This window comes from Ascaphus truei, chromosome 12 (genome assembly GCF_040206685.1).
Source record: "Ascaphus truei isolate aAscTru1 chromosome 12, aAscTru1.hap1, whole genome shotgun sequence".
NCBI lineage: Eukaryota > Metazoa > Chordata > Amphibia > Anura > Ascaphidae > Ascaphus > Ascaphus truei.
The window spans coordinates 33,105,365-33,166,312 of NC_134494.1; the positions used below are offsets into that span (position 1 = coordinate 33,105,365).

The following is a 60,948-nucleotide window of genomic DNA, read 5'->3' on the forward strand; positions in this document are numbered from 1 at the left end:
TGAGAAAAAATAAAATGTTTCAAAAATATTTCAATCATAGTTTAAATGATTCTACAATATCAATCTTCAAGTTCTGTGGCGTTAGAAATCTATTTGGACAACTGGATTTCAACTGAGAAGATGTTTTCCAAGTTGTCTTTGAGATTTTTTTTGACCAAAGAACTGCCATTTTTGACAAAAACTGAAACCTTTCAAAAATGTTCCAAACATAGTTAAAATTACTCTACAATATCAATCTTTAAATTCTGTGGTGTTAGAACCCTATTTGAACTACTGGATTTCAAATGAGAAGATATTTCCCAACTAGTCTCTGAGATGTTTTTTTGACCAAAGAACTGCCATTTTTGAGAAAAAATAAAATGTTTCAAAATTATTTTAAACATAGTTTAAATGATTCTACAATATCAATCTTCAAGTTCTGTGGCGTTCGAAAGCTATTTGGACAACTGGATTTCAACTGAGAAGATGTTTTCCAACTTGTCTGAGATTTTTTTGACCAAAGAACTGCCATTTTTGACAAAAACTGAAACCTTTCCAAAATGTTCCAAACATAGTTAAAATTACTCTACAATATCAATCTTTAAATTCTATGGTGTTAGAACCCTATTTGAACTCCTGGATTTCAAATGAGAAGATATTTCCCAACTAGTCTCTGAGATGTTTTTTTGACCAAAGAACTGCCGTTTTTGAGAAAAAATAAAATGTTTCAAAAATATTTCAAACATAGTTTAAATGATTCTACAATATCAATCTTCAAGTTCTGTGGCGTTAGAAATCTATTTGGACAACTGGATTTCAACTGAGAAGATGTTTTCCAACTTGTCTTTGAGATTTTTTTTGACCAAAGAACTGCCATTTTTGACAAAAACTGAAACCTTTCAAAAATGTTCCAAACATAGTTAAAAATTACTCTACAATATCAATCTTTAAATTCTGTGTTGTTAGAACCCTATTTGAACTCCTGGATTTCAAATGAGAAGATATTTCCCAACTAGTCTCTGAGATGTTTTTTTGACCAAAGAACTGCCATTTTTGAGAAAAAATAAAATGTTTCAAAAATATTTTAAACATAGTTTAAATGATTCTACAATACCAATCTTCAAGTTCTGTGGCGTTCGAAAGCTATTTGGACAACTGGATTTCAACTGAGAAGATGTTTTCCAACTTCTCTGAGATTTTTTTGACCAAAGAACTGCCATTTTTGACAAAAACTGAAACCTTTAAAAAATGTTCCAAACATAGTTAAAATTACTCTACAATATCAATCTTTAAATTCTGTGGTGTTAGAACCCTATTTGAACTCCTGGATTTCAAATGAGAAGATATTTCCCAACTAGTCTCTGAGATGTTTTTTTGACCAAAGAACTGCCATTTTTGAGAAAAAATAAAATGTTTCAAAAATATTTCAAACATAGTTTAAATGATTCTACAATATCAATCTTCAAGTTCTGTGGCATTCGAAATCTATTTGGACAACTGGATTTCAACTGAGAAGATGTTTTCCAACTTGTCTTTGAGATTTTTTTTGACCAAAGAACTGCCATTTTTGACAAAAACTGAAACTTTTCAAAAATGTTCCAAACATAGTTAAAATTACTCTACAATATCAATCTTTAAATTCTGTGGTGTTAGAACCCTATTTGAACTCCTGGATTTCAAATGAGAAGATATTTCCCAACTAGTCTCTGAGATGTTTTTTTGACCTAAGAACTGCCATTTTTGAGAAAAAATAAAATGTTTCAAAAATATTTCAAACATAGTTTAAATGATTCTACAATATCAATCTTCAAGTTCTGTGGCGTTAGAAATCTATTTGGACAACTGGATTTCAACTGAGAAGATGTTTTCCAAGTTGTCTTTGAGATTTTTTTTGACCAAAGAACTGCCATTTTTGACAAAAACTGAAACCTTTCAAAAATGTTCCAAACATAGTTAAAATTACTCTACAATATCAATCTTTAAATTCTGTGGTGTTAGAACCCTATTTGAACTCCTGGATTTCAAATGAGAAGATATTTCCCAACTAGTCTCTGAGATGTTTTTTTGACCAAAGAACTGCCATTTTTGAGAAAAAATAAAATGTTTCAAAAATATTTCAAACATAGTTTAAATGATTCTACAATATCAATCTTCAAGTTCTGTGGCATTCGAAATCTATTTGGACAACTGGATTTCAACTGAGAAGATGTTTTCCAACTTGTCTTTGAGATTTTTTTTGACCAAAGAACTGCCATTTTTGACAAAAACTGAAACCTTTCAAAAATGTTCCAAACATAGTTAGAATTACTCTACAATATCAATCTTTAAATTCTGTGGTGTTAGAACCCTATTTGAACTCCTGGATTTCAAATGAGAAGATATTTCCCAACTAGTCTCTGAGATGTTTTTTTGACCAAAGAACTGCCATTTTTGAGAAAAAATAAAATGTTTCAAAAATATTTCACACATAGTTTAAATGATTCTACAATATCAATCTTCAAGTTCTGTGGCATTCGAAATCTATTTGGACAACTGGATTTCAACTGAGAAGATGTTTTCCAACTTGTCTTTGAGATTTTTTTTGACCAAAGAACTGCCATTTTTGACAAAAACTGAAACTTTTCAAAAATGTTCCAAACATAGTTAAAATTACTCTACAATATCAATCTTTAAATTCTGTGGTGTTAGAACCCTATTTGAACTCCTGGATTTCAAATGAGAAGATATTTCCCAACTAGTCTCTGAGATGTTTTTTTGACCAAAGAACTGCCATTTTTGAGAAAAAATAAAATGTTTCAAAAATATTTCAAACATAGTTTAAATGATTCTACAATATCAATCTTCAAGTTCTGTGGCATTCGAAATCTATTTGGACAACTGGATTTCAACTGAGAAGATGTTTTCCAACTTGTCTTTGAGATTTTTTTTGACCAAAGAACTGCCATTTTTGACAAAAACTGAAACCTTTCAAAAATGTTCCAAACATAGTTAAAATTACTCTACAATATCAATCTTTAAATTCTGTGGTGTTAGAACCCTATTTGAACTACTGGATTTCAAATGAGAAGATATTTCCCAACTAGTCTCTGAGATGTTTTTTTGACCAAAGAACTGCCATTTTTGAGAAAAAATAAAATGTTTCAAAAATATTTTAAACATAGTTTAAATGATTCTACAATATCAATCTTCAAGTTCTGTGGCGTTCGAAAGCTATTTGGACAACTGGATTTCAACTGAGAAGATGTTTTCCAACTTGTCTGAGATTTTTTTGACCAAAGAACTGCCATTTTTGACAAAAACTGAAACCTTTCAAAAATGTTCCAAACATAGTTAAAATTACTCTACAATATCAATCTTTAAATTCTATGGTGTTAGAACCCTATTTGAACTCCTGGATTTCAAATGAGAAGATATTTCCCAACTAGTCTCTGAGATGTTTTTTTGACCAAAGAACTGCCATTTTTGAGAAAAAATAAAATGTTTCAAAAATATTTCAAACATAGTTTAAATGATTCTACAATATCAATCTTCAAGTTCTGTGGCATTCGAAATCTATTTGGACAACTGGATTTCAAATGAGAAGATGTTTTCCAACTTGTCTTTGAGATTTTTTTTGACCAAAGAACTGCCATTTTTGACAAAAACTGAAACCTTTCAAAAATGTTCCAAACATAGTTAAAATTACTCTACAATATCAATCTTTAAATTCTGTGGTGTTAGAACCCTATTTGAACTCCTGGATTTCAAATGAGAAGATATTTCCCAACTAGTCTCTGAGATGTTTTTTTGACCAAAGAACTGCCATTTTTGAGAAAAAATAAAATGTTTCAAAAATATTTTAAACATAGTTTAAATGATTCTACAATATCAATCTTCAAGTTCTGTGGCGTTCGAAAGCTATTTGGACAACTGGATTTCAACTGAGAAGATGTTTTCCAACTTGTCTGAGATTTTTTTGACCAAAGAACTGCCATTTTTGACAAAAACTGAAACCTTTCAAAAATGTTCCAAACATAGTTAAAATTACTCTACAATATCAATCTTTAAATTCTGTGGTGTTAGAACCCTATTTGTACTCCGGGATTTCAAATGAGAAGATTTTTCCCAACTAGTCTCTGAGGTGTTTTTTTGACCAAAGAACTGCCATTTTTGAGAAAAAATAAAATGTTTCAAAAATATTTCAAACATAGTTTAAATGATTCTACAATATCAATCTTCAAGTTCTGTGGCATTCGAAATCTATTTGGACAACTGTATTTCAACTGAGAAGATGTTTTCCAACTTGTCTTTGAGATTTTTTTTGACCAAAGAACTGCCATTTTTGACAAAAACTGAATCCTTTCAAAAATGTTCCAAACATAGTTAAAATTACTCTACAATATCAATCTTTAAATTCTGTGGTGTTAGAACCCTATTTGAACTCCTGGATTTCAAATGAGAAGATATTTCCCAACTAGTCTCTGAGATGTTTTTTTGACCAAAGAACTGCCATTTTTGAGAAAAAATAAAATGTTTCAAAAATATTTCAAACATACAGCAGCGGCAGCTCTTATTCGAGCAAATGCCGCTGGCTGTATGAGGCTGGGAAGTGAGTAGCCGCGGCGAGTGGCGGCGCACTGTGACGTCACAGTCACAAGCGCGCCCGGCTTCCCCGTCTTCCCCGGCTTCCCCAGGCTTCCCCGACACCCCTGGAGTTCAAATCTAGGTAAGCGGGGGTGCGGGGAAGCAGAGAGGGAGAGTAGAAGCCGGGTTCGGGGTGTCTTTGGGGGGGTAATTGGCGCGCGATGTGGAGGGGGGTGCGTGGGGGAAACGCGGCGGCGCGCGTTTTTGACTGGCGGCAGCTGGGGTAGATCCCGGCATGCCGCCGGCATTTACTTTAATAAAGTATGTCGCTACTGTAGTTTAAATGATTCTACAATATCAATCTTCAAGTTCTGTGGCGTTAGAAATCTATTTGGACAACTGGATTTCAACTGAGAAGATGTTTTCCAACTTCTCTTTGAGATTTTTTTTGACCAAAGAACTGCCATTTTTGACAAAAACTGAAACCTTTCAAAAATGTTCCAAACATAGTTAAAATTACTCTACAATATCAATCTTTAAATTCTGTGGTGTTAGAACCCTATTTGAACTCCTGGATTTCAAATGAGAAGATATTTCCCAACTAGTCTCTGAGATGTTTTTTTGACCAAAGAACTGCCATTTTTGAGAAAAAATAAAATGTTTCAAAAATATTTTAAACATAGTTTAAATGATTCTACAATATCAATCTTCAAGTTCTGTGGCGTTCGAAAGCTATTTGGACAACTGGATTTCAACTGAGAAGATGTTTTCCAACTTGTCTGAGATTTTTTTGACCAAAGAACTGCCATTTTTGACAAAAACTGAAACCTTTCAAAAATGTTCCAAACATAGTTAAAATTACTCTACAATATCAATCTTTAAATTCTGTGGTGTTAGAACCCTATTTGAACTCCTGGATTTCAAATGAGAAGATATTTCCCAACTAGTCTCTGAGATGTTTTTTTGACCTAAGAACTGCCATTTTTGAGAAAAAATAAAATGTTTCAAAAATATTTCAAACATAGTTTAAATGATTCTACAATATCAATCTTCAAGTTCTGTGGCGTTAGAAATCTATTTGGACAACTGGATTTCAACTGAGAAGATGTTTTCCAACTTGTCTTTGAGATTTTTTTTGACCAAAGAACTGCCATTTTTGACAAAAACTGAAACCTTTCAAAAATGTTCCAAACATAGTTAAAATTACTCTACAATATCAATCTTTAAATTCTGTGGTTTTAGAACCCTATTTGAACTCCGGGATTTCAAATAAGAAGATTTTTCCCAAATAGTCTCTGAGATGTTTTTTTGACCAAAGAACTGCCATTTTTGAGAAAAAATAAAATGTTTCAAAAATATTTTAAACATAGTTTAAATGATTCTACAATATCAATCTTCAAGTTCTGTGGCGTTCGAAAGCTATTTGGACAACTGGATTTCAACTGAGAAGATGTTTTCCAACTTGTCTGAGATTTTTTTGACCAAAGAACTGCCATTTTTGACAAAAACTGAAACCTTTCAAAAATGTTCCAAACATAGTTAAAATTACTCTACAATATCAATCTTTAAATTCTATGGTGTTAGAACCCTATTTGAACTCCTGGATTTCAAATGAGAAGATATTTCCCAACTAGTCTCTGAGATGTTTTTTTGACCAAAGAACTGCCATTTTTGAGAAAAAATAAAATGTTTCAAAAATATTTCAAACATAGTTTAAATGATTCTACAATATCAATCTTCAAGTTCTGTGGCATTCGAAATCTATTTGGACAACTGGATTTCAAATGAGAAGATGTTTTCCAACTTGTCTTTGAGATTTTTTTTGACCAAAGAACTGCCATTTTTGACAAAAACTGAAACCTTTCAAAAATGTTCCAAACATAGTTAAAATTACTCTACAATATCAATATTTAAATTCTGTGGTGTTAGAACCCTATTTGAACCACTGGGTTTCAAATGAGAAGATATTTCCCAACTAGTCTCTGAGATGTTTTTTTGACCAAAGAACTGCCATTTTTGAGAAAAAATAAAATGTTTCAAAAATATTTCAAACATAGTTTAAATGATTCTACAATATCAATCTTCAAGTTCTGTGGAGTTAGAAATCTATTTGGACAACTGGATTTCAAATGAGAAGATGTTTTCCAACTTGTCTTTGAGATTTTTTTTGACCAAAGAACTGCCATTTTTGACAAAAACTGAAACCTTTCAAAAATGTTCCAAACATAGTTAAAATTACTCTACAATATCAATCTTTAAATTCTGTGGTGTTAGAACCCTATTTGAACTCCTGGATTTCAAATGAGAAGATATTTCCCAACTAGTCTCTGAGATGTTTTTTTGACCAAAGAACTGCCATTTTTGAAAAAAAATAAAATGTTTCAAAAATATTTCAAACATAGTTTAAATGATTCTACAATATCAATCTTCAAGTTCTGTGGAGTTAGAAATCTATTTGGACAACTGGATTTCAAATGAGAAGATGTTTTCCAACTTGTCTTTGAGATTTTTTTTGACCAAAGAACTGCCATTTTTGACAAAAACTGAAACCTTTCAAAAATGTTCCAAACATAGTTAAAATTACTCTACAATATCAATCTTTAAATTCTGTGGTTTTAGAACCCTATTTGAACTCCGGGATTTCAAATGAGAAGATTTTTCCCAACTAGTCTCTGAGATGTTTTTTTGACCAAAGAACTGCCATTTTTGAGAAAAAATAAAATGTTTCAAAAATATTTTAAACATAGTTTAAATGATTCTACAATATCAATCTTCAAGTTCTGTGGCGTTCGAAAGCTATTTGGACAACTGGATTTCAACTGAGAAGATGTTTTCCAACTTGTCTGAGATTTTTTTGACCAAAGAACTGCCATTTTTGACAAAAACTGAAACCTTTCAAAAATGTTCCAAACATAGTTAAAATTACTCTACAATATCAATCTTTAAATTCTGTGGTTTTAGAACCCTATTTGAACTCCGGGATTTCAAATGAGAAGATTTTTCCCAACTAGTCTCTGAGATGTTTTTTTGACCAAAGAACTGCCATTTTTGAGAAAAAATAAAATGTTTCAAAAATATTTTAAACATAGTTTAAATGATTCTACAATATCAATCTTCAAGTTCTGTGGCGTTCGAAAGCTATTTGGACAACTGGATTTCAACTGAGAAGATGTTTTCCAACTTGTCTGAGATTTTTTTGACCAAAGAACTGCCATTTTTGACAAAAACTGAAACCTTTCAAAAATGTTCCAAACATAGTTAAAATTACTCTACAATATCAATCTTTAAATTCTGTGGTGTTAGAACCCTATTTGAACCACTGGGTTTCAAATGAGAAGATATTTCCCAACTAGTCTCTGAGATGTTTTTTTGACCAAAGAACTGCCATTTTTGAGAAAAAATAAAATGTTTCAAAAATATTTCAAACATAGTTTAAATGATTCTACAATATCAATCTTCAAGTTCTGTGGAGTTAGAAATCTATTTGGACAACTGGATTTCAAATGAGAAGATGTTTTCCAACTTGTCTTTGAGATTTTTTTTGACCAAAGAACTGCCATTTTTGACAAAAACTGAAACCTTTCAAAAATGTTCCAAACATAGTTAAAATTACTCTACAATATCAATCTTTAAATTCTGTGGTGTTAGAACCCTATTTGAACTCCTGGATTTCAAATGAGAAGATATTTCCCAACTAGTCTCTGAGATGTTTTTTTGACCAAAGAACTGCCATTTTTGAGAAAAAATAAAATGTTTCAAAAATATTTCAAACATAGTTTAAATGATTCTACAATATCAATCTTCAAGTTCTGTGGAGTTAGAAATCTATTTGGACAACTGGATTTCAAATGAGAAGATGTTTTCCAACTTGTCTTTGAGATTTTTTTTGACCAAAGAACTGCCATTTTTGACAAAAACTGAAACCTTTCAAAAATGTTCCAAACATAGTTAAAATTACTCTACAATATCAATCTTTAAATTCTGTGGTTTTAGAACCCTATTTGAACTCCGGGATTTCAAATGAGAAGATTTTTCCCAACTAGTCTCTGAGATGTTTTTGTGACCAAAGAACTGCCATTTTTGAGAAAAAATAAAATGTTTCAAAAATATTTCAAACATAGTTTAAATGATTCTACAATATCAATCTTCAAGTTCTGTGGAGTTAGAAATCTATTTGGACAACTGGATTTCAACTGAGAAGATGTTTTCCAACTTGTCTTTGAGATTTTTTTTGACCAAAGAACTGCCATTTTTGACAAAAACTGAAACCTTTCAAAAATGTTCCAAACATAGTTTAAATTACTCTACAATATCAATCTTTAAATTCTGTGGTGTTAGAACCCTATTTGAACTCCTGGATTTCAAATGAGAAGATATTTCCCAACTAGTCTCTGAGATGTTTTTTTGACCAAAGAACTGCCATTTTTGAGAAAAAATAAAATGTTTCAAAAATATTTCAAACATAGTTTAAATGATTCTACAATATCAATCTTCAAGTTCTGTGGAGTTAGAAATCTATTTGGACAACTGGATTTCAAATGAGAAGATGTTTTCCAACTTGTCTTTGAGATTTTTTTTGACCAAAGAACTGCCATTTTTGACAAAAACTGAAACCTTTCAAAAATGTTCCAAACATAGTTAAAATTACTCTACAATATCAATCTTTAAATTCTGTGGTGTTAGAACCCTATTTGAACTCCTGGATTTCAAATGAGAAGATATTTCCCAACTAGTCTCTGAGATGTTTTTTTGACCAAAGAACTGCCATTTTTGAGAAAAAATAAAATGTTTCAAAAATATTTCAAACATAGTTTAAATGATTCTACAATATCAATCTTCAAGTTCTGTGGAGTTAGAAATCTATTTGGACAACTGGATTTCAAATGAGAAGATGTTTTCCAACTTGTCTTTGAGATTTTTTTTGACCAAAGAACTGCCATTTTTGACAAAAACTGAAACCTTTCAAAAATGTTCCAAACATAGTTAAAATTACTCTACAATATCAATCTTTAAATTCTGTGGTTTTAGAACCCTATTTGAACTCCGGGATTTCAAATGAGAAGATTTTTCCCAACTAGTCTCTGAGATGTTTTTGTGACCAAAGAACTGCCATTTTTGAGAAAAAATAAAATGTTTCAAAAATATTTCAAACATAGTTTAAATGATTCTACAATATCAATCTTCAAGTTCTGTGGCGTTAGAAATCTATTTGGACAACTGGATTTCAACTGAGAAGATGTTTTCCAACTTGTCTTTGAGATTTTTTTTGACCAAAGAACTGCCATTTTTGACAAAAACTGAAACCTTTCAAAAATGTTCCAAACATAGTTAAAATTACTCTACAATATCAATCTTTAAATTCTGTGGTGTTAGAACCCTATTTGTACTCCGGGATTTCAAATGAGAAGATTTTTCCCAACTAGTCTCTGAGGTGTTTTTTTGACCAAAGAACTGCCATTTTTGAGAAAAAATAAAATGTTTCAAAAATATTTCAAACATAGTTTAAATGATTCTACAATATCAATCTTCAAGTTCTGTGGCATTCGAAATCTATTTGGACAACTGGATTTCAAATGAGAAGATGTTTTCCAACTTGTCTTTGAGATTTTTTTTGACCAAAGAACTGCCATTTTTGACAAAAACTGAAACCTTTCAAAAATGTTCCAAACATAGTTAAAATTACTCTACAATATCAATCTTTAAATTCTGTGGTGTTAGAACCCTATTTGAACTCCTGGATTTCAAATGAGAAGATATTTCCCAACTAGTCTCTGAGATGTTTTTTTGACCAAAGAACTGCCATTTTTGAGAAAAAATAAAATGTTTCAAAAATATTTTAAACATAGTTTAAATGATTCTACAATATCAATCTTCAAGTTCTGTGGCGTTCGAAAGCTATTTGGACAACTGGATTTCAACTGAGAAGATGTTTTCCAACTTGTCTGAGATTTTTTTGACCAAAGAACTGCCATTTTTGACAAAAACTGAAACCTTTCAAAAATGTTCCAAACATAGTTAAAATTACTCTACAATATCAATCTTTAAATTCTGTGGTGTTAGAACCCTATTTGAACTCCTGGATTTCAAATGAGAAGATATTTCCCAACTAGTCTCTGAGATGTTTTTTTGACCAAAGAACTGCCATTTTTGAGAAAAAATAAAATGTTTCAAAAATATTTTAAACATAGTTTAAATGATTCTACAATATCAATCTTCAAGTTCTGTGGCGTTCGAAAGCTATTTGGACAACTGGATTTCAACTGAGAAGATGTTTTCCAACTTGTCTGAGATTTTTTTGACCAAAGAACTGCCATTTTTGACAAAAACTGAAACCTTTCAAAAATGTTCCAAACATAGTTAAAATTACTCTACAATATCAATCTTTAAATTCTGTGGTGTTAGAACCCTATTTGAACTCCTGGATTTCAAATGAGAAGATATTTCCCAACTAGTCTCTGAGATGTTTTTTTGACCAAAGAACTACCATTTTTGAGAAAAAATTAAATGTTTCAAAAATATTTCAAACATAGTTTAAATGATTCTACAATATCAATCTTCAAGTTCTGTGGAGTTAGAAATCTATTTGGACAACTGGATTTCAACTGAGAAGATGTTTTCCAACTTGTCATTGAGGTTTTTCTTGACCAAAGAACTGCCATTTTTGACAAAAACTGAAACCTTTCAAAAATGTTCCAAACATAGTTAAAATTACTCTACAATATCAATCTTTAAATTCTGTGGTGTTAGAACCCTATTTGAACTCCTGGATTTCAAATGAGAAGATATTTCCCAACTAGTCTCTGAGATGTTCTTTGACCAAAGAACTGCCATTTTTGAGAAAAAATAAAATGTTTCAAAAATATTTCAAACATAGTTTAAATGATTCTACAATATCAATCTTCAAGTTCTGTGGCATTCGAAATCTATTTGGACAACTGTATTTCAACTGAGAAGATGTTTTCCAACTTGTCTTTGAGATTTTTTTTGACCAAAGAACTGCCATTTTTGACAAAAACTGAAACCTTTCAAAAATGTTCCAAACATAGTTAAAATGACTCTACAATATCAATCTTTAAATTCTGTGGTGTTAGAACCCTATTTGAACTCCTGGATTTCAAATGAGAAGATATTTTTTCCCAACTAGTCTCTGAGATGTTTTTTTGACCAAAGAACTGCCATTTTTGAGAAAAAATAAAATGTTTCAAAAATATTTCAAACATAGTTTAAATGATTCTACAATATCAATCTTCAAGTTCTGTGGCATTCGAAATCTATTTGGACAACTGGATTTCAAATGAGAAGATGTTTTCCAACTTGTCTTTGAGATTTTTTTTTGACCAAAGAACTGCCATTTTTGACAAAAACTGAAACCTTTCAAAAATGTTCCAAACATAGTTAAAATTACTCTACAATATCAATCTTTAAATTCTGTGGTGTTAGAACCCTATTTGAACTCCTGGATTTCAAATGAGAAGATATTTCCCAACTAGTCTCTGAGATGTTTTTTTGACCAAAGAACTGCCATTTTTGAGAAAAAATAAAATGTTTCAAAAATATTTCAAACATAGTTTAAATGATTCTACAATATCAATCTTCAAGTTCTGTGGAGTTAGAAATCTATTTGGACAACTGGATTTCAAATGAGAAGATGTTTTCCAACTTGTCTTTGAGATTTTTTTTGACCAAAGAACTGCCATTTTTGACAAAAACTGAAACCTTTCAAAAATGTTCCAAACATAGGTAAAATTACTCTACAATATCAATCTTTAAATTCTGTGGTTTTAGAACCCTATTTGAACTCCGGGATTTCAAATGAGAAGATTTTTCCCAACTAGTCTCTGAGATGTTTTTGTGACCAAAGAACTGCCATTTTTGAGAAAAAATAAAATGTTTCAAAAATATTTCAAACATAGTTTAAATGATTCTACAATATCAATCTTCAAGTTCTGTGGCATTCGAAATCTATTTGGTCAACTGTATTTCAACTGAGAAGATGTTTTCCAACTTGTCTTTGAGATTTTTTTTGACCAAAGAACTGCCATTTTTGACAAAAACTGAAACCTTTCAAAAATGTTCCAAACATAGTTAAAATTACTCTACAATATCAATCTTTAAATTCTGTGGTGTTAGAACCCTATTTGAACTCCTGGATTTCAAATGAGAAGATATTTCCCAACTAGTCTCTGAGATGTTTTTTTGACCAAAGAACTGCCATTTTTGAGAAAAAATAAAATGTTTCAAAAATATTTCAAACATAGTTTAAATGATTCTACAATATCAATCTTCAAGTTCTGTGGCATTCGAAATCTATTTGGACAACTGGATTTCAACTGAGAAGATGTTTTCCAACTTGTCTTTGAGATTTTTTTTGACCAAAGAACTGCCATTTTTGACAAAAACTGAAACCTTTCAAAAATGTTCCAAACATAGTTAAAATTACTCTACAATATCAATCTTTAAATTCTGTGGTGTTAGAACCCTATTTGAACTCCTGGATTTCAAATGAGAAGATATTTCCCAACTAGTCTCTGAGATGTTTTTTTGACCAAAGAACTGCCATTTTTGAGAAAAAATAAAATGTTTCAAAAATATTTTAAACATAGTTTAAATGATTCTACAATATCAATCTTCAAGTTCTGTGGCGTTCGAAAGCTATTTGGACAACTGGATTTCAACTGAAAAGATGTTTTCCAACTTGTCTGAGATTTTTTTGACCAAAGAACTGCCATTTTTGACAAAAACTGAAACCTTTCAAAAATGTTCCAAACATAGTTAAAATTACTCTACAATATCAATCTTTAAATTCTGTGGTGTTAGAACCCTATTTGAACTCCTGGATTTCAAATGAGAAGATATTTCCCAACTAGTCTCTGAGATGTTTTTTTGACCTAAGAACTGCCATTTTTGAGAAAAAATAAAATATTTCAAAAATATTTCAAACATAGTTTAAATGATTCTACAATATCAATCTTCAAGTTCTGTGGCGTTAGAAATCTATTTGGACAACTGGATTTCAACTGAGAAGATGTTTTCCAACTTGTCTTTGAGATTTTTTTTGACCAAAGAACTGCCATTTTTGACAAAAACTGAAACCTTTCAAAAATGTTCCAAACATAGTTAAAATTACTCTACAATATCAATCTTTAAATTCTGTGGTGTTAGAACCCTATTTGTACTCCGGGATTTCAAATGAGAAGATTTTTCCCAACTAGTCTCTGAGGTGTTTTTTTGACCAAAGAACTGCCATTTTTGAGAAAAAATAAAATGTTTCAAAAATATTTCAAACATAGTTTAAATGATTCTACAATATCAATCTTCAAGTTCTGTGGCATTCGAAATCTATTTGGACAACTGGATTTCAAATGAGAAGATGTTTTCCAACTTGTCTTTGAGATTTTTTTTGACCAAAGAACTGCCATTTTTGACAAAAACTGAAACCTTTCAAAAATGTTCCAAACATAGTTAAAATTACTCTACAATATCAATCTTTAAATTCTGTGGTGTTAGAACCCTATTTGAACTCCTGGATTTCAAATGAGAAGATATTTCCCAACTAGTCTCTGAGATGTTTTTTTGACCAAAGAACTGCCATTTTTGAGAAAAAATAAAATGTTTCAAAAATATTTTAAACATAGTTTAAATGATTCTACAATATCAATCTTCAAGTTCTGTGGCGTTCGAAAGCTATTTGGACAACTGGATTTCAACTGAGAAGATGTTTTCCAACTTGTCTGAGATTTTTTTGACCAAAGAACTGCCATTTTTGACAAAAACTGAAACCTTTCAAAAATGTTCCAAACATAGTTAAAATTACTCTACAATATCAATCTTTAAATTCTGTGGTGTTAGAACCCTATTTGAACTCCTGGATTTCAAATGAGAAGATATTTCCCAACTAGTCTCTGAGATGTTTTTTTGACCAAAGAACTGCCATTTTTGAGAAAAAATAAAATGTTTCAAAAATATTTTAAACATAGTTTAAATGATTCTACAATATCAATCTTCAAGTTCTGTGGCGTTCGAAAGCTATTTGGACAACTGGATTTCAACTGAGAAGATGTTTTCCAACTTGTCTGAGATTTTTTTGACCAAAGAACTGCCATTTTTGACAAAAACTGAAACCTTTCAAAAATGTTCCAAACATAGTTAAAATTACTCTACAATATCAATCTTTAAATTCTGTGGTGTTAGAACCCTATTTGAACTCCTGGATTTCAAATGAGAAGATATTTCCCAACTAGTCTCTGAGATGTTTTTTTGACCAAAGAACTACCATTTTTGAGAAAAAATTAAATGTTTCAAAAATATTTCAAACATAGTTTAAATGATTCTACAATATCAATCTTCAAGTTCTGTGGAGTTAGAAATCTATTTGGACAACTGGATTTCAACTGAGAAGATGTTTTCCAACTTGTCATTGAGGTTTTTTTTGACCAAAGAACTGCCATTTTTGACAAAAACTGAAACCTTTCAAAAATGTTCCAAACATAGTTAAAATTACTCTACAATATCAATCTTTAAATTCTGTGGTGTTAGAACCCTATTTGAACTCCTGGATTTCAAATGAGAAGATATTTCCCAACTAGTCTCTGAGATGTTCTTTGACCAAAGAACTGCCATTTTTGAGAAAAAATAAAATGTTTCAAAAATATTTCAAACATAGTTTAAATGATTCTACAATATCAATCTTCAAGTTCTGTGGAGTTAGAAATCTATTTGGACAACTGGATTTCAAATGAGAAGATGTTTTCCAACTTTTCTTTGAGATTTTTTTTGACCAAAGAACTGCCATTTTTGACAAAAACTGAAACCTTTCAAAAATGTTCCAAACATAGTTAAAATTACTCTACAATATCAATCTTTAAATTCTGTGGTGTTAGAACCCTATTTGTACTCCGGGATTTCAAATGAGAAGATTTTTCCTAACTAGTCTCTGAGATGTTTTTTTGACCAAAGAACTGCCATTTTTGAGAAAAAATAAAATGTTTCAAAAATATTTCAAACATACTGTAGTTTAAATGATTCTACAATATCAATCTTCAAGTTCTGTGGCGTTAGAAATCTATTTGGACAACTGGATTTCAACTGAGAAGATGTTTTCCAACTTGTCTTTGAGATTTTTTTTGACCAAAGAACTGCCATTTTTGACAAAAACTGAAACCTTTCAAAAATGTTCCAAACATAGTTAAAATTACTCTACAATATCAATCTTTAAATTCTGTGGTGTTAGAACCCTATTTGAACTCCTGGATTTCAAATGAGAAGATATTTTTTCCCAACTAGTCTCTGAGATGTTTTTTTGACCAAAGAACTGCCATTTTTGAGAAAAAATAAAATGTTTCAAAAATATTTCAAACATAGTTTAAATGATTCTACAATATCAATCTTCAAGTTCTGTGGAGTTAGAAATCTATTTGGGCAACTGGATTTCAAATGAGAAGATGTTTTCCAACTTGTCTTTGAGATTTTTTTTGACCAAAGAACTGCCATTTTTGACAAAAACTGAAACCTTTCAAAAATGTTCCAAACATAGTTAAAATTACTCTACAATATCAATCTTTAAATTCTGTGGTGTTAGAACCCTATTTGAACTCCGGGATTTCAAATGAGAAGATTTTTCCCAACTAGTCTCTGAGATGTTTTTTTGACTAAAGAACTGCCATTTTTGACAAAAACTGAAACTGTTCTGTCTCATTACAGCTCATGGGCCCCAAAAAATGCACCCATAGGCCGCTATATATCAAATAAGGCACGAGCAGTACAGAAGAGAATTGTGGTCTACATCATCTGGTTGGATCTGATCTTGTCCAGCACTGGGAAGACAGCTTCACAACATATTGAGTTAACACCTACATTTATTGATACATTAACACGAACGATACATGTTCTAAATGACTCTTCACTGCGATACCTTGTGTGGATGACGCTATGGCCAATGCAGCAATATTGAGCCGGCAGAAATGGTCCGACATGTATACTGTAGGCTGATATTAGATTGTGGTTGTGTTTAATTAGCATGGTTCAAGAACGAGAGTTAAAAATTATTTTACATTGAAAGCCAACCTAGAAACTCTGGGGCCTGGAGGTGTCAGCTTGTTGCCTACAATGTATAAACGCTTCTTCTTGGTCTCTATAGGGTCTCATTTCCAAAACACTGGTATGTCAGAGTCTGAGGACAGGATAACCTGAATCCGTACATTTGTGGCACCTCAGGGCATTATCTTGATGTTTATAACACTGATCACACCAGATCCTTAACAGCTGAGGCCAGCAAGAGTTGGGTTTTTGATAGAATGACCACATTCCTTGAAACTTCGAAGTAATCTGAATTTAAATCCTTTTGCAAATATTGTACTCAAATGTCACTGATCTTTATTAAAGCTGTGTGTGACTTTACAGATATTCATTTTCCAACACCACTGGGCAGCCAAGCCTGGTACCCAAACCTGAGCCTTCTGTAGATATTGGACAGAAATATGGACTGAGTCAACTCGATGTATATAAAATTAATAAGATGTATAACTGCAGTAAGTGACCTAAAATTTGTAAGTTAAATCGTACATGAACTAAGTGCACTTCTACCTCTTGTCACTACTTTTATTCTGCGCTGCACTTGTCCTTTTTTGCTCTCTTTGCTTTCACTTTTCATTGTGTTTCGAAATCGCACAGCTCCCCCTCTCCCCCTCTCCCCCTCTTCCACTCTCCCCCTCTTAACTGATACAATTTTTTCACCCCTCTCGCTATGTTTCTCTTCCTTTCTCAGTCATTCCTCTTCTTTCTATCATATCTATTGTCCTTTACCAGCAGTACAATCTGTCCTCCACACAGTACATTACCCCACTGATCCCACGTGTGCTGCTCATGTTAAAATCCTTTACGGTCTCATGTTCTCACTTCAGAACTTTGCAGTTTCCTGCTAACTGGGACCAGTGGATCTCTGGATTCAAAGAATTACACCTCTGAATATTCCAGCGCAAGCAGCTGCCTCTGGCTTATAAGAGTCAACAACAATAAGGTGAATTGTGACATTCTTATTGCTTACGGTTAGAGTTAGGCTGGGGCCATGGTACTGCAGACTGTGCGGACGCGTCGGCACGCTGAGTGAATAGACTGCCTTAAGGCAGTGTTCCCGTCCATGCGGCGTGCGTGCGGAAGCATGCGCGCTTGTGCAAGGAATCAGTTCAAACTGATTTCTTGGCGCAACAGGCCTGTCACGTAAGCGGTTCGCCCAATGAGAGTGAACCAGCTCCGTGAAGTCACTGGCACGCCCCTAGACATGCCCACGGACGGCATGCGTACAATGGCCAAAAAACGCACCCGCTTCAGGCGGGTGACGTCGCGGCCGTGCGCGCCTCCGCACGGGCGAAGGCACTATGGACCTGGCCTTACTTTGATGACCTTACTTCCTGAGTTCAGCCTTCTCTCTCTGGCTGCTTTATAATGCAGAACCTATAGGATCTCTCCCATTTAAGAATGTTAAGGATCAGAGGGCCGGCTTTAGTGCATCTTTAAAATAAAAAGGACCTCTTTTTCCTAAAAGCTTAATTAAAATCAGTATGCTGTGAGGCTTTATTCTCTGCTGGGGAAGACTGTAACTGCATTTGTCTGGATGAAGCTGACCTCAGCGTGGAAAACAGTTTTTGCTGAAAGTGGGGTGAAAAATATTTTTGGGTGTGGTGTATCTATATATATAAGACTCAAATAATGTTTGTGTGTGTGTTTCTGCTCGACAGCTCATTGGCCTGCGGGCCAGGCAGGGAGGAGCCAGCCAGGGAGAAGAGACACACACGCACACTCACAGCCTCCTCACACCGTGACCGCGTGTGCCTCTGACCATCACCGCACACCGTGAGCAGCCTCCTCTGCTCACACCCGCCACTACCCCCCACCCTTTGTCAGCAGCGCTTCCCCACCCGCCGCCGACACAGCTCCTATTGGGGGGGGAAGGACAACACCACTTCTGCCAACAGCCGCCTCTGCCCCACCACCCTCTCGCAGCAGTGCCTCACCTCCTCCCCACCCGCCGCCGACACTAGCGCGCCCCGCCAGTCAGCAGGGGGGGGGAGTCAGGAGAGAGGGGGGGGGAGTCAGAAGAGAGGGGGGGAGCCCACACATAAATACATACTGACTGACACACACTCACTGACTGACTGACACACACTCACTGAATGACACACACTCACTGACTGAATGACACACACTGACTGACTGACACCCACTCACTGACTGACTGACACACACTCACTGACTGACTGACACACACTCACTGACTGACTGACACACACTCACTGACTGACTGACACACTCACTAACGGACTGACACACACACTGACTGACACACACTTACTGACACACACTGACTGACTGACACACACACTTCCCCCCTCAGTCAGCTCAGCTGCCAAACACACAGGGGGCACGGAGCTGTGAACAGGGGGGGGACGACGACGACGGAGCTTGAACAGGGGGGGAGGGGGGAAACAAAGCACTGAAGGGGGGAGGGGGGAAACAAAGCATTGAAGGGGGAGAGGGGGTGAAACAAAGCATTGAATGGGGGGGAATCTGAGCTGTGAACACTGGGAGGAGGGGGGCGCAGCTCTGAACAGCTGTGAAGAGGGGGGAAGAGAGTGGAAGGGAGTTGAGAGGGAGGGAGGGGGAGCGAGAACATTACATCCCGGGCAACGCCGGGTATATCAGCTAGTTCATTTATAAAATGTATATAATGTGTTTAGCGAGTTCCTTAGACTGATACTTTCCCACCAGGCCAGGGTGAACGCATTGTGTTAACACAAGATTGTGCACAAACATGTTGGCAAGAAACGCGGCAATGATATGCGCTATAATATTATATACCTCATGTGATATGTCAAGAAGAGTAAAATAACTCCCCACATGCCTTGTAATGCTGTATGTATCTGTAACAGGTCAATCCATGTATATCTTTGCTACATGCAGAGCAATGTAAAACATAAAGATACATAGCACATACATACATGTCACGCAGTTTATATATGACATTCGGAGCAATGCGTATGTTATTTTGGAGACCATTGCATATCAGTCATATTCATAACAAAATGCAAAACACAGTGGTTCATATTTACTAAGCATTGCTACTTCATATGACACCTTCCAGTACAACTTTGTAAATATGTTCCTTTCCTGCTCATTCAAGTGAATAGACTCTAAGGTGTCTTGCAGTATGACAGGTGTCTTATAAAGTAGCACTACTTAGTAAATATGGCACCTCTATATCTTATAAAAATGTACATGTAGATATGAAGAGCATTTATTAGCACATCCCGGTGGAGAGAATAAACATATAGCATATTCTAAACATTACAAATGATGTTGACCCCCCCCCCCAGGCTGTCTTGCAGTTTGATGCACTGGATGTCCAGCCCTCTGCAGGCTGCTCCTCGGACTACATCACAGTATATGATGGAGCCAGCACAATGTCCCCTGTGTTACTGGATAGGGCTTGTGGAAACCAGGCGCTCCCTCTGCTGGTGGCTTCTGGGAATGTGATGCTGGTGGAGATGGTCAGTGACAGAGCATTCACAGCCACCACTGACTTCAAGGCAACCTATAGCTCAGGTACTTTGTAACGTGGGTCCTATAAAGATGTTATTGCAGTACAGAAGAGTGAGATCTGCAGTGTTTGCCTACATCTCCATGATTCATTCTGAATGTCAGTCAGAGACAGAGAGTCATATATTTACTTTACCAGACACTGTGACTAGACAAAGTCTGTTATAACAGATGCATATGTAACCCTCCTTGTCCAGCATCCTAAGGAGTTTACAACAGTGTCTCATTAATTGGCTTACTCAGACTCTATTACCTTGTCAGGGTGCGGGATTCGTGCAGGCTGGGTATTGGTAATGCAATGATGGGTTCCAGGAACTTTATTCATACAAGCAGCAGCTTTATTATCTGCCATTGATAAGGGATCAGTCACAGCATATACATAATATATATATATATATATATATATATATATATATATATATATATATATATATATATATATATATATATATATATATATACTGTGCACATTCCAATTCATTCATTTCATTGAATTTCATTGCACACAAACAAACAGAATCCATGAAATTCAAACAAAGCAACCGCGATAAACACGGGTGTTAATGTATATTTCAGTAGCCATTTTATATTTTATATTTCAGTAACCATTTTGTCTCCTATTATCCTAGTTTTTACTTTCAATGCATGTATTGCTTTAAGACTTGCTCAGGTGGCCTGGCGAGTCTCTTATAACTTGCAGCCTTGAAGATAAGGAAAGAATGTGAGCTTGTTAGCTTTCTATAAACAAAGCTTTACTCCTTAATACTCCCACACCCCCTCTCTCTGCCACCCTAACTCCCTAGAAATAAGTAAAAGGCACAAATGTAAGCAATATTTAATCTATGTAGCAATAAATTAGGTAGAATGTCAGCGAATACCTCTAAGACACTTCAGCAAAAAAACACCTCTAGAACTGTTTTTGGCTATATAACTCTGTGTTATCTGTAATAAAGTAGTCTAGTGATTTGATACAAGAGCTTGCATGTGTCTTATTCAAACTGCTGACACCTGGCCTGCATCTGCTCTCTACCCACACATTGAACAGACAAATCTCCAGGGAGAGCTTCCAGTCGTGGACGGGCATAACAGAATTATATATTTACATTTGGTGTCAGAAGTGGGATCCTGGGTCGATTGGACACGTTAATGCCGCGTGGAATACAGCAGCACACATGAAAACGGTGCCGTGATTTGTTTGAATAACGGCCGCTGCATCTGTATGTTTTGTAATAGTATCGCACACCATCATTAATACAACTTTAGAATGTTGATCTTCTGAAGGAGTTGGTCATTGAAACATTGTGTCCCCTCTATATTCTGTGACTATCCATTCATTTCACAGCAGTGTTTCCGTGTTCTTTGTAGCAAATTGTGGTGGAACATATAGCTACGACAATGGGACCATCTTCTCTCCTGGTTACCCCAATCTATACCCCAATTTAGTGGATTGCATCTCTACTATATGGGCTCCAGCAGGACATCAGGTGAGGACACATTAACTTATCCCAAAGATAACCAAACTATAGTCTGACTGATCTGTACAGGAATTGTAACAGTGGGGGTAAAAGGCCCAGCTGCCCAACTAATTAAACCCCCCTCATGTACCTCAGAAAATAAACACTTCAGAAACACAGCAACAGAGTAACTGCTCTTACAATTAATATTGTGTTAACCTATATTTATGGAGTATTATGAAATATTTTATGGGATGGTGTTAGGACAACAAGGATCAAGTGCAAATACTGTTTACAGTAAAATGAAATAAAACCAAGTGGACACACTGGTGGGGGTGAAAAAGAAAAAGGTATAAATGCAGTCCTTTGATGGCTGTGGCTCCTGATGGATTCAATCCAGGTCCTTAAGAGTAATGCGAGCAGAAGGTCAGGAGCGCACTCATATCCAAGGGTATATAAAAAAGGGAAGAGAAATACACATATAGTGCAACAGAGTATGATGACAGCCGAATATATATATATATATATATATATATATATATATATATATATATATATATATACACTAAGTGTGAGTGAGATATATATATATATATCTCACTCACACTTAGTGTGAGCAATGTAAGGCCTGGGACATACTGCCCAAAACAGTGCGGAGGCGAGCTGAGGCTCAGGGAAAGCGGTGCTTTCCCTGGCCTTACACAGCATGCCGTCCGTGGGCGTGTCGGGGGCGGGTCTGGGGGCGGGCCAGTGACATCACGGAGCTGGTTCGCCTTGATTGGGCGAACCGCTCACGTGACCGGCCCTGCGCTCCGGCAAGCAGGAAAATCTCAAGATTCGTGAGATACACGCTTCCGCAAGTGTGCGGAAGCACACGCGAGCCCCTGCTAAAGTCGCACTCATTGCGGCTGCAGGGGCTCAGTGCTGAGCAGCAGCATGCCTCAGCATGGGTCAGCGCATAAGCGCTGACCATGCCCGAGGCCTAAGCCTTATGGTTATTAGGAGTGACCACCTCAGAGGATGGTTAGATGATGATGTCCATCAGGAATGTGGGGAGGAGAATCTCATGACATAAAAATTAGAGGACGCAGGAAATAGTGCAGATAGCTTTATGAAATAATATATAAAAAAAAAAGTTACATACAAACATAAGTTGGGTGCAAGCATTGGGTCCACCCTGGGTCAGACTGTGGTGAAAGTCCAGCACTCCCTCCTTCTCTGGGGATCCACCCTCAGTGGCTGGAAGTTAGACGATAATAAGGAGAAGAAGATGGAGGACATAAAACATGACCCCTGAGGAAGTTCTGTAAAGAACGAAATGCGTAGGGTGAACATCACAGACTAAAGAAGGACTGCTGAGTTTTTGGTTTACTGTGAGGAATTGTCTGCAAAGGATTGAGTCCTTCCTTCCCTGCAAACTCCATTGTGGATGGCCGCCACGGGTGGATCCCCAGAGAAGGAGGGAGTGCTGGACTTTCACCACAGTCTGACCCAGGGTGGCCCCAATGCTTGCACCCAACTTATGTTTGTAGTTTATTACTTTTTTTAAATATATTTTGTCATAAAGATATCTGCACTATTTCCTGTGTCCTCTATTATATAATCTAACCATCATCTGAGGTGGTCTCTCCTAATAACCACAAGGCTTACATTGCCCACACTAAATGTGAGTGAAATATATATATATATATATATATATATATATATATATATATATATATATATATATATATATATATACATATATATATATATATATATATATACAACTGTAAATATTACTGTATGCTCATTTGGATGTCTTAGACAGGTCTGCAACCCTGTCTTTCCCAATTATCGCCCAGCATACAGTGCTTCCACTGCAGCAAGGGATTCTGGGAAATGACATGCTAATGAGCACTCAGTGCCACCTTTTGTCTCAAGCTCGTATTACACAAGCAAATCCTCAAGCCAATGCGTGCTGTTTTAAACACAGCTTTTAGACAGAGGCTGGGATGAGATGCAAAGCCATACATATACATATACATACACACACACACACACACACACAATCGACTGTCATCGTAGTACTCTGTTGCACTATACTATATGTGTATTTCTCTCCCCTTTTTTATATACCCTTGGATGTGAGTGCGCTCCTCACATTACTCTTATGAGATAGTGTTACCCAGCAGAGAGCGTATACTTTCATTTAATAATTCAATCTGTGATATAAAGTAATACAAAAAACAGATTTCTGTCAATGTTACTTTTAAACAGACTCTTTACATGGTCTGCAGAAAAATTTACCATTTTGTTTCATGTATCAGAGAGTTTTCTGAAATGTGATTAGTGGACATGAGCCAGGGCTGTCAGACTGGCTAATCCAGTCCTTAACTGGCAAATTAAAATAGATAAGAGAGGAAATAAGTGGGAATAATGTTCAATAACAAGATTTATGCAAAAGCGGAGCTAGCGGTGCGGGATGGGGGGGGGAAGATAGAGCGAGGGCACAAGGAGGACTGAACATGGAAGTACAAAATGACAATGCTGCACTTTTACTTTGTATACACACACACTGCACATGATTGCCCCCTAGTGATAATAATAGTCCCTCCCCCCCCACCGCTTAGAGGTGGGACAGCCAAGGCCTAACTAACCGATATGGGTCAATTTGTTCTCTTCTGCAAACAGTTAGAAGTAATACCTTCAATTGCTATCTAGCGGTAAAAAAAGAGTGCAAACCTTACCATGGTCCCTTCTCTGGCATATTAGTACCCTTGGTCTGAAGAAGCAACCCTAGTAATCCTCTATCTAGCTGAATTGTGTTCTGTCCATTCTACGGGCTTACACAGTACCATCCTCTATCTACAGATAGTTCTGAACTTTACTGCCTTCGAGCTGGAGTTTTCCAGCTCGTGTCTTTACGATTACCTGATTATCAAGGACGGGAGCAGATCCAGCTCTCCGTTGCTGGGCAAGTTCTGTTGGGATATGTCGATTCCAGGCCTCATCTCCACAGGAAATGTGCTCCTGGTTCAGTTCCACAGCGATAGCTGGGTGAACAAGCCTGGCTATAAGGCTACGTACTATTTTGGTGAGCATACCTGGGCTTTTCCAAATGTATTATTCTATTACTAAAGTGTAAATGAAGCACACAGAACTTCAAAGCAAACATGTCCAAAAATGGAAAATACCAAGAAATATTCATGCATCATAGAGATAAAAGAACACTTCTAAAATCCAGTGCTAGTTTTATAACAGTGTGTAGAATATAGCGTATATGAAAAAACATACAAAGAACATAATTCTCTCAAAACCCAAAAAGCAATTTATAGAGTTGGGTTCCAATTGAGAACCAAATGGAATGATCTGACCAAATGGGCCTGTCGTTAGGTCAGAGACTTGTAACCCAGTCTGGAAAATAATATCAATGGTGTGGCCACTTTTATAGGTAGGAGAGCAAACAGCTTGTGTCCGGCCCAGAGCACTCAACGTACAGGGGACCTGTTGACCAAATTGTGTGAGTTTATCATTGACGCAGGCATGGAAAGGGCACTAATGTTCCAATTTGTTTTGAAACAAATTGCCACCCACCATCCCTACAGTCCTGTCAGGCATTGAATCACAGAATAAAGGGTTGGGATAGCAGCTTATAGAATTGGGTCTGCATTTTTATTTAGTCAGGTTTCTGTGTCAGGCACAACATCTAATGATTCAATACGATCAGCTATAATAGAGTTATAGATTCCTTTAAATGTGAGTCCACGAGATGTGACTTAATCTCCCCAAATAATCAGGTCCTTCAAACAATACTGTGCAGTTTGATTCCAAATATCCTGCTTACCCCAAACACGGCCTCTCTTAAAAGTTGAAGGTTTCCAAAGTGAAAAGCGCAGATCCCGGTAAGCAGTAAACAAAATATATTTAAAAAAAAAAAGAATATTTCCACTTACATCATAGTAGGTATCTAGCAGATCTTTTACATTAAAGTTGCCTGGTGCCACCCCATGTACCGAGTGACTCGTTCTATCCAGAACACATCACCGTGCAAACCTATTATAGTCCTTAATGTTTGTGTGCTGATGGGGTCTGGCCAGAGTGAGTCATGTGGGACATGACGTTGACTCAGGGCAAAGCTGATTTGTGGCACATATATCTTTAATATAAAGAAATTCCTAACTACTTATTGTCTTTAAATATATTTTGTTAATAAATACTTACTGGGATCTTTTTTTCCTCTCGTGCACTTAGAGAACCTATAGAGATAAGAGCATTACACGTTAAGGGAAGAGGGTCCTGATCCTGAAGAACGTGCCCTTTAAGGTGTGGTAATGGTGTGGATTAGCCAAAAAGGTGGTGACAGTGGGCAGTCCCGGCACAGATAGCAGACACATGATATGCTACAATAAGAGCACTACGTAACATGGAGAGAATTGGGGTGTTGGAGGTTTCATTATATGAGTAATGTGCCCTCACTATTATGTCCTTCTCTTAACAGTGAAATCATCATAAACTCAAGAGTCAGCCGAGGATTGGATGGAATTCCAGATTACAGTTCTTTTCCCCCAATTCTTAACGTTTTACTTGTGATTCTGCAAATAATAGTCCCGGAAATTATCATTGGACAAACTTCCTGTCCCAAATTAAACATTATGGGCACGTCAAAAATATTTACTGATTTACAATGTAATGCGAACAGTCAAGAATAGAGATGCCCATTAAAATGTTGCACATTATAATGTTTGAACTAATAATATTGCATTGAATTTGTTTTCTACAAATGGATCAGACCATGGAAGAAAATGTGTTTTTCTATATGTGAGGGTCATATTTTTTATTAATGGTTAAAAGATTCCTTCACAATAACCTTGGTTAAATCTCAAATTGTGGCGGCTAAGTGAAGTTGAATTTATTTTCCAAGACAGTAAGGACGTAGCAGGCCCATCCAGCAAATTTCTCATGTCCTTGGACTAAGGCTGTGCTTATAGTCCCAGCGTTGTGACGTCGCTTCAAAACAAATGTATTGAATCCGTCGCGTGCGCTTTTAGTAGGAGTGATGCGTCGGCGTGACGGAGCGACGGCTTGGTCACGATCACTGGAAGTCCAATAAATTTGATTTTTCAGCGACTGCAGCGTGACATCAGAGTCGCTGTCGCAAGGACTATAAGCGCGGCCTTAGAATAAGCAGGAGCAGACTTCCGGTGACATTACCAGGCACGGTCGCTTGAAAGAGTAGCTTCTGAGACCTGCCGAAAGAAAAGAATAGGATAGAGCTCAAACCGTTAAAGAATTAAACCCAAGTTAGGGGAAGCAACCCACCCTGCATCCAGGAGATGGCTGGGAAGGGGAAAAAGTTTCAAAACCAGAGCGTTTCTATGTTCTTCACAACGACTCAGCGCAGCACAACGCTGACTCGCAAGATGGCACCGCAGCATGTGCGCTGGGAGATCCAACCCGCGAGCAGTCACACGCGCTGCAGCAGGGACATAGAAAATAGAGACATGACCAAGGAGAACCTGGAGCAGCTGTTTGCTAAAATGAGACAGGGCTTCCAGGAGGATTTGACCTCCGCAATAAGTGGCCTCAAAGCTGAATTGAACTCCCTCACACAACGGACAGAAAGTATGGAAACTAAAATGGAGGATATTTGTATAGCCCAGTCCTCAGCAGAAGTCCTCAGTCCTCAACAGGTTAGGCCACGAGATCAATGCCTTGAAAGACTGTTTGGAAGATCATGAAAATAGAAACCGCAGGCAGAATCTGCGGATTCGTAATATCCCTGAAACAGTCTCCCTGAAAGGTGGAGAATAGAAGAGAAAACAAATCTGTGTACGAAGTTTAAAAGTTAAGTTGCTTAACCCTGAACTTTCTATAGATGAGCTCGGGTTCTACGTTTGTGCTTTTCTACCCTGTTGCATACAGCCCTCCTGGTTGTAGTTTCACTGGAGATGGAAATGGGGAGCCCGAAATGTACCCACCCCTGGGGAATCAAAGTCGCAGCCAAGGAAAGTCTGATCTAACTGGCTGAACACCCTGCCGCAGTACCTGCCAGATAGGATGAGATGAACTTTCAGACAAGAAGAGTGCTCGGTCCGAAGTGGTGTTCCAGTCCCAAAAGCTGCCAGAGCCAACTTTCCCCCCCTCTATCTCCCATCAGTTCCCCTCTACTACCTATCCACAACTACCTATCCAATTCCATATCTCGATCCCTCCCCACACCAGGGGTCACCCCAACCCTATAGCTCCTACCCTTCCACTTTATGGTTCTCCCCTCCCCCTTTCTCTCCTCCCCATAGCCTTCTTCCTTTTGTTTCCCTCTCCATATCCCCGTCCCCCTATCATCCCATCATCCCCCTCGATGTCTCTTCAAACTCACCTGCATGCACAAGCTAGGATTCTTGGAGGCCTCGGCAGTAGACGGGGGAAGGAGTGCATCCCCCTAGACCGGGAGAGAAGAATCGTGATCACCTCGAGGGGAGCGTCTGTGATTATCTCTGCAGAGAAGGAAGGAAAATTGGCTGCAGCTGGCCTCTCCCGGTACACCCAAGGCTCTGGGGAGGGAGAGGAGAGGCAATTACAGCTGAACGGCAATTCCGGTCCTGGACCCCCTTAGCAGCCCTCTCCCCCCCCCCCCCCCTACCTCTGCCCACCACATTCACTCGCAGGTACCCTTAAAGCATGAGCGTCTCCTCCCCCGGTCCCCTTTTCCCTCGGTTCGAGATCGGAGAGTAGCATCAGACATACCCTGCTCTTCTGTTGTGTTTGGCTACAGAGCTTCCGCTGCAGCATGCTTGTGGATTCGGAGAGGGGAGAGAGGGAGGCAGGAGATGATGGAGAACCGAGGAGAGCGCTCCAACAGCTCCCGTGTTAACACAATGAGATCAGGTTTGAGTGTAAATAGCTCCTTGGATACTTATCTACCTCCCAAATAAAGATGTAATCCTGACACCTCCCTGGGTCCACATTAACCCCATAAAACAACCAAGTTGAACCTGCCCCTGCGCTTTCTTTCCTCCCTCTCCCATACGTGCCCTCCTTTTGCCTCCAGCCACCCCCCCCCCCCTCCCGCCCCCCAGCTAAAGATATCCAAACACCACAAAACTAAGGATGTAAAGTAGTAACATTGCCATAGGAGGACATATAGCCCCAGGCGGAAAGCAGTTTTGGGGTTTTGCCCTCATGATATAGGAAATCCCCTACTATATCAGGTACTCTGCCAAAGTCTGAAGCATTTCTGTTCAAGAACAATCCCCCCTCCTCCCCAACTACATCAATTAACTTTTCCTCAGCCCTTCTTCTCCACCCGGTAGAAAATGTTATAAAATGAGAAGATACAATTCTGTACTTCCACTGAAACATATGGTGCTATTTAGGGTTGAATATCTATGTATAAGCTGCAAAATCTAACATATAGGTAGATAGAGAGAAAGCTTTAAATAATATTTCATTTTCCATTACTGTATTGTAGAAAAGACTTGTGATCAGTCTGATCTATCAGGTGGTTGGGGAGGTTAATACCACTTAGTGTTAAAGGGATAAGATCAATTTTCTGAAGTAACAATATACAGCAGAGACTGCGACTATTCTAACACAAACCAGTGGCAATTCTGCATTGATTAATAGCCCATCAGATTAACAGTGGGGGTCCCTGGCAGTCCCATTCAAACTGAAAGGGACTGCCAGGGGACCCCTGCTGTGCTAATCCTACAGTATGGGTCATTAGTCAATGCAGAAATGCCTTAAACTTGCCTTAAACTAGCCAGGTTACACCCAGCACATACCCAGAATTTAACCGGGCTAGTTTAAGGCAAGCTTTAGAATACTCGTGGTCTCTTCTGTAAAGCCAGTAACTACAGTAACTACAGTTTATATTGCTAGCTGATGACTGCCCTCTCCTACCTACTATCCATAAACAGTAATCAAAGGATGTGATTGATTCCACACCATTTAACCCTAAGCGGTAGTAACCTCTCTATTTGTACATTTAAACTAATTCCCTGCTAGCAACAACCCCTCGGTTCTAATTTAGTCTCCACATACATTATTACGTGGAGCAGGATTCCTAAACCCTATCAGGGTTTCCTTTCTATCCCAGTTGTTGGTAGTTTCTCTTGGTTTTTGTTAGTGTGAGATTACTTTTAAGAGTGTGTTTGAGGGGTGTGTGTAACCAGAAGGCAGTAGACAGGAGGAGAATGAGTTGATAAGGCAGTCTGTGGAAGGGGTTTGAGGCATATGGAAGTTGGAGGAGATCCTAGTTGTTTATTCAGGCAGGGTGGGATCCACCTATCTGATATAGGCTTGGGCATTTTCAATGTTGGACTGCAGGGTGCTTTGCAGTTGGCTTTAGAGATGGTGGGTGGTCAAGGCCAATATAGGCGGTAAATGTCTTCTGCGTGTAAGGGCTTCCTATTTATAGCCTCTCTCTGCTCCCTGTCTCCAGGCAAAAGAGGAGTGGAGCCTATTTCCTGCCGAGTCACCCTAGACAAGGTTACCAATTCAGCACTTTCTAGAAACAAGGTGAAACCATGACCCTTCCTGGTTACATGGCCAACATACTGTCAGATGGAGCATTACTCAGAGTTAACTCAGAGAGTCCCTGTTAACCCCTTGAATCCATTGGTAACACCAGAGGAAGGGGGGGGGGTTACATTAATTATTTGAGAACCTCACACCTGATCTTTTTCCCCTTTGTAGAAATCCCTTGTTTGCCACAACATAAAGTCACATCACTTATCCCCATGTACCCTTTAGGATTTGACTTTGCTCCTTATCGTCCTGTTTGTGTCCCAAACAAATAACTTTTCTCTCTTCCTGATCTCGTGTAGCTGCTACATTTCCAGTTTTCCCCCTAAACGTTTCTCCAGAGTTTCCTGATGTTTATTCGAGTTGTTCTAAGACTAAAGTACAAATTATACAAATAATGAAAAGGAAACATATTCAAACTAAAAGAGTTGTTGTATTTCCTTTGTAAATTGATTAGTTTTTACACTTTATCTATCTCTCACTATGCGGATCACAATGGAGGATAAATATGTTACATTGTGGCTAACAGTCACAAACGGAATGTATTTTGTATTCTGGACCCAGGCTCATATGTAGCATGTGAGTAAGTCCATGAAGCTTAACTTGTCCCCTTTTTAAAGCACACAATGTCCTTCTATTTTCTTCAACTTTATTGAGGGAGTTAACAGAAGTATAAAAGTAATTGTATGTGGATTGTAATAGCAGATGTCCGTTGTGAGGAGAATACCTTATGAGAGGAAGGTGTCCTGCCATGTGGAAGTGCTTCTCTGAGGGGAAGGTAAAAAGGATTTCCTTTTCTGAGGGAGCAGTGGAAGAAGTGTCTACTCATTTTGGCTGCTTGTAGAAAAGAGGGAGAACACTTTCCTGTCAGACAAGAACAGGCTAAGGGGCATAACAATATGCTGATAAAGGCAGGGGGAGAAGACTAAACCAATCTCAAATATGAGCATTGGGAGGCTGTCTTGACAACAGGCTAATGGCTTGTGGGAAGGGTAATATTTGTAAATATAATGTTGCAATTTACACAGCTCTGGCTGCTTCAGAGCAGGGAAAATACATGCAACCCAGCTGGGGAGGGCTAGCAGCATGAGAGCAGGAGAAATACACAAACATAAACAACCCTGTTCCAGGACATTTTGGTTTATAGGACTGCAATAACAGAGCACCAAAAATATTACAACTCAGACAGAATGGGATCAACAGTTTATTAAACACCTGAACAGGTGAACCCAAAATTAAAGGAATGTGATTTCATAGCTGGAGCGTAGTACAAGCAATGGCAGCAAACAGCAAGCAAGTTCTAGAACGCAATTTACTAAGATTAAATTAATGAACAAAGGATCAGGAAGAATAGTTTTGGAATGTTTCAAAATGTTGATGTATTTCAGTCCTTCAACCTTTAACTGAAAGAAAAAGAGAGAGTTAATGTTTCATTGACATGCAATGTAATATCCAATTCACAGATAGGTATTTCAATATTTAAATCTGTCCCTCATGTACAAATAAACAATTGAACTGATGAAGAAATTCCTCTAATTAAAACATTTAGTAAGCCTAATGTATGAACTCACTGGAATTATATACAGTGGTAAATGTCATTAAACCATAGAGTGGAGATGTATAGAGATATCTACTGTAGCACATACAAAGATACCTGTTTATATTAGAAGGTTGGAATGGTAGGTAATTCTGTGGCTTTGTATAGAACACAGTCAGTTGCAGAATAATGGGAGGAATGTATTGCCATGAAATGGTGATTTAGTATAAAGACATTTGAGTTAGGACTCACCAAAAGAGTATTTGGCACGGAAACCTTCAGAGTTCATCCAGACATCACTGTGGAACTGGAGCAGCATTGAGTTCCCTGTGGAGGTCACAGGTGGTGGGATCTGTGTCTGGCTGCAGAATGTCCCTAACTTTGGTGCAGTGATACTGCTCCCATCATAAACCGCTAGGTGGTCAGAGCTCACAGAGCAGCTGGATACAAGCTCAAGCCTGAAGTTAGTGAAGGTCATTTTGATCTGGAAGAGAAAGAGCATACATGTTATGAGTGATACAGATGTCTGGCTCTGTGTGTTGGGAATGAATAGCTATGACATCCTGTCATTCTAATAAGAGAAATGCAGAACATTGACTGATTTTGGGAAGTTGGCAAAGCAAAAGTGCCACCTACTTGTTCATCTATCTATTACTGCTGGTTTTTGGATACCTTTCTTACTATACTGTATACTGCACCGACACACTTTATTCGAGCAAATACCCGGTATGTACCTGGCAGATACCTGGAATGCGCCGCTCCTCACCTCTGACAAGCCCCGTTGCATTTGCCTTCCCAGCCTGGGTTCATGCCTGGCTGATGGGCGGCTGATCTGTTAAATGATAATGATTAGGATTTAATAGGCTGCAATGCTTCGCGTGTCTACCAAATGGCATAAATTCATGAATTGTAATGCAGTATATATATATGTAGTGTGCAGTATTGCAGCCAACGGGAATAAAATGCTTCAATCCCTGCCGGAAAATAACTCAATGCACTCGGGCAGAAAACAGTCACAAACCTCAATACACCCGGGTATACCCGAATTCGTGGGACTAGCCGAGCTCGAATAAAGTGTGTCGCCAGTGTATCTGCCTAGGTCATGTGTTCCCTGGAGGTCAGAGATCGGCGCTGCAACCATTTACATGTAAATGCTCTGCTTCTCTGTAGCAAAACTATCCAATGGAGTCTGGTCTGTGATTTCCTATTGTTTGCCAGACTGGGAATACTGAAACCTAAAGTTCACAGAATGCCCATTTAAGCCATTGGTCTCTCAGCAAGGATTAATGACTCCCAGAGACTACCAACTGAAGGGAGTCTTGATGGTCTCCTCATTCCCAGCAAGTAGCACCATTATTGATAATATATGAATGCATATCCATTGTAGGTACATTTAGGACAAAGGGCCAAATTTACCTTGTAACCCACAGGGGCCAAAATGGGGAAGATACAATCCACGGAGTTGGGGTATTTTTCTGGATATCCGGGTGATGTAACAACCCCGTTGTCACTGGAGAATGTGCCACCACATGTCACTACAAAGAGAAACTCAACGGTCATGTAAGGAAAGGCACAATGCAAGAAATAAATAGCATGTTAGAAGGAAAGGAACATAATCTGCCTATGTAGAGACTCTAAAGACCTACCTGTGCTATAGGAAGCTTTGAATCCAGTCCCAGTCCCTGCTCTATCACTGACAAACTCCACCAGCATCGCATTCCCCGATGCTACCAGTGGGGGGAGCTGTCCAGTCCCACAAGCTTTATCCAGTAGCATAGGGGATGTCGTGCTAGCTCCATCATAAACCTTAATGTAGTCAGAGGCACAGTGTTTGGAGGACTGGACATCAAATGCATTAAACTGTAAGAAAACCTGCAGGAAAGGAGCACATGTTAAATTACCATACAGCATAATTTAAATTGCACCCCCATATATATGTACGTAATTATTACTTTATTTATATAGCGCTTCACAGCAGTAATGCACGTGATGAAATAATATAACACATAGTGGGAATAAGCGCTTCACACATGAAAGTAACAATAGGAAAGAGAGTCCCTGCCCCGAAGAGCTTACAGTCTAAATGGAAACATAGTTGTTGCGGTGAAAAAAAGACATTTCCATTTATGTCCATTTTGCTGAATTCCTGGTCAGTAACCTTGACTTGTGTACAATGGTCTCATTGCTGGGGGTCCCATAGGTACAGTAGCTGTAATTCAGAGCCACACACATATTGTACTGTATAGGAGGGACTGCTTTTGTTATAAAAGGATAGGAGCTTCAAAACTATAGTATGAATTGGACTGTTAAATGGGAAGTGCTGTAGATCAGGCAAAATAAATAGTGTAACAATCAGTGTCATTAGCTTACTTAGAAAGATCCCAAAACGCCCATTGAATGTTTTTAACCGGACAGTTATTGATCTCCACTTTTAGTCATTAGGCAATAGGATGACATCATACTTTACAAGGACAATACAAAAGCAGAGATAGAAAATATCCCAGTATACAGACAGGGGTACACAAATCCTTTCATGGAAATAATGAGGTATAAAAACTCTCAAAAAGTATTTGTTTACTATGGAAATATTTAAAGAAAAAGAAAAATAGAAATATGCAGTATTTAGACTTTTTTTCATAAAAATAACAAACTACCTACATTTTATCTATTAAACATATCACTACAATTAGTTCCTTTTGGTTCTTTGTGATATTGCCCCTCCCTACGGTCAGGCTTCACATGATTTTACATACAGTATACTGAGTGTTATTATGAAGGTCGGAACAGAATTACCTTGTCAGACTGGATTCGGATCAGCCAGACACAGCTGCTTTCATTTGGATATGCGGAAGGATAATTGCCAGAAGTCAGAATCCCACTGGTACCAGTGAGCACAGAACGGCAGAGATCTGAAGGGAGAAAATAGGACTTGAATGGGGCACCATCAGTAACAGATTCTGTGTGCCTTGTACTGTATGTTACAATTATCTAAAAAGAAAAACAACTACAGTATGTAAAGTAACATATAATAAAAAAGGGTATACGCCTTTACACTAACACTTTACACAACATCACATACAACTGGATTCTGTGATGCATGGTAATAGAGGTTTGGTGAATGTCTGTAGGACAACCCATAGACTGACACACAGTGCCAAACAACACTACATGTAATGATGTCATGTGCAGGGCAGCTTATTATAATGTCTGATCCAACTGTGTTTTGTAAGGCAATTAAAGCAGTCCTTCCTGCTCACAATGGTTATACTGTATCTCCTGCTCCTATCCCTATCTTGTATCACTATCTTTAGGTGCCTTACGATGTCTGCACAATAATGCCACGGTGAAGTCCTATGTATACGGTTATGTTGTTGGCCATATATATTACCAATATAATAATAATGGGAAATAATAACTGCGTGAGATTTCTGTTTGCAAAAAACCCACAGCCATACTCTGTACTGCTCGTTTGAGTCACTTAAGATTAATTTCCTTTAGTCACTTACTGCAGTTGTACAGTTTGTTAAGTTTAGAGACATCCAGGCTGCTGACTCCGTATCTCTGTCCAATGCTTACAGATGCATCTGGTTTGGGTATAATAGTTGCTTGTTTGGAGGTGTTGGAAGCATAATATCTGTTGGAATATAACAGTGATTCCACAAGATGACTCTACATTGTATTCTTACCATTTCTTTTTATTTCCCCTTTGGCCTCACGACACAAATTAATACATACAATGCTGAATTTATATATCTGAGGTGGTTATTGACTATTAAAGTTGAGGATTTACCCCGTGAGAGTGGTAATATGTAGTAATGTGTATTGTCGCCTTTTTCCTCTTTTCTTTCATTAAGGCGACATACTGCTGCGGCACAGTTTATTCGAGCATTTGCCCGTTCTGTGCCGCAGCAGTAGCCTGGCGCGCGCCCGAGTGTGACGGGCGCACGCCGAAGCAGCGGAAGAGCGCCCTCCGATCGGGGCGCTCTCCCTACCGCTGCCGGGTCCGCCGGGTCCCCCGGAACCCCCTGCCGCTGTCCCGCGATCGCGGGACACCAGGGCTCCCTCGGGGAGCCCCTGGACATGCGTGCAGCGGGCGCACGCTCCCGATGACGCGTGACCGCGCGTCTATGACGCGCGGCACGCCGAGGGGCGGCCACTAGCAAGCCGGGAGATTTCCCGGCTTGCGGTACCGACCACACTTCAATAAAGTGTGTCGGTAGTGTAGGATTGTGCTTTGGGTTACATTGGAAGAAGTGGCACAGTGACACTTCAGGTTGATTATGATTGTACCTGCCATAGTGCATCACTGAGGAATAGTCATACTGGAGGCCAAGGTTGTTTGAGTCTGCTTTGTCAAAGTTACCAACGTCACCTGTAAGATGAGATAGGACATAGATAAGAATGTTTCTTTAAATCAGACGATGAGCCATCTATTGGTCTAAAAATGTATCATAACCTATAACAAATCTTTCTCCAGGACCGACATGCTACTAGAACTTGGAGATACTTTCTCCGGGATGAGTCTATAACATATTGGGTGAAATTCAAAGGCTGGTATAAATGAGAATGTAAAACATAAGACAGTTTGCTACGGGCTGTGTAAGTCACCTCATTACATCCTCATTTCTAATGCACTAGGCACCTTACAAAAAACCAGTAACAATTCTCATAATAATATTAATATACGATGGAAAGAATATCAATCCAATGTCAAGCAGAATAAAGCTGATAAAAGCAATGCTATTTTTGTAGGAACACTAAAAGAAAAGTCTGATCTTGGTAAATGAGTCATTAAGAAAAAGATGAATCCCTGTATCAATATATCTGTGGGAGATATTGTCCTGTCCTGTTCATGCAGACACAAAAGGAAATCGTCAGTTTCACATACAAATAATAATAATTTGAAAAATAGTGTAATGTGGGTCCAAGATTGTCAAATATGCCTCACCTTTATTAATGTATTGGTACATAATGTCTACGTGTTGATCCCGGTCACTCCTGGTTTGTTCATGGATGAAACCCAGGGCATGGAGAACCTCATGCTGGATGATTCCATGGGACATACAGCCATTTTTTGCCAATGACACGATCTGGCCTCCTCCTGTCTTTCCAATGTATGACCAGCAGCTAGAGGGGAGGCAATACGCAGCATTTTAATACAATCTGAGGTCCATCTTTCGGCCCTTTACAGTATGAACATTGATGAGATAAACAGCAAAAACAGTTCACAAGGCTTCAGAGGTCTTGAATGGCCAGGTAAATTTATAAATAAGTCTCATGTGTCATAACCAGCCAACAAATCTACATTGTAGTCATCACATTGGAAGAAAGCATCTATCATCACATCCTAGAGTGGTACCAATCACAACATACAGGGCCATATGAACTAAGTTGTGCTCCTCCATAAGGCACCTTGCAGCACAGTTTTGTGAGTATGGTCCCTTACAGTCTATTCTTGGGCTGTCTGGTGTCTTCCAGCTCAGAAGGTGTTTTATGGATTAGAACTTCTTAGTAAAAATGGCCTGAAATCTAATCAAACAAATTCTTCAAAATGCAGGTCCCCTCTAGGACAGAGGTACAAAGTAGAGTTCATCTGACGAAAGGTCCATGTGGGACCTGAAACGTTGTTCCTCCTCTGTTCTTGGCTGTTACAATAAATGAAGAATTGCATTACGAACTTGTAAGTAGAGGTCTTCTTTGTACCTCTGTCCTAGAGGAGACCTGCATTTTGAAGAATGAGTTTGTCTATGTTGTGTTGGCTGGACAAGCAGGATTCTCCTCGCCTGATGCTGTTTACCCGCACTTTGGAACTGAAATATTATTAGTCATATAATCTTACCCATCTCCTGAATTAATTTTGAGATAATCCTTTTCTGTTGTGTGGTGCACAAACTCAATGCACGACAGCGTCATGAGTTCTTTCAGAGCTGTACTGATCCTGGCTTTGTCACGGTCATCTGGAAGAATGAGAGATCCTGGTCATATTTAGCAAATTACCAATTACGGAAACAAAATGGATGTTTATATTTTCTCCCTCTGCTATTAGATGATAGTAGCATCCTTAGTGCCAATGAAGTGAATATAGGTCTATAAGTAAATAGAAAGGCCACATTTGCTAAGCAGTGCTATGCCATTAAATACCACTCAGAGATTGTAGACCCCTTCTGGCCTATTCACTTGAAAGGCTACAAGGTTCTACTTAGTAAATATTGGCCTTAATCTGGTTTGTTATATTATGCTTATATATTACCCTATATATATTTATATACTTACCATAACTGGAGGACAGTGTGTACGGGACGCTGACCTTCCCACTGCTGGATTTGGTCCACAGGCATTTTTCACACTTGGTGGCACTACGCCCAGGTGTCATGACAACATCTCCTTGATATATCTGCATTTTGCTACCTGTCGGCGCAGAAAAAGATCCATATACAAACTGCAGGTCGGTGCTTTAGTGTTTGTTGAACCAGTAAAGAACCTTCCACATACTGTATAACATCAGTGCTTCATGAACCCTTGCAAAAAAAGTGGTTTTAGGCGCTTCTATACAGTGTGTGAAAACAGTGATAAAATAACAAAAAATATATATAAAGTGATATAATCACTGAAATGTTATCTACAGTGCACTAATTAACTTATATAAGTGAAAGTGCAATTGTGTAAATATACAGGGAATAAAGTGAAAAGTCACAGCTCAACCCTATGAAGAAAAGGTCCAAAATTCTCTTCTAGTTGAATTGTAGATGTAGCTTTGTGGAGCGCAGGTATCACCATATGTGGAATAGAAAAATAATATACATAGTGTAATATATTCCAAAATGTTTGTGACTTCTAGGTATCAGAAAAATGGGGACTCACACTTTCCCAACAAAGAGACAGCAGTTTCCACACAGATGTGGCTTCAAATATCTTCTAAACTCAGGTAGGAGGGTGACAGTGGTCTCAGCGTGATGTTCCGCCAAGTAAGGTGTATATACAGTAAATGTATCAGTAAGACACTGCAGATATGACTCCTGACGAAGCTGTGCCAAGCGAAACGCGTAGAGTCGGAAGAGAGTAGGCACCATTGGCATCCTCCTGGTATTGATTGTTGCCCGGTTGCCGCCCCAAAATTGGGATCGATCGTATCCGGAAGTGACACGACCCGCTACCGGAAGTGACGCGATGCACACCGGCAGCCAGGCAGAATGAGCAACGGAGCAGCCAAACAAGCCACTCATCTCTAGTTTTTATGTGTCCTTGCTACACTATACAAATGTGAGTGTAATATCATTTGTTATAATATATATCTTTATTGAACAAACAATGTTGCACTAAAGGTGTCATCCTATTGAGGAACATCACGCTGAGACCACTGTCACCCACCTGAGTTTAGAAGATATTCAAAGCCACATCTGTGTGGAAACTGTGTCTCTTTCATGAACCCTTCCTGCTAATGATGCAGCATCAAAACCCTGTATTAACCCCAGAGGTGTGTGGGATGTATCAACTTTGGGTAGAATTGTATACATTCCGAAGAAGGGGTGAAAGTATCTATCTATCGATCTATCAAATTAGCGCCAAAAATATAGCTTGTTAAAATATAATTAATCAATTTCATATTATTAAAAATCAAATTAATATTACAATGTCAAACATAAGAATATAAATCACACGTATTCAAACATAATTATAAGTATTATAGGTGAATGAAAAAATCTTAGCAGAAAAGTAATAATCCACTTTCTCAGGATGAACCCCATCTAGATTAGATTTAGGAAGAGAAAAGTAAGAGAGAGCTATTTTAACACTTTCCTGTTGTATGTGTGTCTCTCCCCCCCCCTTCCATCCTCCCTTTCCCTTTTTTAAAAACTTGTATAATCTATGGGACGTGCGCTCTCTGTTCTCTCTCTCTCTCTCTCTCTCTCTCTCTCTCTCTCTCTCTCTCTCTCTCTCTCTCTCTATTTATATATATATATATATAGCAACTGTAAATATTCCTGTATATTCATTTGCATGTCTTAGACAGGTCTGCAACCCTGTCTTTCACCATTATCACCCAGCAAACAGCACTTCCACTGCAGCAAGGGATTCTGGGAAATGACATGCAAATGAGCACACAGTGCCACTTTATCTCATGCTCACATTACATGAGCAACCCTTAGGCTAAGGTCCCGTTGCACGCGTCCGCACGGCTGGCTTGCTGGCCGGCGGCGCGTGCAACTCGCTGTACCGCGATCTGCGGTCTACAGGATACTTTTCTCGGAGCGGGGGGGGGGGGGGCGTGGCCAAACGGGTCAGGGGGGGGCGCGGCCATGACGTGAGGGGGCACGGCCATGATGTGAGGGGCCGGAGCGGGAGGTGGACGGGAGTGGGAGGATTGACAGGGAGGGGGGGGCGTGGCTTGAGCGGAGGGACCCGCTACTCTTCCCCCCCCTCCCTCCACGGGCTGCCACGGGCTGCAGGTAAGTAAAAAAAACACACACACGCAGGCACTCATACATACATACATACACACACACACACACAGGCAGGCACTCACGCACTCATACACACACATACAGACAGAGACAGGCACGCACGCACTCATACACACACACACAGACAGAGACAGGCACGCACACAGACAGGCACACACATACACACACACAGGCAGGCATGCACGCACTCAGACACACACACAGAGAGGCACTCACGCTGCTTTCACTCCACACTCCTCCCCGCTCCCCGAAGCCTCTCCTCCTCCCGCAGCCTCCCCTCCCCATTGGCTCACAGCCACACCACGTGACGCGTCAACGCTAGGAAACACCATTCTGTGGTGTCTCCTAGCGGCTGACGCGCCACAGATTGTAGTCAGCTGTGCAGCCAGTGGGGACCAGGACCGGCTCGCAAGGATTCCCCTGCTGGTGGGGAACTCGCTACATTGCCGCCTGCGCCAACGAGCGCAGCGGGTCCCAGGCCTTAGTCAATGCATGCTGCTTTAAACACAGCTTAGGACTTGGGAGATGCAAAGTCAGATAACCCACTCACAGACATGTTTCAACCTTGATGGGTATCATCAGTGTGAGGTTGGCTTGCTGACATTTGCTCAAATGAGATAAGAGTAGGTAATCACCACGACAATATATATACATATAATATAAGCTGCATGTACTGTACAGTGACATGTTCATTTTCAGGAAAAAATGTGACAAAACCAGAATCCCTCCGCAGGGGCAAAATGAGCACAAAAGATTAATTGCAATGGGAGTCTTTGTTATTGTAGATATGGTTCCCATATTTGCTCCACTTTTGCAGCCAGGAGACTTCAAAGCTGTCACCAAAGCTGTCAGGAATAATCTGAACTTTTTCTATCACCATCAGATTATATACTAAACTATTCTATATAGTAATAAAGACTGAGTCAGGATACCTTTATTGGCCTGTGAAATTTTTGAGAAGATGTCCTCTTCTGCTTCCTTGATTTCCTGCTCCCTCCTTACCAGAGCTTCAAGAGATGCCAAAGTCTTCTTCATTTCTATTAAATCTGCAAGAACAGAAACAGTTACCGCTGCGATCTGTACAGAGACAATCTTCAGAGGGAGAAACACAAGAAAAAAAGGGTTCATAATAATGTGCAGAATGTCGTCTTTATACTTATACTAATATTTTGCTTATTACTCCTTTGAATAATATATATCTACCATGTTGGAGCAACATGGGGAAGAGAGTCTTGCCGCATTTGGAATGGTGAGGAAACCATCCTCCAGCAGTGGATCAATAAGGGCTGAAGATTATGATAATGAAGAAGGATGATATATATCTTTATAGAATGACATTACCAGATTTTATGTTAAACATTACTAGACAGAAACCGTTGTTGAAGAACTCGCAGAGGAAATGTTGAATGTGAAGTATACCCAGCCACTGGTGGGACCATATTATGCTGAATGTCACACCCTCCTGCAGCTACTGACCTTATCGTTATTAATCGGGGTAACCCCATATTTCACATAAAAACATTGAAACGTTATTTGGTTTCTCTTACTTACCGTGCTCAGAATCGGCGAGTGCTTTGGGGACATTATTTACCGGACCTGTCTCAGCTGGATTCTCTACAGAAAAAGATGAATGTAAGATGTTAACGTACCTTTTATCCCACACACATATTTCCTGAGCAGCAGTTTATATTCTATTACAGAAATGAAGGTGACAGAAGGTTTTTTTTTTATCATCCCTACCTTTCAGGGGAAATTCTTTCTACCTCCCATGCAAGATGAAAATGCTGCACTGTATAATGATAACATGTATAACACAGTATACTGTACCACATTCCAGCTCTTTAGACACCATTTAGCTGCCCCCACCAGCACTGAAGGAGTTACATATTTACAACTCACCTATAGGATATGTATGGTTAACATACATTTAGCATGGCAATAATTAAAAGGTGTCACGTTGACTAAAAGCTTAAGTATTAATGACAAAAGGTACTTGCTTCAAATAAGCACTAGTTATAGAGAAAATAAACTTGCTTACCATTGTAGTCCTCCCCACTAATGAGCTGAAAGAAAGTAAAGTTGGAGTTTTTAATTGTTATTAAAGTATTTAAAGATGTGTAAACACAAAGTCCCTGGATATCCACATCCTTATATCACATAACATGGGGGATTCTATATGTATTCTGCAAACTGACTTGGGGAGATTATCTGCAATGGGCATCATTACCAAACTGACAAGGAAGGCAAAGCTGAATGTGTTTTCTCCTCTTTTCACAGAAGGAGTCCCAGGAAATGGGCTAACCACTCTGGGGATGAAGCAGGGAACTCTTTAGTGTAGATAGGAGCTGCAATGCGTTTCATGCCCTTTCAGCGCTGAGGGTTTAGGAGTAAGATTGGGGCTGGAGGAGTATGTTAGTAGTAAGGAGAACACTGCATTTGAAGCAGATGAACCCTGTTAATATCCCAAGGTCATCTCTCCTTGTGTCTGTGGCCAAGTTACTCTCTCTCCCTCCCTGTGCCTCAGGCACCCAAAATTAGATTGTAAGCTCTTTGGGACAGGGTTTCACTGCACCTGCAAAATGCTATGTACCGCACTGTATAAGGTAATACAATTATTATTGCTGAAAGGACCCCAATTTAGCTACATGGCACCTGGATTAAATCTACAACAAAACTAAACACAGATTATAAAAGTATAGAGATTAAGTTTACTTACCACAAGAGGAATTGCCCCTGTTACTTGTAGTATACTCAGCAAGACAACAGCTGTAGTTTTGAAGTCCATGGTCAGTTTTGCAGCTTCAGCTCAGTCCTAATTTCTCTGCTTTACAGTCTCCCCAAACAGTCCTTAAATAGCAAGAAGTGAATAAGCTTCATCCAATCAGCTACCAGGAACGTTACGTGAGAAATGTCCAGGGGGCATGGTTAATCATTAGGTTGTGGGTACCCAGCAGGCCAACCTACAAAATGTAATGTGCGGAACCAAGAAAATGGGAAGGACACAGGTGTGTGTGTCACAGATAACGGGATTTCAGTAGAAACCCCCAATTACAATGTGTAACGCTGCAATGACAGGAATGTCCACAAGACTTGTCCATGAAACGGGGCATCCGCAGTGACCAGCACCTCAGCAGTTCCCATTGTACAAGGAATACGCAGAGGAGAAGAGGAACATATGTAACATGTGAACCATTTCACTCATCTTGGATCGGGGGATCGGTTTCACGTTCCTTTTCTCCGCAGCGTACCGCAGCGACCAGACACAGCTCAGGGGATTCATGTTTATCTGTAACAGAGAACGGGGCTTTCAAATATTGTCATGAATCAGTATTCTGCATTTGAAGGTATAATGCCACTGAGCAACATGTTCTGCAGTCACAACAATGTAAAAGCACTCATGCATGTAACATCTTTTCTGAAATAAGTGTGCTCAGCTCCAGTATGGGTCATCTTATTGCTGTCAGTATACTCGGCATTAAGGAGCTTGTTGGACTATTTCTAATGATGGGCGTGTAAGGTATGTAACTCTTAGTGGGCTTCTGCATTTCTCTTTGTCATTGCTCAACCTGAGGAAGACAGGAGAACTCTCGCAAGTTTGTCGTAAAATATGTCATATAATATCAATTGTTAGTCTAAATAAAAAAGGTATCACCTAATACTGAAGTACCCTTAGTCATTTGACATTTTTAAAAATGTTTTTCATAATTTAAAAATATATTTCTGACCTTTTCCTCTGAATCCCCGCACAGCAACAACAACCACAACGTTATATACCCACAAGGTTACATACATCACACCCGGCTTTAGTTGCGGGTTCCTGATAATCATCGCATGATTTACGGTTACATGTAAGAAAACTGGTAACTACGTTTGATACATTGTACTCCAGTCTCATGGGCACCACTTGGGTTTACTCCAATGCAGAATTGGCGACTTTTATGGATGCACACAAGAGACACAGAAATGACCACATTAAGATATATGTGCCTAGAATTCCCTCTATTACACAGATATTTATTTATATCAACATCTATATAGTGTCCTTATTCAGTGCGGTGTACATTTGTTAGTACAGACACAATCCATGATTTTGGTGCCTTAGGAATAGGGAGATAAAGTGACTTGCCCAAGGTCACAAGGAGTTGACACCAGGCTCCTCTGATTCAAACGCATTGTTATTGTTTAAGAGTCAGTGTCTTCACTCGCTGAGCTGCTCCTTCTCAACTAACAGGGGGTGCATTTCCTGTATGACCTACTGTTAGAGCTTGCTGTAAAAGGAATATGTCTCGTTCATTGTGCATCACTCTACATCCTTAGAAAAGTGTATGCTGCCTCCTGAGGCTCCTACTCTGGAACAACCAGTAACCCAGGATACAATCTTACTGGCAGCTAAAGCTTTAACTGCTCGAAATCTCCAGGCGGCATTCCCAATATGTATTATAAGAAGTTTGTCACATGATTGACCCCCATTCTGTGTCTACTATTTAACTAAATTTATCAGGTCCCCCCTTCCCGATGTCCATTACCACAATAGGGGTAATTCACAAAGATGCCATGGGTCCTAAACAGTGATCTACAGGAGTTACAGGCTCATTAACCTCCTAAACTCAGACATAAACTGCTAAATTCTAACTAATCCCCACATGTAACCCTCCGCGGCACAAATACAACAAAATACCTGGGAAACTTGTATCGTGGAAACTGTGACCTGAGAGATACTTACCAGATGCCGGTACTGAACTCGCTGTCTGTATCTGTGACAGGCAGCATCTTCTTTGTACATGCCTCTGACAATGTGCTCCCCAATACACTTGTTGTCTCCCCCCCCCCCAAAAAAAAACCCTTTACAGGTATATTTATTGGAATCTTATTATTGAACGGTATACTTCAAAATAAAAAAGAATAAACATATATATATCTGCCATGTAGACCCCCCCCCCCTCCCTCTCACTCATCTTATTGTCTCTTATAATAATCTCTCCCCCATACTTACTGATGTCAGCACGGCAAGGTCGGATAATATGGAACCTTCATACATTGATGCGAGGAGACGCATTTCTGGTCTTTGGGGAGATCCATTAAAGTGCGACAGTCAGTGACGGTTATCACACGATTGTGGTATAATCTGTCCCCCTGTGTGTTAATAATAATTTGATAACGATTCTGCCTGATTACAGCTCTCTGGATATACAGTAAACTTCTGCTCAGTTTTGCATTGTGTGCGTGTGATAATATTTTTACTTCTGTATAATATTGTGGTAGATTTCTGGACCCTCACAGAACCAGTTTTATTTTTAGTTTATATTTTTCTGTTTTTTGTTTATTTCATTTTTTCTCTCTTTGTGCACAGCACATGTCGACAAACTCTGTCCTATGAGTAGTATAGTATTATAGTATAGTATAGTATAGTATTATAGTATAGTATAGTACAGTATTATAGTATGGTATTGTATGTCTTTATTTATATAGTGCCATTAATGTATATAGCACTTCACAGTAGTAATAAATGTGGTAATCAAATAAATAAGATCATGGGAATAAGTGATTTAGACATAAAAGTAACATTGTGGAAGAGGAGTCCCTGCCCCGAGAAGCTTACAGTCTAATTGGAAGGTAGGGAGAACGTACAGAAACAGTAGGAGGGAGTTCTGGTAAGTGCTTCTACAGGGGGCCAAGCTTTATGTATCATGTGTTCAGAATATCCACAGTACTATTCATATGCTTCTTTAAGCAAGTGTGTCTTAAGGTGGGTCTTAAAGGTGGATATAGTATAGAAACACTGGCATAGCTCATATAGCTGGATACCATGTGCATCTGATTCGCTGGTTAATGTGTGGTAATGTACTTTATAGTGATGCTGTTCTTCACTGTAAGAGATTATAACAATAATTACAGGGATATATCTTTGTAACAGGATTTCCAAAAGTTAGTTAGAGAAGAACAAAGTAGTAAGTCCTTTCATTCCCTCAACATGGAACCTGCAGGTTTAGAAATAAGGTAGCAGTTACCCACACCACCCAGTGTCATCGTGTCAATGATCTCATTAGTTGTGTTTTAGGAATGCAGGGAGGGGTGGTACAGGTGGGTGACAGGTGTATGCAGATCACGCCCTTCACGGCTAGCGTCTAATAACTGTCTTCTTAATTAGAAAAGTGGCAGAGAGAATAGATTACATTTTTCTTTGATCTATCCTTATTGTGACCAATCTGAAATGAATATTCTGTAAAGTCAAATAAATGTATAAATGAACATTAAAAAAATCCCATTGTCTATATCATACAGTTAGTTTCTGTTTCCTTGTCCAGCAAACATTTGCTTTTAATACTGAAATACCCTGCATGCATTTTGTCACTTCTATTAATTTATGGTTCAGGCTCCTGTGACTTACAGTATATAAATTATCTTACGTATATAAGGGCTGGGAGAGTCAGACACACATTGAAGGCTTTTTCGGCATTGAAGAGGTTAATAAATAAAGAATAATATATATATTAGTTTTTAAAGTGAAAATATTTGCGGGGAACGTAAGATGAGAATGGTGAAATTGACATCAATTTTGCTCCAAATTTGCTTTTTATACATCACCACCTAATAATTTTTAATATTATTGTATTTTCATAAATTTGTTACTTTAAAAAAATGTCATTTGGGTGCAGAATTCTGCAGTGTGATAAAAGCAATTTAGTTACTTAGACTGCAAGTCACATCTTTGCATTTGTATGTCCATACCTCTCTGTGAGTAGGTTACTGGCTCTGCACTTCTTTAACCCAGGCTCTGCTGAAAAGCTGTGTAATGCTTCAGGCATAAGATTATACACCTCCATGTTAAAATGGATAAGAAGTAAAGAGGGACACTCTGTGCTCATATGCATGTCATTACCCATAATCCCTAGCAGCAGTGGAAGCACTGTATGTTAAGAGATAAATTGGGAAGAGCAGGTTTGATATGTGAATGTGCTACAAGTGAGATTTGTATTCGCTATTTCCGATGTGTAATCTAAACTCTAGATTTCGCTCTATCCCAACCAGCAGTGCCAGCAATGGTATGATTTCTGGAAGAGATTTCTTTTACAAGCAAATGATTAATAATAGTAATACTGTGCAGTGCTCAGAAGACCATGTCACAGGGATTCACAAATGCTTTCTGTGATAAGGAATAACATGCAGGATCCTATCTCTAAGCACAACTTTAAAACTTAAAACCTTTATACATTAAAACTTTGTGCACCCTGCTACAATGTTTTCCCTTGCCCTGCATGCCAGCCCTGGTAAGCTGCAGGCAGTGCCAGGCTAGTGCCCAGGCTGGGCACGTGAAATAGTTCTCCCTTTGTTTCCTTTATTTTGCCACTTGTAAGGCACATGACTGCTTGTGAGCAGTTGGGTCGCCTGATGGGATGAGGGCCTTGCTACAGCACGATCTGCCCAGATACTGGTGGCAAAATGATGGCCAACCCTCCTATATATAAACGGGGATCCATCTAAATTAAGTGGTTCTAGCTTGACTATCCGGGGGGAGAAGGATAGACCTTTTACAACTTTAAAACCTTACATCTCAGCCCGAATTTCTCACTATGCACCTGCCTGACTCTTGCGTTCTGCTCAAGATTGTCTTCTCTCTTCAATTTTTGTATCTAAAGCCCTCTCTCACCTAAAACACCTTACTTACTGCCCCACACCCCTTGGGATGCCCTTCTCCTCAATATATGACTTGCACCCTCTCTCTCCACCTTTAAAGCCCAAATAAAACACACCTCTTTAATGAAACATTTGGGTAGCTCCGTTGGCTGATACAATACATCTCCAGTTAAAGTTCTTTCAAGACTTCAGCTGCCTCACATTTTTTTTTTTTTTATAACTTGTATTTTATTAATAAATAAATGCATGATATACATAAACAACACATCAGGTGCACATTGAGCGGGATAGCATAGAATAAACAATAACATAAGCATAACAAGCCCACGTGGTTTTTCGAGCCCTACTTAACCACGTGAGAGGGAATCGTCATTCGTATTGTAAGGGACTGGGATAAAATGAAAATTGTTATAAAAGGGGTGAGAGAAAAAAAAAAGGGGGGGGGAGGTAGAGAAGGGGGTGGGGGAAGGAGAGAGGGAAGGGGGATCCGAGTATAAGGATATATCAGCTTCCGGGGTACACGGAGACGGCGTAAGGGCTGTGTATCAACTAACAAGGCCTTGCGGTAGTATAAGTGGTTGGTCATATGGAGTGTGAGGTTCTAGGTGTGGGGTTGGTTTTCATGCCCTAGAAGGAGAATGCATTTATTACTATTATAGCCAAATTGTGTTACACTCTACCCCAGGGATGTCCGTTTGGGCTAGCCAAGGAGCCCAGACTTTTAGAAAATTGTCGCCAGTGTCGTTAACTAAGCTCGTTAACTTTTCCATCTGGCAAATAAACCAAATACGATTCTGAATCTTTGGGATAATTGGAATATCGGGGCGTTTCCATAATGCTGCGATCTCGCACCGCGTAGCTAAAGCAAAATGTGCAATTAGTTTATTGTGTGATTTTGATAGGCCTTTTAGGGGTCTGTTCATGAGAAACAGCCAAGGGTCTGGGGGAATAGTGAGATCGAATATTCTCTGGATCCAATTTCTGATCTTTTCCCATAGCGGGGATATCTGCGGGCAAGACCACAGCATATGTAACAGGTCAGCTGTTCCTCCACATTGTTTAGGGCACAGTGGGGAGGACCCTGGTACAAACTTAGATAATTTGAGTGGGGTGAGGTACCATCTCATAAGAACTTTATATGTGTTCTCCTTCAGTGTGGTGCATATCAAACTTTTTGCGGCTCCCAGGAATATAGGATTCCACTCTGCGTCGTCCAGGGTCTCCCCTTGGTCTCTTTCCCATTGGATACGAAATGAAGGTGATTGTTGCCTTGAGACTGCAGACTCGACTCTCTCTCCATATATCGTGGATATGAGGCCCTTAGTGTCGGTTTCTGCCCGACAGAGCTTTTCAAAATTCATCAATGGGGGGTATGGGGCGAATTTATTATAGAATGATCTGAGCTGGAGGTATTTATAGAATTCAGCGTGGGGAATGTCTTTTTCTAGTCTGAGATGGTCAAATGATTTAACTTTTAGATCATAGCCCTCCAGATCTTTGAGTCTATCATAGCCTTTTTGTTTCCAAATTGAGTGATTGTGACCAATAAGACCCGGTGCAAAGCTAGGGTTATTCCAAATGGGTGACATCAGAGAACTTGCTGAGGTGAGTGAGTTTTTTAATCTTGATACTTCCCAAACAGATATGGATTTAGCCATTGACGTAAGCGATAAAATAGTGTTTTTCTTTGATGTTTTAGGTAGCCAAATCAGATTGTTAAGCTCTAAAGGGAAGCAAGCCGTATGTTCGAGCTCTACCCATCTTTTTAATTTGGGGTCGGAATGCCATTGTATGATCTGGCTTAATTGAGCCGCTTTAAAATATGACAACAGGCAGGGTACCGCTAAGCCACCAGCTAAGGTAGGTCTCTTCATAGTCAATTTATTTACTCTCGGTTTTTTACCTCCCCAGATAAAATTAGATATTCCAGACTGAAGTGAGAATATGTCCTTCAGTTTGAGTGGCACAGATAATGTCTGGAAGAGGTATAGGATACGGGGAAGTAAATTCATCTTAACGCTGTGAATCCTTCCGATCCAAGAAATCTTCTTGGAAGACCATCTGATTAGGTCTTGTTTTAGAGTCCAAATCAGTTTGGGATAATTTGCTTTATAGATGATTTTTGCATCTTTGGTGATATGGATCCCCAAATATTTTATTAAATTCTTTTGCCAGTTAAAATTGAAATTTAGTTTCAGTAATTTCTCCGTATGCCTAGGGAGATTGATATTCAGAGCTTCAGATTTGGATTGGTTAATCTTGAAGCCTGAGACCTTGGAGAATTTCTCTAGTAGGTCGAACAGGTTAGGTAATGAAATAAGGGGTTTGGACATGATTAATAGGATATCATCCGCGTACAGGGCCGCTTTATTGATTGGGAATAAACGTTTAACCCTGAGATATCCGGACTGTCTCGGATTCACACCGCGAGGGCTTCAATACATAGGGCAAACAGGATGGGAGATAAAGGGCATCCCTGTCTTGTGCCACTTTGGATTTGAAATGGGACCGAGGGGAAGCCCTGATGTATGACCCTGGCAGTTGGGCCTGAGTATAGTGACATAATCGCTCTACTCACCCGATTTCCCTAGCCAAATGCCGCGAGCGTCTCTTTTAAGTATGGCCAGTCTATCCAATCAAAAGCTTTTTCTGCATCCAGACTTAATTACATGCTTTGTGTGTTATTTTTGTTAGCCAATTCCAACAGATCAATAAATCGTCGGGTGTTATCCGCTGCCTGCCTCCCCTTAACAAAACCGACTTGATCTGGGTGTATATGTCTGGGTAGGATGAGACTTAATCTGTTGGCCAATAACTTTGCATACATTTTGATATCAGTATTAATTAGAGATATTGGCCTATAGCTTTTACAATTTAGCAGATCCTTGCCAGGTTTATGTATAAGTGATATAGACGCTCATAGCATGTCCTCAGGAATAGGGGCTTCTGCTAAGATAGCATTAAACATTTGGAGCAAGCCTTGGGGCAAGTGACTCGGAAAATTTCTTATAGTAAAGCCCCGAAAAGCCATCAGGACCTGGTGCCTTTGATGGCTTAAGCTCCTTGATAGCTTGCGACACTTCTTCTAATGTGAAGTCAGCGCACATAGCTTCTCTGTCTAGCTCTGTCAATCTCTCCAGTTTTGAGCTGGCTAAGAAATCTCTCAGTGCTCTGCTCGTGTTGTTATTATGTGCCACTTTCTTTCCATCGTAAAGGGAACCATAGAATGACCCGAATTCTTCTACTATTTTTTTATGGTTGGCCGTGAGTGTACCTGATTTAAGCGTATAGCTTGGATATTAAACTTAGATTGCCTATCCTTTAATGCTCGAGCTAGCATCGTATCCGGCATGATTGCTTTTTCGTAAAATTTCCTCTTAGACCAACATAAGGAATTATCTGCCCGGGAAGTCAATAACATATTTAATTCAATTTTTGTATCCTTTAGCTCTTGTGTCGTGATCGGGTCCGGGTTGTTCTTGTGATTTGATAACAGGGAATGTAATTTGGATTGGAACGTCCGAATTTTGGAGTCTCTTATTCTTTTTCTCCTGGCCGTAGTATTGATTAGTATGCCCCTTAACGTTGCTTTGTGAGCCTCTCATAATACTGTATGGGACTCCACTTGACCAATTGTATCGCATATTTCGGGTATTTTGAGGATATATTCATTAAGTTTCCAGTTTGCGCCTGGTCGATTGGTCTGAATATTGTTGCACCTAAGCTCAATTGGTGCATGGTCAGACCATGAAATATCATGGATCGTTGTATGAGTGACATCAGGAACCAAGTGGCACGTAACAAAGAGATAATCGATTCTGCTGTATGATGTGTGTGGGTGGGAGTAGAAAGTATAGTCCCTAGATGTTGGGTGGAGTTCCCTCCATATATCCACTAGTTGATTGTCTTTCAAGGCACTGCGTAGGGTGTTCTGTGTTTTTTTATTATCCGAGTCGCCACCCCCTGATCTGTCTAGGGCAGAATGCAATGTAATATTGAAATCTCCAGCTATTAGCTGCCTCACATTTTAATGTTGTCTGTAACTGATACATACACCCATAACATATATTATCTCTAAATGAACATAACATGTCTGTAGGTATAACTTAAAACCTTTGCTCATACATCATAACTACATATTATGGACAGGTAGGGGTAATAGCGGGCCATTTTCTGCACCAGCAGCAGGAGATCAGTGAGGAAGACCACGGCTAAACAATGAGCAGTATACTTTTCATTATCTCCCTCTGAGCTGTTCAAGAACTTTGTGCTTCATTGTGCTTTATTATGCTGGACATTTCCCTTGATTTATTGGCCATTTAGCCTCATTAGTTGGAGGACAGTGCTTATTATGCTTTGACGTATTTACTAGATCCACCCGGTGCAGCTTTCCTATTTTTACAGAGGGAGACATTTGCAGTTTGGGTCAAAGGGAAGTACCACATGTCCCTCTTGAGAGGCGCAGTGGGAACGGGTCTGAGGAAGGGGCATTTAGTCCCAAAACGTTGCCCCCATTTTCTCCGCCACATCAGCTCTCTTCATTGCCCTTTTTTGGCTTTTGTTTTTACTATTTTTTCCCCCAAACCCCCTTTTTTGTTCACTTTTTCCCATTCCCCTCACACCCTCATATGCCGGTTAGGCTTGTGTCACGGGAGACCAGAACTTTTAACACCAAAATTACCCGATCCTTTGATTGAGCAAAGTAAGAGATAAAATAAATTGTCATTTATTTACACAATGAACATACACAGCTTGATTTACAAAATATTACGAAAATACACTTACTGGGACGGAGCAAAACAAATCTATTTCCAGAATGAAATCTTTTGAAACAGTGTCTTTAGGCACAATTTCCCAGGAGTGGGAGCTGTGCACAAGTAAAGCTGAAAACAGTCTTTGGATAGGGGCGCCTCTCACAACCACTGTTTCTCCCCTGCAGCTGCTTACTTCGTTCTACCGCCGTTGAATTGGTTCTGTGGTGGTTGATGAATGAATTTAAAGGTGTAATCCGTTGTCAATGTTTTCAGTTCTCTACTATTCTCAAGGAGTGTGAGAGAGTAGGATTTGGATGATAAGCAGAACAGAAAATATTTACTTCGATGGGACTGCGACTAAATCGGCAAGGTTGGGTTTTAGTGAGTGGAATTAATAGGTTTGAGCATCAAGGTTCTGGGAAGCATAAACATTACATCAGACCCAATGTAAAAAAAAATGACAAAATGTTCCTTGTGTGGTTTTGTTTTCTGTTTATAGGTTGTGAGTGTATTTTGTGACAATCATTCACGTTGTGGGCCACAGGGAGGGTTGCTGTAAGTTCAAATGGAATGGGTGGTGAGGAGTGAGGAGATCAAGATTTGTTGGAGGGGCATGGTCTTGGATCAGTTGCTTCTGGATGTCCTGATTGTGAGCAGAAGAGAAGTACCCAGATATTATGGTGATACACTTAGGGGGTAATGTAATGTTTTATGTCAATGCAGTGAATTCACAGGTTGAAGAGCCAGTTGTTGTAGATTGAAGAGAGGGAGAAAATAGTTCCCCTGTAGCTACACTCCAAATATACCCACACGCAAGGGTAAAAAAATAACTTTAAATAAGTATAAAAAAATAGATATAGGTCCTAAATAATGATGGAAAAAACTAAGTCAACAAACTTAAAAACAATCAAACAGATGTAATAGAGCAGAAAGAGTGGCTCAGTGAGTAAAGACACTGACTGGCACTGAGTTTGAAGCATGGGGACCTGGTTCAATTCCCAGTGTCGGCTCCTTGTTACCTTGGATAAGTCACTTTATCTCCCTGTGCCTCAGGCACCAAAAAAAATAATAATAGATTGTAAGCTCAACGGGGAACCTGTGCCTGCAAAATGTATCTGTAAAGTGCTACCTAAAACTAACAGTGCTATACAAGAACATGCTATTATTATTATTATTATAGAGCTGGGTGTGCGTTCTCAGGTGTGATATCATTATAATCTATTGCCTGTGATGGCGTAAATAGCCGGTTTTAATTATAATATAAATGACAAGGGTGCATAGATGTAGAAAAGACTTGTGATCAGTCTGATCTATCAGGTGGTTGGGGAGGTTAATTCCACTTAGTGTTAAAGGGATAAGATCAATTTTCTGAAGTAACAATATACAGCAGAGACTGCGACTATTCTAACACAAACCAGTGGCATTTCCGCATTGATTAACGGCCCATCAGATTAACAGCGGGGGTCCCTGGCAGTCCCATTCAAGCTGAATGGGACTGCCAGGGGACCCTGGCTGTGTTAATCCTAGGGGTCATTAGTCAATGCAGAAATGCCTTAAACTTGCCTTAAACTAGCCAGGTTACACCCAGCACATGCCCAGAATATAACCGGGCTAGTTTAAGGCAAGCTTTAGAATACTCGTGGTCTCGTCTGTAAAGCCAGTAACTACAGTTTATATTGCTAGCTGACGACTGCCCTCTCCTACCTACTATCCATAACTAGTAATCAAAGGATGTGATTGATTCCACACCATTTAACCCTAAGGGGTAGTAACCTCTCTATTTGTACATTTAAACTAATTCCCTGTTAGCAACTACCCCTCGGTTCTAATTTATTCTCCACATACATTATTATGTTGAGCAGGATTCCTAAACCCTATCAGGGTTTCCTTTTTATCCCAGTTGTTGGTAGTTTCTCTTGGTTTTTGTTAGTGTGAGATTACTTTTAAGAGTGTTTTTGAGGGGTGTGTAACCAGGAGTAGACAGGAGGAGAATGAGTTGATAAGACAGTCTGTGGAAGGGTTTTGAGGCATATGGAAGTTGGAGGAGATCCTAGTTGTTTATTCAGGCAGGGTGGGATCCACCTATCTGATTTACGCTTGGGCATTTTCAATGTTGGACTGCAGGGTGCTTTGCAGTTGGCTTTAGAGATGGTGGGTGGTCAAGGCCAATTTAGGAGGTAAATGTCTTCTGCTTGTAAGGGCTTCCTATTTATAGCCTCTCTCTTCTCCCTGTCTCAGGCAGAAGTTTTCTTTATAGAAGAGGAGTGGAGCCTATTTCCTGCCGAGTCACCCTAGACCAGGTTACCAATTCAGCACTTTTAAGAAACAAGGTGAAACCAGGACCCTTCCTGGATACATGGCAACATACTGTCAGATGGGGCATTACTCAGAGTTAACTCAGAGAGTCCCTGTTAACCCCTTGAATCCATTTGTAACCCCAGAGGAGGGGGCGGGGGTTAAATTAATTATTTGAGAACCTCACACCTTATCTTTTTTCCCCTTTGTAGAAATCTCGTGTTTGCCACAACATAAAGTCACATCACTTATCCCCATGTACCCTTTAGGATTTGACTTTGCTCCTTATCGTCCTGTTTGTGTCCCAAACAAATAACTTTTCTCTCTTCCTGATCTTGTGTAGCTGCTACATTTCCAGTTTTCCCCCTAAACGTGTCTCCAGAGTTTTCTGATGTTTCTTCGAGTTGTTATAAGACTAAAGTACAAATTACACAAATAATGAAAAGGAAACCTGTTCAAACTAAAAGAGTTGTTGTATTTCCTTTGTAAATTGATTCGTTTTTACACTTTATCTATCTCTCACTATGCGGATCAGAGTGGATGATAACTATGTTACATTGTGGCTAACAGTCACAAGCGGAATGTATTTTGTATTCTGGACCCAGGCTCATATGTAGCATGTGAGTAAGTCCATGAAGCTTAACTTGTCCCCTTTTTAAAGCACACAATGTCCTTCTATTTTCTTCAACTTTATTGAGGGAGTTAACAGAAGCATAAAAGTAATTGTATGTGGATTGTAATAGCAGATGTCCGTTGTGAGGGGAATACCATATGAGAGGAAGGTGTTCTGCCATGGGGAAGTGCTTTTCTGAGGGGAAGGTAAAAAGAATTTCCTTTTCTGAGGGAGCAGTGGAAGAAGTGTCTACTCATTTTGGCTGCTTGTAGAAAAGAGGGAGAACACTTTCCTGTCAGACAAGAACAGGCTAAGGGGCATAACAATATGCAGATAAAGGCAGGGGGAGAAGACTAAACCAATCCCAAATATGAGCATTGAGAGGTTGCCTTGGCAACTGGCTAATGGCTTGTGGGAAGGGTACTATTTGTAACTATAATGTTGCAATATACACAGCTCTGGCTGCTTCAGAGCAGGGAAAAAACATGCAAACTAGCTGGGGAGGGCTAGCATCCTGAGAGCAGGAAAAATACACAAAAATAAACAAGCCTGTTCCAGGACATTTTGGTTTATAGGACTGCAATAACAGAGCACCAAAAATATTACAACTCAGATAGAATGGGAATCAACAGTTTATTAAACACCTGAACAGGTGAACCCAAAATTAGAGGAAGCAAAGGACTGGGATTTCACAGCTGGAGCGTAGTACAAGCAACTGCAGGAAAAAGCAAGCAATTTCTAGAACACAATTTATTAAGATTAAATTAATGAACAGAGGAGCAGGAAGAATAGTTTTGGAATGTTTCAAAATGTTGATTTATTTCAGTCCTTCAAGCTTTAACTGAAAGAAAAAGAGAGAGTTAATGTTTCATTGACATGCAATGTAATATCCAATTCACAGATAGGTATTTCAATATTTTAATCTGTCCCACGGAAAAATAATCGCATTTTAGAAGGAAGGGATCATAATCTGCCTATGTAGAGACTCCAAAGACCTACCTGTGCTATAGGAAGCTTTGAATCCAGTCCCAGTCCCTGCTCTATCACTGACAAACTCCACCAGCATCGCATTCCCCGATGCTACCAGTGGGCGGAGCTGTCCAGTTCCACAAGCTTTATCCAGTAGCACAGGGGATGTCCTGCTGGCTCCATCATAAACCTTAATGTAGTCAGAGGCACAGTTTTTGGAGGACTGGACATCAAATGCATTAAACTGTAAGGAAACCTGCAGGAAAAGAGCACATGATAAATTACCATACAGCATAATTAAATTGCACCCCCATATGTATGTACGTAATTATAACTGTATTTATATAGTGCTTCACAGCAGTAATACACGTGACGTAATAATATAACACATAGTGGGAATAAGCGCTTCACACATGAAAGTAACAATAGGAAAGAGAGTCCCTGTCCCGAAGAGCTTACAGCCTAAATGGAAACATAGTTGTTGGGGTGAATAAAAAACATTTCCATTTATGTCCATGTTGCTGAATTGCTGGTCAGTAACCCTGACTTGTGTACAGTGGTCTCAATGCTGAGGGTTCCATAGGTACAGTAGCTATAATTCAGAGTCACACACATATTGTACTGTATAGGAGGGACTGATTTTGTTATAAAAGGATAGGAGCTTCAAAACTCAAGTATGAATTGGACTCTTACATGGGAAGTACTACAGAGCAGGCAAAATAAATAGTGTAACAATCAGTGTCATTAGCTTACTTAGAAAGATCCCAAAACGCCTAATTAAAAAGCTCACTTATTTGTGTCCATTGAATGTTTTTAACCGGATAGTTATTGATCTCCACTTTTAGTCATTAGGCAATAGCATGACATCATACTTTACAAGGACAATACAAAAGCAGAGATAGAAAATATCCCAGTATACAGACTGGAGTGCACAAAACCTTTCATGGAAATAATGAGGTATAAAAAGTCTCAAAAAGTATTTGTTTACTATGGAAATATTAAAAGAAAAACAAAAAGAAAAACATGCAATATTTAGACTTTTGTGTCATAAAAAATAACAAACTCCCTACATTTTATCTATTAAACATATCACTACACTTAGTTCCTTTTGGTTCTTTGTGATATTGCCCCGCCCTACGGTCAGGCTTCACATGATCTTACATATACTGAGTATTATCATGAAGGTCGGAACAGAATTACCTTGTCAGACTGGATTCGGATCAGCCAGACACAGCTGCTTTCATTTGGATATGCGGAAGGATAATTGCCAGAAGTCAGAATCCCACTGGTACCAGTGAGCACAGAACGGCAGAGATCTGAAGGGAGAAAATAGGACTTGAATGGGACACCACCAGTAACCGATTCTGTGTGCCTTGTACTGTATGTTACACTTATCTAAAGAGATAAACAACTACAGTATGTAAAGTAACATATAATAAAAAAGGGTAAACGCCTTTACACTAACACGTTACACATCATCACATACAACTGGATTCTATGATGCATGGTAATAGAGGTTTGGTGAATTTCTGTAGGACAACCCATAGACTGAGGCACAGTGCCAAACAACACTACATGTAATGATGTAATGTGCAGAGCAGCTTATTATAATGTGTGATCCAGCTGTGTTTTGTAAGGTCTTTAAAGCAGTCCTTCCTGCTCACAATGGTCATACTGTATCTACTGCTCCTATCCCTATCTTGTATCACTATCTTTAGGTGCCTTACGATGTCTGCACAATAATGCCACACTGAAGTCCTATGTATTCGGTTATGTTGTTGGCCATATAAATTACCAATATAATAATAATGGGAAATAATAACTGCGTGTGATTTCTGTTTGCAAAAAACCCACAGCCATACTCTGTACTGCTCGTTTGAGTCACTTAAGATTAATTTCCTTTAGTCACTTACTGCAGTTGTAGAGTTTGTTAAGTTTAGAGACATCCAGGGTGCTGACTCCATATCTCTGTCCAATGCTTACAGATGTGTCTGGTTTGGGTATAATAGTTGCTTGTTTGGAGGTGTTGGAAGCATAATATCTGTTGGAATATAACAGTGATTCCACAAGATGACTCTACATTGTATTCTTACCATTTCTTTTTATTTCCCCTTTGGCCTCACAACACAAATTAATACATACATTGCTGAATTTAAATCACTGAGGTGGTTATTGGCTATTAAAGTTGAGGTTTTACCATGTGAGAGTGTTAATATGTTGTAATGTGTATTGTCGCCTTTTTCCTCTTTTCTTTCATTAAGGTGACATAGGATTGTGCTTTGGGTTACATTGGAAGAAGTGGTAGAGGGACACTTCAGGTTGATTATGATTATACCTGCCGTAGTGCATCACTGAGGAATAGTCATACTGGAGGCCAAGGTTGTTTGAGTCTGCTTTGTCAAAGTTACCAACGTCACCTGTAAGATGAGATAGGACATAAACATGAATGTTTCTTTAAATCAGACGATGAGCCATCTATTGGTCTAAAAATTTATCACAATCTATAACAAATCTTTCACCAGGACAGACATGCTACTAGAACTTGGAGATACTTTCTCCGGGAGGGGTCTATAACATAATTGGTGAAATTCAAAGGCTGGTATAAATGAGAATGTAAACAATAAGACAGTTTGCTATGGGCTGTGTAAATCACCTCATTACATCCTTTCTAATGCACTAGGCACCTTACAAAAAACAGTAACAATTCTCATAATAATATTAATATACGATGGAAAGAATATCAATCTATGTCAAGCAGAATAAAGCTGATAAAAGTAATGCTATTTTTGTAGGAACACTAAAGGAAAAGTCTGATCTTGGTAAGCGAGCCATTAAGAAAAAGATGAATCCCTGTATCAATATATCTGAGGGAGATATTGTCCTGTCCTCTTCATGCAGACACAAAAGGAAATTGTCAGTTTCACATAAAAATAATAATAATATGATAAAGAGTGTAATGTAGGTCCAAGATTGTCAAATGTGCCTCACCTTTATTAATGTATTGGTACATAATGTCTACATATTGATCCCGATCACTCCTGGTTTGTTCATGGATGAAACCCAGGGCATGGAGAACCTCATGCTGGATGATTCCATGGGACATACAGCCATTTTTTGCCAATGACACGATCTGGCCTCCTCCTGTCTTTCCAATGTATGACCAGCAGCTAGAGGGGAGGCAATACGCAGCGTTTTAATACAATCTGAGGTCCATCTTTCTGCCCATTACAGTATGAACATTGATGAGATAAACAGCAAAAACAGTTCACAAGACTTCAGAGGTCTTGAATGGTCAGGTAAATTTATAAATAAGTCTCATGTGTCAAATAACCAGCCAACAAATCTACATTGTAGTCATCACATTGGAAGAAAGCATCTATCATCACATCCTAGAGTGGTACCATTCACAACATACAGGGCCATATGAACTAAGTTGTGGTCCTCCATAAGGCACCTTCCAGCACAGTTTTGTGATTATGGTCCCTTACAGTCTATTCTTGGGCTGTCTGGTGTCTTCCAGCTCAGAAGGTGTTTTATGGATTAGCACTTCCTAATAAAAAGAGCCTGAAATCTTATCAAACAAATTCTTCAAAATGCAGGTCCCCTCTAGGAAAGAGGTACAAAGTAGGGTCCATCTGACGAAAGGTCCATATGGGATCTGAAACTTTGTTCCTCCTTTGTTTTTAGCTGTCACAATAAATGAAGAATTGCATTATGAACTTGTGAGTAGAGCTTTGCTTTGTACCTCTGCATTTTGAAGAATGAGTTTGTCTGCACAAGCAGGATTCTCCCCGCTTGAAACTATTTCCCTGCACTTCGGAACTGAAATATTACCAGTCATATAATCTTACCCATCTCCTGAATTAATTTTGAGATAATCCTTTTCTGTTGTGTGGTCCACAAACTCAATGCATGACAGCGTCATGAGTTCTTTCAGAGCTGTACTGATCCTGTCTTTGTCACGGTCATCTGGAGGAATGAGAGATCCTGGTCATATTTAGCAAATTACCAATTACGGAAACAAAATGGATGTTCATATTTTCTCTCCCTGCTATTAGATGATAGTATCATCCTTGGTGCCAATGAAGTGAATATAGGTCCATAAGTAAATAGAAAGGCCACATTTTCTAAGCAGTGCTATGCCATTAAATACCACTCAGAGATTGTAGACCCCTTCTGGCCTATTCACTTGAAAGGCTACAAGGTTCTACTTAGTAAATATTGGCCTTAATCTGGTTTGTTATATTATGCTTATATATTACCCTATATATATTTATATACTTACTATAAATGGAGGACAGTGTGTACGGGACGCTGACCTTCCCACTGCTGGATTTGGTCCACAGGCATTTTTCACACTTGGTGGCACTACGCCCAGGTGTCATAACAACATCTCCTTGATATATCTGCATTTTGCTACCTGTCGGGGCAGAAAAAGATCCATATACAAACTGCAGGTCGGTGCTTTAGTGTTTGTTGTACCAGTCAAAAACCTTCCACATACAGTATAACATCAGTGCTTCATGAACCCTTGCAAAAAAAAAGTGGCTTTAGGCGCTCCTATACATTGTGTGAATAGAGTGATAAAATA

The 60,948-nt window shown here is 38.9% G+C and overlaps 3 protein-coding genes across 4 annotated transcripts; 1 reads left to right on the forward strand and 2 right to left on the reverse strand.

Annotated features, from left to right (window-relative positions):
* The first annotated feature begins 16,470 nt into the window (after positions 1 to 16,470).
* On the forward strand, positions 16,471 to 26,265 carry LOC142463864 (embryonic protein UVS.2-like). Its single transcript, XM_075566679.1, has 7 exons — positions 16,471 to 16,514; positions 16,942 to 17,069; positions 17,442 to 17,557; positions 19,911 to 20,139; positions 21,499 to 21,617; positions 24,441 to 24,663; positions 26,068 to 26,265. Exons 1-7 carry the CDS (start codon positions 16,471 to 16,473, stop codon positions 26,079 to 26,081), a joined length of 873 nt encoding a protein of 290 aa, XP_075422794.1. The 3' UTR covers positions 26,082 to 26,265.
* A 5,102-nt stretch (positions 26,266 to 31,367) lies between these two features.
* Positions 31,368 to 45,223, reverse strand: LOC142464104 (embryonic protein UVS.2-like). Of its 2 annotated transcripts, none has more exons than XM_075567262.1 (15): positions 45,085 to 45,223; positions 42,808 to 42,938; positions 42,130 to 42,154; positions 41,643 to 41,705; positions 41,024 to 41,137; positions 37,903 to 38,037; positions 37,469 to 37,586; positions 36,578 to 36,756; positions 35,920 to 36,001; positions 35,136 to 35,263; positions 34,423 to 34,538; positions 33,276 to 33,501; positions 33,046 to 33,164; positions 31,882 to 32,113; positions 31,368 to 31,495 (listed from the first exon to the last, which is right to left on the reverse strand). In XM_075567262.1, exons 2-15 carry the CDS (start codon positions 42,874 to 42,876, stop codon positions 31,485 to 31,487), a joined length of 1,617 nt encoding a protein of 538 aa, XP_075423377.1. In that variant the 5' UTR covers positions 42,877 to 42,938; positions 45,085 to 45,223; the 3' UTR covers positions 31,368 to 31,484. The 2 variants fall into 2 exon arrangements, with proteins under 2 accessions (XP_075423377.1, XP_075423376.1); XM_075567261.1 differs by having other exon boundaries at positions 42,808 to 43,377.
* A 10,779-nt stretch (positions 45,224 to 56,002) lies between these two features.
* Positions 56,003 to 60,321, reverse strand: LOC142464105 (astacin-like metalloendopeptidase). Its single transcript, XM_075567263.1, has 7 exons — positions 60,209 to 60,321; positions 59,346 to 59,524; positions 58,693 to 58,774; positions 58,271 to 58,398; positions 57,558 to 57,673; positions 56,388 to 56,613; positions 56,003 to 56,229 (listed from the first exon to the last, which is right to left on the reverse strand). Exons 1-7 carry the CDS (start codon positions 60,280 to 60,282, stop codon positions 56,219 to 56,221), a joined length of 816 nt encoding a protein of 271 aa, XP_075423378.1. The 5' UTR covers positions 60,283 to 60,321; the 3' UTR covers positions 56,003 to 56,218.
* Positions 60,322 to 60,948: the final 627 nt, after the last annotated feature.

Coding starts and splice junctions, on each gene's coding strand:
- LOC142463864 (XM_075566679.1), top strand. CDS start 16,471: ATGGCCAATGCAGCAATATTGAGCCGGCAGAAATGGTCCGACAT. Junction 16,515..16,941: donor CGGCAGAAATGGTCCGACAT/GTATACTGTAGG, acceptor GTGACTTTACAG/ATATTCATTTTCCAACACCA. Junction 17,558..19,910: donor TAAGAGTCAACAACAATAAG/GTGAATTGTGAC, acceptor CCCCCCCCCCAG/GCTGTCTTGCAGTTTGATGC.
- LOC142464104 (XM_075567262.1), bottom strand. CDS start 42,876: ATGGACTTCAAAACTACAGCTGTTGTCTTGCTGAGTATACTACAAGTA. Junction 41,706..42,129: donor TAGTGGGGAGGACTACAATG/GTAAGCAAGTTT, acceptor CTTTTTCTGTAG/AGAATCCAGCTGAGACAGGT. Junction 36,757..37,468: donor AAAATTAATTCAGGAGATGG/GTAAGATTATAT, acceptor CCTCCCCTCTAG/CTGCTGGTCATACATTGGAA.
- LOC142464105 (XM_075567263.1), bottom strand. CDS start 60,282: ATGACGCTGTCATGCATTGAGTTTGTGGACCACACAACAGAAAAGGAT. Junction 57,674..58,270: donor TAACAAACTCTACAACTGCA/GTAAGTGACTAA, acceptor TTCTCCCTTCAG/ATCTCTGCCGTTCTGTGCTC. Junction 56,614..57,557: donor TCCGAATCCAGTCTGACAAG/GTAATTCTGTTC, acceptor CTTTTCCTGCAG/GTTTCCTTACAGTTTAATGC.